Source organism: Scyliorhinus canicula, unplaced genomic scaffold (genome assembly GCF_902713615.1).
Source record: "Scyliorhinus canicula unplaced genomic scaffold, sScyCan1.1, whole genome shotgun sequence".
Classification (NCBI taxonomy): Eukaryota; Metazoa; Chordata; class Chondrichthyes; order Carcharhiniformes; family Scyliorhinidae; genus Scyliorhinus; species Scyliorhinus canicula.
In genome coordinates this window covers 8,732-80,820 of record NW_024055462.1, presented here as the reverse complement: position 1 = coordinate 80,820, position 72,089 = coordinate 8,732, and the positions used below count along the sequence as shown (strand labels likewise).

At 45.9% G+C, this 72,089-nt stretch overlaps 2 long non-coding RNA genes and 1 other non-coding gene across 4 annotated transcripts; 1 reads left to right on the top strand and 2 right to left on the bottom strand.

Annotated features, from left to right (window-relative positions):
- Window positions 1–24,352: 24,352 nt before the first annotated feature.
- On the bottom strand, window positions 24,353–40,664 carry LOC119959767. Of its 2 annotated transcripts, none has more exons than XR_005459275.1 (3): window positions 40,549–40,664; window positions 39,332–39,443; window positions 24,353–24,450 (listed from the first exon to the last, which is right to left on the bottom strand). It is a non-coding gene; the product is annotated as an uncharacterized LOC119959767 (long non-coding RNA). The 2 variants fall into 2 exon arrangements; XR_005459274.1 differs by lacking the exon at window positions 24,353–24,450 and adding an exon at window positions 36,728–37,196.
- Window positions 40,665–47,952: 7,288 nt separating this feature from the next.
- On the top strand, window positions 47,953–53,282 carry LOC119959768. The gene is made up of 3 exons (XR_005459276.1): window positions 47,953–48,057; window positions 49,875–49,990; window positions 52,944–53,282. It is a non-coding gene; the product is annotated as an uncharacterized LOC119959768 (long non-coding RNA).
- A 6,879-nt stretch (window positions 53,283–60,161) lies between these two features.
- On the bottom strand, window positions 60,162–60,233 carry trnag-ucc. Its single transcript has one exon. It is a non-coding gene; the product is annotated as a tRNA-Gly (tRNA).
- Between the last annotated feature and the right edge of the window lie 11,856 nt (window positions 60,234–72,089).

Sequence of the window (72,089 nt, the reverse complement as noted above, 5' to 3'; positions counted from 1 at the left end):
TGTGCAGGTCAGGTGTGGCCATGCTAAATTGCCCTTATGTTAGATGGGGTTGCTAGGTTACAGGGATAGGGTGGAGGTGTGGTCTTAAGTAGGGTGCTCTTTCCAAGAGCCGGTGCAGACACGATGGGCCGAATGGCCTCCTTCTGCACTATAAATTCTATGATGGTATCTCTATGTATTGAACAATCCAGGGAGGTGGGAGAGAGGCAGGGAAATGAGAGCCGGAAGGAAGGCACGAGATGCATTAACGAACATGGTATCTCCAGGAGTCGGAGACGAGGAGAATAAAGATGGGGGCAGCAGGGTAGCATGGTGGTTAGCATAAATGCTTCACAGCTCCAGGGTCCCAGGTTCGATTCCCGGCTGGGTCACTGTCTGTGTGGAGTCTGCACGTCCTCCCCCTGTGTGCGTGGGTTTCCTCCGGGTGTTCCGGTATCCTCCCACAGTCCAAAGATGTGCGGGTTAGGTGGATTGGCCATGCTAAATTGCCCGTAGTGTCCTAATGAAAGTAAGGTTAAGGGGAGTGTTGTTGGGTTACGGGTATAGGGTGGATACGTGGGTTTGAGTAGGGTGATCATGGCTCGGCACAACATTGAGGGCCGAAGGGCCTGTTCTGTGCTGTACTGTTCTATGTTCTATGAAAGACAGGAGCAACGGCAGAAGCGGAGGTGAGCGCAAGACGGCAGCGAGATCCGTCCGGGAGAAGCAAGCGACAACACCAACACCAAACCCATTCGAGTATTGCTCACTGTAATTGTTTCTCCGGCAGCCGAATGTATATTTACCTCCCCAATCTCTCCCCCCTCCCCCCCCCCCCCCCCCCCGCCCGCAAACAGTCGTTTACTTGTGTATTGTAAATTAGTTTGCCAGGTGTACAGAGTTGCTGCTGTTGAGCTGGTGCACAATACCCTACCAGTTATTCTATTTTATTTTTTATTGTATTTTTAAAAATTATTCACTATTTTCTTTTATTTGGTATGTTGGGTGTGTCCTTCTCTTCTACACATGTGTGTGTATATATATATATATTTATATATGTTTCTTATCCTGTGTACATAACGGTAAATATACTTTGTTCAAAAACCCAATAAAAAACATTTACCAAAAAAAAATGTATTGAACAATCAGCGAGTCAGCCTGAAATCTGCCTCACAATGCCCGGGTGATTGACGGCAGCTCCGGACCAATAGGAAGTGGAGGGGCGGTACTGGAGGGCCGAACGGCAGCGGCTGGTCCTCCAACCAATCGGAGTGAATGAGGGGCGGGGCCCGCTGTGTTTGAAGCATGCGCAGTGTGGGTCATGGCGATGTAGAAGGATGTCTTTCAGATCGGAAATCGGTATGAGGCGTTTAACAATACGGAGGGAGCGAGAGATCGCGGGGGTGGGCGGAAACGTTGTTTAAAGCTGTTGCAATCGCAAACCTCTGAAATGTTTACGGGACCCAGTTTGTACGGAGCGGGGCTGCAGCTCCTCATCTTCGGCTCGAGTTAACGGCCGCCATCTTTATTGGATGTGCATCAGGGCGCATGCGCGTTTCTCATCTTTGTCGGGGCAATGTCACAATGAGTGGGAGGAGCTTGTTCCCCATTGTTCAGAATGGAGACAACTTGTCCGTCAAACTGGATTAGTCTTTCAGTCCCAATGTCTTATTGATGATGCAAAGCGGTGGCAGAGATGGAAAGAAAAGGAAGCCAATCCTGCTCTCCAGATTTCGCTGTCTCATTGTCCATCCTGTCCCATGTGTCCAAAGCTCTGTGGCCCTGTTCAGCCACATGAAGACCCAGGGCAGAAACTCACAACCCTACGTCAGCATGACCCTCAAATCAGGGGACTGCTGATGACGAGGGTCAGTGTGCAGCGGGGCCGGGGGGGGGGGGCGAGGCGGCATGAGCTGTAATCCTGGACCAGGGAGCAGGAAGAGAGGTCATTGTGAATTTCTATACTGAACTGACTAATTGATTTTGGAAACTCCTTTTATAAGGGATTAGTCGGGGAGGATTTACACACAGCAAACTCAAACCAGGAGAAATGATTATCTTTCCTGAATTTTATTTCTGGACTGACAGTGATGCCTTTGTAAACTTCTTTCACAGGGGCTGAGAAAGGGATTCGCAGACAGGAAACTCACAACCAATCCTCACATCAAATTCTGACAGCACTTTTCTGGTGATCAGAACCTGGAGATTATCGACCTTTGTGTGTAAGCATTGAGTTCAAATCATTACCACACTGTGTAAATTTTCTTCCTCATATCTCCCCTGTAGATCTTGCTCACAATCTTAAATCTGTGTCCCATAATCCTTTTACAATCTGCTATTGAACAGCTTTTCTTTATCTTTTGCTGGGTTTGCCGTTGTAATTTCCGGTGCCTGGGTCGCTGCCGGGAGGTCTGTCCGGTTTCATTCCCTTTTCCTGTTTTTGTAGTGGTTGAATGGGCTTGGACCAGTTCATTTCAGATCCAGAAAACAGTTGAAATCTCCTCCAATAATTAGTTGATGTGTATCCATGTATGGGGGAACAATTCTTTTTACAAATGCCACATTGTCCTAGTTAGGGGCATAGCCATTCACCAGCATCACCAAGGTACCTGCCAACCACCCACTGACCACCATGGTTGAATGGTGGAGTGGACTCGATGGGCCGAATGGCCTTACTTCCACTCCTATGTCTTATGGTCTTATGGTTACACTGCTGCCTCACGGCACTGGGATCCCAGGTTTGGGTCACTGTCTGTGTGGAGTTTGCACATTCTCCCCGTGTTTGCCTTGGTTTTGGCTCCACAACCCAAAGATGTCCAGGGTAGGTGGATTGGCCACGCTAAATTGCCCCTCAATCGGAAAAAATGAGTTGGGCACTCTAAATTCATATTTTAAAAAAACATTAACACTGCAATGAAGTTACTGTGAAAAGCCGCTGGTCGCCACATCCTGGTGCCTGTTTGGGTACACAGAGGGAGAATTCAGAATGTCCAAATGACTTAACAGCATGTCTTTCGTGACTAGTGAGATTAAACCAGAGCACCCGGAGGAAACCCACGTAGACACAGGGAGAACATGCAGACTCCGCACAGACAGTGACCCAAGCCAGGAATCGCACCTGGAATCCTGGAGCTGTGAAGAAACAGTATTACCCACTGTGCTACAGTTACTACCCCTTAAAACATGTTGCTTGGCCAACAGAAAACATTATCAAAGGGCTTGTCCGGGATTTGAACCCGGGGCCTCCCGCAAATTTCGAAACCAAAACACCCGAAGCGAGAATCATACTCCCAGACCAATGAGCCCCTCAATGAAGGCAGTCGCCTCCTCTGGAGTCTCAAAATGAAAGTCCTTGGACTCATCTGCAACTCGTAGCTTTGCTGGGTAAACCACCCCGAATGGAACTCCTTTCTTAGATAGAGCAGCCTGAACCTTATTAAAGGCCGCTCACTTCCTCACCAGCTCGGCTCCCACATACTGGTAAATCCTCACTCGGATAACTGAGTGAATCCCTTCCCACACTTAGAACAGGCGAATGGTCTGTCGCGGGTGTGACGATGGTGATGAATTTCCAGCTCACATGGAGATCTGAATCCCTTCCCACAGTCCCCACATTTCCATGGTTACAGCATGCTGCTGGTGTCCTTGTCCCTCTCCAAGTTTGACGATCAGTTGAACTCAAGTGTGTGTGTATCGGGTCTTTTTTCAGTAACGCTGATCTTTTTAAAAAATAAATTTAGAGTATCCATTTTTTTCCCAATTAAGGGGCAATTTAGCATGTCCAATCCACCTCGCCTGCACATCTTTGGGTTGTGGGGCTGAAACCCACGCAAACACGGGAGTGACCCGGGGCCGAGATCGAACCTGGGACCTCGGCACCGTGAGGCAGCAGTCCCAGTCACACTGATGTTGAAAATCTTTTCCTACAGACAGAGCAGACAAACATTTCTTTGTCTACATTCACAGGCCAATGATATTCTGGTCCTGATGAATGGAGTGACTCTGTTAAATCTTGCTGTGAAGTTTGATTTGAGTTTCCATCTGTAAATCCTCCCCTTGTAATATCCTGTAAGAGGAGTTTATAAAAGTCATTAGGGGCAGGCACGGTGGCTCAGTGGTTAGCCGAGAACCCGGGTTTGATCCCGGGTCTCTGTCCATATGGACTTTGCACATTCTCCCCTTGTCAGCATGGGTTTCAATCCAAAAAGATGTGACGGATAAAATTACCCCTTAATTAGGACAAAATACAATTTTGTAATCTATATTTAATAAAAAAAACAATAGTCAGCACTCAGTCCAGGATAGAAATTCTGAACAGACAATTCTAGTTTCTCTGGAACATTTTTCCCTCTCTTGTTCCCCCAAAGCTGTAAATCCCCGTCCCACACACTCTCCCTCCTCCCTGGGCTGAAATCCAAATCCATCTCACCATCTGCACCATTTCTTTCCTCCACTCCCAGTTTTCTCCCTCCCTCTCCTCTGCCTGGGTTCAGTTCTCCAGCTTCTGTCTGCAGACTGACAATAAAATCAATGGGTCTCATTGGGATTTGGGGCCTCCAGCGGGTGTTTGTGAATACTCCCTGTCCACCTCCCTGGGTTTCCTTCCTCCCCACAGACCAGGGCCGCGATTCTCTGGTCCGGCGTCAGAGTGCCGGCGCCAAAACAGGAGTACTTTACTCCGGCGCAGGTTCCGAGACCCGATTCCCGGGTCCTGGGGGGGCCAGCACAGCGCTGAAGTGGCCCATCCCCCACAGGCCGCCCCCGGACCGTTCAACCCCGAGGTCCAGCCAGGCCCAGAGCATGTTAGAACAGCGCCGGCGGGACTAGGATCTTTTCAGTCGGCCGGTCGGTCCATTCGGGCAGGAGAATCGCGGCACCGCCGGAGAATCGCCGCTATGGCCGTTTGCGGCGATTCTCCGTGCGGCCCAGCACCATGCGCGCCTGCCCAATTTTTTTTATGGGTGGGAGAATGGCGTTGAGGTGGCGTGGCGCAATACGCGCAGTCCCCTGCCGATTCTCCGGCCCGGCAGGGGGTCGGAGAATCGCGACCAGAGTCCTCTGATGATTTGAGCCCAATCTCGAATCACGTTAAATTTCCATTTAATTGGGAAACAAAATTAAATGAAATTTCGTGGCTCCACAAAGTGTTTCCAACCTCTGCCTCCCACCCCGTTAACAGGTGGATGCAATTATTTTTCTTACTGAAAGGGTGGTCTCTGGGGGCCATGGTAGTGCTGTGGTTAGCACTGCTGCCTAATGGTGCTGAGGATCCAGACTCGATCCCGGCCCCGGGTCACTATCCATGTGGAGTTTACACATTCTCCCCGTCTCTGCGTGTGTCTCACCTTCACAACCCAAAGATGTGCAGGGTAGGTGATTTGAACAAGCTAATTTTGCACCTTAATTGGAATAAAAAGTTGGTTACTCCAAATATATTTTTAAAAACTCTTTCCTAATGTTTACAATGAAAGGTGTGGGTACCCCAGGAGAGGGCTACATTTCAGGGACAGTAAATGGACAGGTATCCGTCTCATGTTCTTATCTGGTACAGATTAGATATATTAATTACAGTTCCGTAATAAAATTCATAATTATTTCTCGCCATGTACTATAAGACTGTAGCTATGTTATAGATTTCCAGCTATCTCTTCCCTCAGAGGGTTGTGTTGGATTTCTCTTCCACAGGGACCAGTTGTATCTGGGGGTCATTGAATATATTGAACCACAAGTTAGACAGATATTTTATTGACAATGGAGTTAAGGGTTACGGGGAACATGTAGGAAAATAGCGTGAAAGCTGAGATGAGGAGGGATTTCTTCACTCGAGGATGTGGTGAAGCTTTGGTATTCCCCAGAGGAATATGGAGCCTCAGCCATTAGGTATGTTCAAGACAAATATTGACAGGTTTCTAGATGTTGAAGATATCGAGGGATATGGGGATCATGTGGGAAAATGGTGCTGAGGTAGATCAGCCAAGGATCTCATTGAATGGTTGAGCAGACTCGGTGGGCCGAATGGCCTACACTTGATCCTATTATAATCTCTGCGTCCTGGTCAGGAAGCAGTGAGCTGAACTTGGATCTGTCAATCAACATGAATCAGCCCTTCAGGAGAATTGGGAGGGTGAATATTAGATACAGCAGAGTGAGAATGGAGGGAGATTGTGTCGGATGGAGATTTACAGATTTTGGAAAAGGAGAGGAAATTATATTCCATAGGAAGTAGAATTGTCTTCTGAGTTTCTATCCTGTAATAACAAGTGATGACTTTCGTAAATTGTTTTTAAAGGATATTAGAAGAGGAGGAATTATAGACAGAAATCTCAAACATCACGTCTCGATGTGACAAACTCACTCGATTCCTTCTGATCTGAAAACAACGGGCTCTGAACATCATCGACGAGAAGGAGAAATTTTTGTCCGATCTTTCGGCGTCAAAAGATTTGAAATATCAGTGTGACTGGAAAAGCACCGAGACCCACACCACACATCCGAGTGAGAGAGTTCCAGTGAACTCACTGTGAAAAGAGCTTCAACCAGACACACGGCCTGAAAAAAACATCACACCATTCACACTGAGGAGAGACAGTGCACATGTTCTGTGTGTAGACAAGGCTTCAACTGATTGTCCAATCTCGAGAGACACGAGGAGACCCAAAACATGGAGAAACCGTGGAAATGTGCTGACTGTGGGAAGGGATTTAGAGCCCCATCTGTGCTGGAGATTCATCGCCGCAGTCACACTGGGCAGAGGCCATTCACCTGCTCTCAGTGTGGGAAGGAATTCACTCAGTTATCCAGTCTGTATGCACACCAGCGAGTTCACACTGGGGAAAAGCCATTCACCTGCTCCCAGTGTAGGAAGGAATTCACTCAGTTAACCAGTCTGCAGAGACACCAGCGAGTTCACACTGGGGAGAAGCCATTCACCTGCTCCCAGTGTGGGACGGGATTCAGTTCTTCATCCAACCTACGGAAACATCAGCGAGTTCACACGGGGGAGAGGCCATTCATCTGCTCCCTCTGTGAGAAGGGATTCAGTGATTCATCCACCCTGCAGACACACCAGCGAATTCACACTGGGGAGAGGCCATTCATCTGCTCTCAATGTGGGAAGGGATTCAATAACTCGTCCAAACTTCGGAACCATCAGCGAGTTCACACTGGGGAGAGGCCGTTCACCTGCTCTCAGTGTGGGAAGGGATTCAATAACTCGTCCAACCTTCGGAACCATCAGCGAGTTCACACTGGGGAGAGGCCGTTCACCTGCTCTCAGTGTGGGAAGGGATTCAATAACTCGTCCAACCTTCGGAACCATCAGCGAATTCACACTGGGGAGAGGCCATTCATCTGCTCTCAGTGTGGGAATGGATTTACACATTTATCCAGTCTGCAGACACACCAGCGAATTCACACTGGGGAGAGGCCATTCACCTGCTCTCAGTGTGGGAAGAGATTCAATAACTCGTCCAACCTTCGGAACCATCAGCGAGTTCACACTGGGGAGAGGCCGTTCACCTGCTCTCAGTGTGGGAAGGGATTTGTTAGTTCATCCACCATGAAGAGACATAAGCGAATTCACACTGGGGAGAGGCCATTCACCTGCTCTCAGTGTGGGAAAGGATTCAGTGATTTATCCACCCTGCGGAACCATCAGCGAGTTCACACTGGGGAGGCCGTTCACCTGCTCTCAGTGTGGGATGGGATTTGTTAGTTCATCCACCATGAAGAGACATAAGCGAATTCACACTGGGGAGAGGCCATTCACCTGCTCTCAGTGTGGGAAGGGATTCAGTAATTCGTCCAACCTTCAGAAACACCGGCGAGTTCACACTGGAGAGAGGCAATTCATCTGCTCTTAGTGTGGGAAGGGATTATATAGAAACATGAAAAGGGAGAGCAGGAAGAGGCCATTTGGCCCTTTGCGCCTGATCTGCCATTCATTATGATCATGGCTTATCATCCAACTCAATAGCTTAATCCCGCTTTCCCCTCCATATCCTTTGACCCCCTTCGTCTTCAGTGCGATATCTAACTGCTTCTTGCAAACAAATAATGTATTGGCCTTAAAGTTTTCCTGTGGTAACAAATTCCACGGGCTCACCACTCTCTGGTTGAAGAAATTTCTCCTCATCTCTGTCTAAATGGTCTCCCCCGTATCCTCAGATTGCGACCTCTGATTCTGTACACTCCCACCATCGGGAAAATCTTTCCTGCATCTACCTTGTTAAGTCCTGTTCGAATATTATAGGTTTCTATGAGATCCCCCTCATTCTTCTGAACTCCAGCGAATACAAACCTAACTGATTCAATCTCTCATACGTCAGTCCCACCATCCCAGGAATCAGTCTGGTAAACGCTCGCTGCACTCCCTCTAGAGCAAGAACATCCTTCCTCAGATAAGGAGACCAAAATTGCTCACAATATTCCAGGTATGGCCTCGCCACGGCCCTGTGTAATAATAGCAAGATATTCCTGCTCCTGTACTCGAATCCGCTCGCAATGAAGGCTAGCATACCATTTGCCTTCTTTACCGCCTGCTGGAGCTGCATGCTTACCTTCAGTGACTGGCGTACAAGGATACCCAGGTCTCGTTGCACATTCCCCGCCTCTCCTAATCTATGGCCATTCAGATAATAGTCTGCCTTCTCATTTTTAGTACCAATGTGGATAACCTCGCATTTCTCCAAATTATACTGCATCTGCCATTCATTTGCCCACTCACTCAACTTGTCCAAATCACTCTGAAGGATCTCTGCATCCTCCTCACAGCTCATCCTCCCAAGCAACTTGTGAGATCTGTAAATTTGGAGATATTGCATTTTGTTCCCTCATCTAAGTTGTTAATATATAAGTGGTGCAGCTGCCTCATGGTGCTGAGGATCATGGTTCAATCATGCCTGGGTCACTGTCTGTGTGCAGTCAAGTTCTCGATTTTGCGTGGGTCTCACCCCCATAACCCCAAAGATGTGCAGTGGAGGGGAACTGGCCATGCTAAATTACCACTTATTTACAAAAATAGAATTGGGTACTTTAAATTTGAAAAGAAAAATCATTTATATATCTTGTGAATATCTGGGGCCCAGGCACTGATCCCAGCGGTACCCCACGAGCCACTGCCTGCCAATTTGAAAAAGATCCATTAATTCCTCCTCTTTGTTTCCTGTCTGCCAGTCAGTTTTTTATCCATCTCAAGAGACGACCCCTAATCCCATGTGCTTTCATTTTACACACTAATATCTTATGCAGGAATAAGTCGAAAGCTATCTGAAAGTCCAAACATACCACATCCACTGGCTCTCCCTCGTCAACTCTACCAGTTACACACTTGAAGAATTCCAGTAGATTTGTCAAGCATGATTTCCCCTTCATAAATCCATGCTGGCTCTGTCCGATCCTGCCACTGGTTTCGAAGTGCTTTGCTATAAAATCTTTGATAATGGATTCTAAAATTTGCCCCACTGCCGATGTCAGGCTTACTGGTCTATAATTTCCTGTTTTGTCTCGAGCTCCCTATTTAAATAGTGGAGTTACATAAGCCACCCTCCAATGTGCAGGAATTGTTCCAGAGTCTATAGAATCCTGGAAGATGACCACCAATGCATCCATTATTTCTAGAGCCACTTCCTTAAGTACTTTGGGATACAGATTATCAGGCCCTGGGGATTTATCAGCCTCCAATCCCATCAATTTCCCCAACACAATTTCTCGAATATTGATCTCCTTCAGTTCCTTCCTCTCACTACATCCTGCGTTCCCCAACATTTCTAGCATCTAATTTGTGAAGCCAGAAGCAAAGTATGTATTTATTTGCTCACCCATTTCTTTGTCCCCTATTATACATTCCCCTGTTTCTGACTGAAAGGAACCTACATTTGTCTTCACCGATCTTTTTCTCTTCACATACCGACAGAAACTTATACAATCGGCCTAATTTCCTGTTTTGTGCCATTCCCAACATCACCACTGCAGTTAGGGGGGTCTATATACACGACGCCCACTAATGTTTTTTGCCCCTTGGTGTTTCTCAGCTCTACCCATACAGATTCCACATTGTTGGAGCTAATATCCTTCCTCACTATTGCATTAATTTCCTCTTTAACCAGCACTGCCACTCCACTGCCTTTTCCTTTTTGTCTGTCCTTCCTAAATACTGAATATATTCAGTTCCCATCCCTGGTCATCCTGCAGCCATGTCTCCAGAATCCCGATTATCTCACACCCGTTTACATCTATTTACACAATTCACTCGGTTATGCCGTCTGCAGTCACACCAGGGAGTTCACACTGGGGAGAGGCCGTTCACCTGCCCTCAATGTGTGAAGGGATTTTGTAATTCATCGCACTTTCTGAGACACCAACAAGTTCAGAACTGATTACAGGGATTGGATTCTGCTGTTATTGTTTTTGTTGTCAATTGCACCCAGGACTACATTTTGTTCATTCTGTTGGTCAATGGGGATGGTCAGAGGGTTTCTTTCTGCTGGACTGGCCGGTCTCACGGCTTCTCCCCCAGTGGGCTGATTCTCTCTGAGCCTTCTTGCAAATATCTGGTTTCACATTTCACATGGATCAAAGAGTGAAAGGGAGTTTGGAGGTTCATAGATCATGGAATTTACAGTGCTGAAGAAGTCCATTCAACCCATCGAGTCTGCACCGGCCCTTGGAAAGAGCATCCCAACCAAGCCCGCACCTCCACCCTATCCCAGTAACCCCACTTAATCTTTTTTGGTCACTAAGGGCAATTTATCATGGCCAATCCACCTCACCCGCACATCATTGGACTGTGGGAGGAAACTGGAGCACCCGGAGGAAACCCACGCACACTCGGGGAGATCGTGCAGACTCCACACAGACAGTGACCCAAGCCGGGAATCGAACCTGGTACCCTGGAGCTGAGAAGCAGCTGTGCTAACCACTATGCTACCATGCTGTTCAGGTTGGAAGATATTTCATTACCATTTCTGTTTTGAAATCCCCCAAATCATGCCACATTGCCATGAAGATGGGCTATGGTGGTTACATGGTTCTTTTGTTTAATTTGTCTTGGTGCTTCTCACAGAAGAAAACTATCAGGGTATGAGGGGCATGTTGTCTGAGGTGCACTGGGAAACTACATTACATAGTATGGTGGGTGACAGGCAATCACTAATATTTATGGAATTATTACAGATTTACATGGGGATCGGTTAGCTCAGTTGACTGGATGGCTGGTTTGTGCTGAGTGACACGAACAGCACAGGTTAAATTCCCATAGCGGCTGAGGTTAGCCATGGTCTGTCAGTATTTGTGCTCCACATGACCCTCCACCCACCCCTCTATATCCCCCCCCCTCTATACCCTCCTTCCCCCCCCCCCCCCCCCCACCATCAGCATCTCCCTCTATTCCTTTCTCTCTCATGTATGTATCTAGCTTTACGTTCAATGGATTAATGCTGTTCACCTCAACCACTTGCTGTGGGAGTGAGTTGCACATTCTCACCACTCGCTGGTAAAGAGGTTTCTGCTGAAATTCCTATTGGATTATTGAATTCCTTCATAATCTGAAAGACTTCCTCCAGGTCACCCATCAGTCTTCTCCTTTCCAGAAAAAAGCAGCCCCAGACTTTCCTGGGTGTTAAATGCTCTCAGTTCTGTATATTATGAACCTTTGTTGCACCTTATCCAGTGCCTCTATTTCCTTTATCGAAATGGAGATCACCAATGTTGACAGTGTTCCCAGTGTAGTCTAACCCCGGTTCTAAACAAGCTGAACATTTCCTCCGTGCTTTTCAATTCTATCTCTCTAGACTGGAACCCTATATATAATTGCCCCACTTTGGGAAAGATGTGAAGTTCTCAGAGACGGTGTCGAGAACATTTACGAGAACATTTACCAGAGATGAGGGACACCAGTTAGTTGGAGTGACTGGAGCAACTAAATTTCACTCCTGAGATCACAGCATCTGGAGTGGCAGTAACAGCAGAATCAACACTTTTCAGATGAACAGAGGGTAAATATAAATTAGTTTGACAGTTCAGGAATCATCAGTGGCATCTTATGATATGGAGAAATTAGCTCAACAATTCTATGAACTAAAATTTAGTCTGGCCTGGTGTCACCAAGCTGAAATCCAGTCTTTCTCTGACACATTATTCTTAATGACATAGCTGACAGGTTAAGAGTGAAAAAGTCAACTGTTTAGCAGTACGGGGAAGAGGCAGGTTTGTAGATGTTCTACAGTGTTACAAACGGGCTCGTTGGATCTTATTCTGTCCCATCTCACATTCAGCTGACAGTAAAATGACTAAAATACTGCAACATACAGGCATTTGGGGACAATGGTGAGATTGCTGCTCAGATTAGTTAAAGTCTCCATATTGTAAAATAGATCTAGAAGGACTGGAGAAGATGCAGGAAAAGACATTTGAATTATGCCTGGACTGGCAGGTTACATCCAGTAAGAAAGATTGGACAGGGCATAACATTTTCTCTGGAAAAGGGAATGAAGGATGACCTGATCCTGTAAGACTATGAACAGGTTTGATATGATAGACAAGTGGAAGATGTTTCCACTGAATAAGAATAAATATGAGTTAGTGATTGATTAATCTAATGTGCAGTTCAGAGGGAGATCACTCACACACCACATGTGCAAAGGAATTTCCTCAGTTTTCCCACTGGTTAACACTCCAACTTTAAAAGCCCAGACAATTTGATCCAATTGCAGCAAATTGTTATGGACGAGGGGCAGTTTAACTGTTCTGTCCAGGAAGACAAAAATCACTGTTCACCTGAACCTGCTCAGACCCCAACCCGTTAACAACTCACTGTCCGTGTTTGGTCTGTTGTCAATCACACCCAGGACAGACTCTGGTGGAAGGGCCTGTGCTCTTTAGTTGCTGTATTAATTTATTTAATACATTTGTTCCCTTGGTCCAACGGTACCAATTGTAATCGGTTGGCAAAAATAATTTCTATCAACGATATCTATTTCAATGGTGGAATTAGTACCCAACATGAATTGTGGCCGAGAATGTGCTCTATCCACATTACAGAAGCTCCGCGCACATGCGCAGTGTTCTTGAAAATACAGAAAAATGTGTCATTTGAAGCATGGAAGTCTGTCAATATCTGGTTTGAGAGGGTACAGGGAAAGATCCCACAAAAGTTTCATAGCAGCTTCAAAGAGCAGGGTTGTAAAATGCAGATTCTTGCTCACAAGCAGGCTAATCAAACACACCAGTCTCATGTGGTAAGCTAAAACAATGGCTCACACCTTCATGGAATGTAACTATCTCAGGAAGCATCTGAAAAAGCATGGATGAGAGTTTCAATTGCATTAAGTGACGAATGTTTAAAACAGGCAAGTCTTTCAAGTCATAACCAAGTTAAATTTTAGCATACCGCTAAAAGCAAAGTTTCACACCTTAATTGAAATAAACTCTCTTAGTAAACAGCTGGAAAGGATGGAAGATACTCAGTCAAATTTGGTGTCAAATTTAAAGTGTAAAATTCTATGAACATCAAACAATTAAAAGAAAATTGGAGACGACCTGTCTACGAGAAACATCATGTAAGTCAAAATCAAAGGCAAAGTTATGAGCTGGGGACAATTGGAAAATTAAACGATTTGAAATCACAGAATTAAAAGTAACACCTATTGAAACCAAAGCATTGTTTAATCAGATCTGAGAGGAGACGATATGCCCAAAATGAATAATTAGTTGTAGTAAGATGTTTACATCAAAGATACTTTTAAACTATCAAAGTGAAACAAGCCCATTTACAAAAGTCGTTAAAACTTAATAACTCTCAGAAAGAGAATATAAACCCAGGGAGCAGAAACAGAGGACAGGACAGAGGAAACCAGCAACAGGAGAGAAGGGGAGGAGAACTCAGAGAGAGAGAGAGAGCTCGGTCATGGGAAAGACAAGGCAAGCAGCTGAGTTTAAACAGTTATACATCTAAGGAAGACTAGAATTTAAACAGGAGTCAGAGTCAGCTTAGAGATAGCTAGCAGAGCCAGCTCTCACAGCTCGGTGCATGGGAAGAACAGGACACAGCAACCGAGTTCACCAGCGAATACAACTCAAGAAGACCAGATTTTAAGAAGATCGATTGCCAAGGTGGGCCTGAAGCAACCAGCAGCAGCCAGAAGCAAGATCTTTTTTCCTTTCTGTAAAGAAAGTGTTTGCAGCTTTTAAAAGAAAAAATATAATAATAAAAATAACTTAACCTGAAAAAGTGGTTATTAGCTTACTTCACTTCCTTAATAACGCAGGACCCAGGACATCGATGCTATTAAGGGGTAAGTAGGTAAAATTCTTCGGTGAAGGTATGGGTTATACCGGGGGATAACTTGAAAAGATAGTTTGACCTGAATAGCACTCACAGAAGCCTGCACTGGAGTCAGGGAGTGAGAATCCCTGTTCACCATTTAGAATATCAACCTTTTTTTTTGGTATAGGGGGAATTCTAAGAATAGTGGTGAGTTTTAACTTCATGGCGCCCAGCGTGGAGGCCTAGAATATTAGAAGTTTCTAGGTAAAGTGAGCCTAGAATATTAGAAGTTTCTAGGTAAAGCGAGGCTAGAATATTAGAAGTTTCTAGTTAAGCAGAGTAGGGGCTAGAATATTAGAAGTTTCTAGTTCCCAAGAAACGGTTGGAATATTAGAAGTTTCTAACCGGCACAAAGGCTAGAATATTAGAAGTTTCTAGTCTATGTGTGAGTCAGACTTTACCTGCCGAGTTTAGTCTGGAAAGTCATGTGTGATTGGCTTTTGTAAGGATATTCTGTGGATCGAGGGGACTGAAGCTCAGGTTGGGTGTGAAAATCAGTAGACTAGAAGATACTGACCCTGAGAAAAAGTCTGCAAGACATTTTGGTGATAGCACTAAAATCTTGCATCCGTTACTGGTAAAAGAGGCCAAAGATTAAATCATCCTCAGAGTAAGGCAGATTGTGCGGACATTTTCTGGAAAATAGGGACGCTTAGAATCTTCAGAAACCAATAACCAATCGACCCTTAACTAAAACAGGAAGATAGTGCCTTAGTCAGCCTTGGATAGGGCCCAGAAAGGGTACTTATCCTTAATTTCAGAGTGCACCTGAAAGGGACAACCAGGAACAGAAAAAAAATCCAAAAAATGGCAATTAGGGTAATTCTCTTGCCCTGGAATACAGTCAAGAGAGTTGAAACAATGAAACAAGAGTGGAAAAGCTTAACAGAGGCAAAAAAAACTCCTGCAGAAGTGAAACTTATCAGCATGGAGGGGTCTCAATTTTTGTTAAGAGTAACTGAAACCCTACTGAATAGAGGTCCAAGATCTCAGTGGATAAATGAGTGTGTGTTTAATAAGGATTTGTGAAGTCCTGCAGAGTAAAGATCCAAGATCTGAGTGGATGAATGAGTGTGTGTATGTCTAATAAGGAATTGTGAATTTCGTTTAATGTTTGTATTTTAAAAAAATGTTGTGTTTTGTAAAGCCGATTTTCACATAAATTGGAAGTTATAAATGGCAGGCAGAAATGTGATCAGTATTATGGGATAGTAAATCAGTATGTTCAGAACTAAATTGGTCTCAGAATAAACAGATAAAGAGTTTGTGCTGGGTAGCAGGCAGCAGTCAGCTGCTGCAGACTTTGAAACTGCTGCGATGAAGTTGACACTGCATGGCTCCGCAGGGTCCTAGTGCCCGCTGATCACAAACAGTCACTAGCAGAAATAATGATGTTTAGAATGTTAAATACATTGAAGGAGCTCTAGAGAATGAAGATATTGGACCAGAAGTTAGTTTGGAGAATTAATTGCAGTATCAGGAAATTAGTATCTGATTGCCGGAAAAGATTTAATACAAATTGATGCAGAAAAATTAAAATATTAAAACCAATTGACAATGACAGAAGGAGGCTTAACAGGCTTTAATGGTATGATGTACATCAATGATAAGGAAAATAAACCAGTTCAAAAAGAAATGGTGGCAAAAGAAATCCGGAAGTCCTGGAGAGGGCACTTCTGGGTTAACCAAATTAAAATAGAAAGTACAAATGAAAGAATAGGGCCCTCTCCACCCTTGATCTGTTCATTTGATTTTTCAGATGGAAAAAATAAATAACAAACCAGTTCACAAGAAGGAAGAGAACTACGCTCCAGAGAAGAATCTTTTAGACAGGATTGGGGGGAAACTAATGATACAATTGGCTACATATTTGAGGGAATTAAATGACAGAACCCGGAGGAAAACGTTACGGGTTAGAAACAAGTCAAAATATCAAATTATTACTGGACAGTGAAACCTCCGGTCAGACATCTCTAACTGGACATTAGCTGATGGATGATCTGTGGTCTCCATGGGGTATGTACTACGCGGTGGAGTTATTAAGGGTCTCGGCAGACAGCAGCGACTGACGAGGAACCCCAACATGATAAATGACAATCATTTAAGAATTTAGTAGCTTGATACCACGGCGGGAAAATTGTTACCAATGCAGCAAAACAATATTGCATTGAAGAGCTGTAATTGTTATTTAAAAAAAAAAATTTCATGTAAATTGATAGGGACTGCTATATATATATGATAAGGGGGGTAGGTGTGCCGTTAAAGAACTTGATCCGCATTTCTAAACTGTGTGAATGTTTTAATAGAAGGATAGTTTAGTGTGTTTTCTTGATTTAACTACATAGAACATTACAAATAATATTGATGTTGTTTATATGCCATATTTAGTATGTAATGACTATTGGTCCCAAAGCCAAGAAGGGATGTTTCGATATTGTAATTTATTACTAGTATTTAAATTGTGATAACAGTTGCAAATATGTAAAGTTGTAGCACACAGTCTATTTGTGCGGTTAGGTAATGAGTAATATGTTAAGATAAGACTTAATTTTTTTTTACTATGTATTTAACAATAGGGAGAATTTATTTGGAAAAGTGACAGTTCAATGTGGGTTTACAAATGCTGTAATGGAAAATATACACTTTCATGTTGTAAGGGAAATGATGACAGATGAAAGGGATTTGAAGGAAATTTGTCAGAAAGATATTCTCTCATGTAAACCAGGGGTTGGCAGACATACATGGTTCACGACAATGTTAGACATTAATGGGGAAGTTAGGAATACAAGCAGGATCAATTGAACCTTTTAAATTAATGAAACAAGGGAATCAGTGGGTGGTGCATGATATCATAATTTACCATTCCAATCAGCAATGGAAAAGCAATTTGGATGACGGAAAAATGAGACACGTAACAGCCAGTGATGGACAAAAGACCTTTGTGGTTACTGATGGACTGAGTTGTGTGCTGTTTCTAAGGGACATGAGGAAGCTTCTACGGTGCTGCTATCCCAAGGAAGTAAAATGCTTTGGAGGTAGTGGAACACACGGAAAGCGATTATGTTACCTTCCTGAGCAACAACGGCTATGGTTCACGGTAATTGGACTTGAGGAAAAGAAAAGACTCTTATCGACACTGGTCTGAGATATGGATGCATTTACGTGTTGATTTTGGTGCACAATTTGAAATTCCAACACATGCATACAAATGACAAAGATCGGGGATATATGTTAGTACAATTGGATGGGGGGACAATTAACCAAATTATATAGTTATGTTTCAAATGTCAAGACGGGGTGTTCTTGAAAATACAGAAAAATGTGTCATTTGAAACATGGAAGTCTGGCAATATCTGGTTTGAGAGGGTACAGGGAAAGATCCCACAAAAGTTTCATAGCAGCTTCAAAGAGCAGGGTTGTAAAATGCAGATTCTTGCTCACAAGCAGGCTAATCAAACACACCAGTCTCATGTGGTAAGCTAAAACAATGGCTCACACCTTCATGGAATGTAACTATCTCAGGAAGCATCTGAAAAAGCATGGATGAGAGTTTCAATTGCATTAAGTGACGAATGTTTAAAACAGGCAAGTCTTTCAAGTCATAACCAAGTTAAATTTTAGCATACCGCTAAAAGCAAAGTTTCACACCTTAATTGAAATAAACTCTCTTAGTAAACAGCTGGAAAGGATGGAAGATACTCAGTCAAATTTGGTGTCAAATTTAAAGTGTAAAATTCTATGAACATCAAACAATTAAAAGAAAATTGGAGACGACCTGTCTACGAGAAACATCATGTAAGTCAAAATCAAAGGCAAAGTTATGAGCTGGGGACAATTGGAAAATTAAACGATTTGAAATCACAGAATTAAAAGTAACACCTATTGAAACCAAAGCATTGTTTAATCAGATCTGAGAGGAGACGATATGCCCAAAATGAATAATTAGTTGTAGTAAGATGTTTACATCAAAGATACTTTTAAACTATCAAAGTGAAACAAGCCCATTTACAAAAGTCGTTAAAACTTAATAACTCTCAGAAAGAGAATATAAACCCAGGGAGCAGAAACAGAGGACAGGACAGAGGAAACCAGCAACAGGAGAGAAGGGGAGGAGAACTCAGAGAGAGAGCTCGGTCATGGGAAAGACAAGGCAAGCAGCCGAGTTTAAACAGTTATACATCTAAGGAAGACTAGAATTTAAACAGGAGTCAGAGTCAGCTTAGAGATAGCTAGCAGAGCCAGCTCTCACAGCTCGGTGCATGGGAAGAACAGGACACAGCAACCGAGTTCACCAGCGAATACAACTCAAGAAGACCAGATTTTAAGAAGATCGATTGCCAAGGTGGGCCTGAAGCAACCAGCAGCAGCCAGAAGCAAGATCTTTTTTCCTTTCTGTAAAGAAAGTGTTTGCAGCTTTTAAAAGAAAAAATATAATAATAAAAATAACTTAACCTGAAAAAGTGGTTATTAGCTTACTTCACTTCCTTAATAACGCAAGAACCAGGACATCGATCCTATTAAGGGGTAAGTAGGTAAAATTCTTCGGTGAAGGTATGGGTTATACCGGGGATAACTTGAAAAGATAGTTTGACCTGAATAGCACTCACAGAAGCCTGCACTGGAGTCAGGGAGTGAGAATCCCTGTTCACCATTTAGAATATCAACCTTTTTTTTGGTATAGGGGGAATTCTAAGAATAGTGGTGAGTTTTAACTTCAGCAGAGTCCGGCTGTGAATGGGGCATGCACCGTTTGGGCTGTGTCCGGCGCATATGCAGTTCAGGTTGTCGCTGATGGTGCGAGGAGCAGGATAGAAACAATCGAGCGACTTTCAGGATTGGAGCCGGTGGGTGGCCAGGGAGCAATAGAAGCTGCGGAGTGAGCCGGGAGGCTTCATAAATACCCTGTGGAGGCTTCAACTCCTGAGTAAAATGTTAACGGTCCCGTCTTAAACAGCACCGAACAGAGTGAGAGCTGAGCGGTGACAGGCCCAGGTTACCGGCTGCCATCTTTACAGAGTACAAGGTGCCACAGGGCGCATGCGCTGCCAGTCTGGCCCGGATACCAACTCTCCCGGATTGACTGACTGGAGTCTCCAGGATTTTATTTTATTTGGAGTCACTGGCTGGGCCAACATTTATTGCCCATCCCTAATTTCCCTGGAACTGAATGGCTTTCAAGACCATCTCAGAGGGCATTTAAAGAATCAACCACATTGCTGTGGTTTGGAATCGTGTCAGCCAGACCAGGTAAGGATGGCAGATTTTCTTTTCTGTTCATTCACAGGATGTGGGTGTCACTGGCTGGGCCAACATTCACTGCCCAGCCCTAATTGCCCTTGAACTGAGTGCATCTCCGAGAGCATTTTAAGAGTCAACAAGCTGACTGTGCATTTAGAGTCACATGTGCATAGAACACATAGTGCAGAAGGAGGCCATTCGGCCCATCGAGTCTGCGCCAACCCATTTAAGCCCTCACTTCCACCCTATCCCCGTAACACAATAACCCCTCCGAACCGTTTTTGGTCACGAAGGGCAATTTGTCATGGCCAATTTTTTATTCATTTTCATTTAATTTCATTTCATTTGAATCCACCTAACCTGCACGTCTTTGGCCTTTGGATGTCGGCCAGACCAGGTAAGGATGGAAGATTTCCCTCACTGAAGAACATGAGTGAACCAGATGGGTCTTTGCAACAACCAACAATGGTTTCAGGGTCTTCAGTAGACTTTAAATTAATTCAAATTTAACATAGAACAGTACAGCACAGAACAGGCCCTTCAGCCCTCGATGTTGTGCCGAGCAATGATCACCCTACGTAAACCCACGTAACCCGTATACCCGTAACCCAACAATCCCCCCATTAACCTTACACTACGGGCAATTTAGCATGGCCAATCCACCTAACCCGCACATCTTTGGACTGTGGGAGGAAACCGGAGCACCCGGAGGAAACCCACGCACACATGGGGAGGACGTGCAGACTCCACACAGACAGTGACCCAGCCGGGAATCGAACCTGGGACCCTGGAGCTGTGAAGCATTGATGCTAACCACCATGCTACCGTGAGGCCCCAACCTTCTGTCTTGGTGAGATTCATGTCTGGGAAATCATTAGGACAGTAAAGAAGATTTTAATGTAATTTTCTTTGAACATTTCTCTTCAGCGGATATAAAAATATTGAAAATGGGATAAAGGTTGTTTGGCTGACAGTCAATCACTGTCCTGTAAGTAAGGAGTCCTTTTGCTTCCCAATTGGCTGAGGAAGGCAGTGTGTCACAAGGATGGATGTATTGAACAATTAATGGCTGGAGGATGGGGCAGGTCATGTGATCAAACCTCCAGGAATACATTTAATCAAAGTTGGCGAGGAGAGAATGTTGTGAATTTCTATCCTAAACTGACAGTGAGGTTTCTGTAAATTTACAGGATACTGGAAGTGGAGGTTGAACAGACGGGAAACGCAAACCAAACGTCACATCGCGATCTGACACAGTCACTCGGTTCATCAGAACCTGAATTTCAGCAGCATCTGGGTGTGGAAGGTAAAAGGTTTGTCTGTTCTGTCTGTGAGGGAAGATTTCAGGTCTCAGTGTGACTGGAAAAGCCCCGAGATTCACAAACCCTGGTTAGACCAAACCTGGAGAACTGTGTTCAGTTTTGGGCAACAAACCTGAGGAAGGATAGAATGGCCTTGGAGGGAGTGTAGCACAGATTTACCTGAGTAATATCTGAACCCCCCGGGGTTAAATTACAAAACTAGATTATACAAGAGAGTCAGAGACATGATGGCACAGAGAATGGCATTCGGCCTATTGAATCCATGCTAGCTCTCTGGAGCAATCCAGTCAGTCCCATTCTCCTGCTCCATCCCTGTATCCTCGCAGGTTTATTTCCCTCAAATGTCTATCCAATTTCCTTTTGAAATCAAATGATTCATGTATTTATTTTCAAACTCCCTCATGGGCAGCAAGTATCACGTCATTGCCGCTCGCTGTGTAAAAACATATATCTCCTATCACCTCATATCTCCTGTACCTTTTACATACAAACTAGGAACAGGCCACTCGGCCCCTCGAACCTGCTCAGCATTCCTGCCTACCCATGATAACCTTTCTTGCTCATGAAGAATCTATCCAGCTCTGCCTTAAAAATATTGAAGGACTCTGCTTCCACTGCCTTTTAAGGACGTGATTGGCAAAGTCCTGCAACCCTCAAGAGAATGAAAAATCCTCATCTCCATCTGAAATGGGTGACTCCTTATTTTGCAACAGTGATGCCCTATTTGTCGATTCTCCAACAAGAGGAAACGTCCTCTCCACATCCACCCTGTCAAGGCCCTTCAGGATCTGATATAGTTCAATCCAGGTTTTACCCAAAACTTTAAATCTGTGTCCCGACTGCTTGTATGATCAGTGAATGGAAACAGAGTTTCTTTGTCCACCCGATGGAAATCTGGCATAATCTTGTGTCCCTGAATCAAATCTCCCCTCAACCTCCTTTGCTGGATCCATTCTGGTAAATCTCCTCTGCACCTTCTCCAAGAACCTTCACATCCTTCCTGAAGAATGGTGACCAGAGCTTTATAAAGATTCATAGAATAGAATTAGAACCATAGAATTCCTACAGTGCAGAAGGAGGCCATTCAGCCCATCGAGTCTGCACTGATTCTCTGAAAGGGCACCCTGCCTCGGCCCACACCCCTACCCTGTCCCTGTAACCCCATAGTTCCACCTAACCTGCACATCCCTGGACACTAAGGGCAATTTATCAAGGCCAATCCACCTAACGTGCCCTTCTTTGGACTGTTGGTGGAGATCTGAGCACCGGGTGGAAACCCATGCAGACACTGGGAGAAAGTGCAAACTCCACAGAGACAGTCACCAAGATCGGATGTGAGGTAGCAGTGCTAATCACTGTGCCACCAGAAGCATAGTTTCAGTATCAGTATTTCTATTTATGAAGCTCAATGTCGAGATTGGATGCTTTGCCAACTACTCTGCGATATGTCTTGTAAATATACAAAGTCCCTCTTCACCTCTTTCTCTCGCCTCCCAAAGAGGCCAGTTGGGTTTTTATAACAATCCAGCCGTTTCCATGGTCACTTTTTCCCAGAGCCGGCCCCACAAGTAATCAGATTCATTCAGCTGAATTGAAATCTGCCTTTGTGTTTTTGTGGGTTCTCTCTCACTCCCTATTTTCTGTTTTAAATCAGTTTTACAGGGTGTTCGAAGGGGAGGCTTCAAAGTCCGGAAACTCAAACCAAGCATCACATCAGGATCTGACCGACCACAATTTATCCTGAATATCATAGGATTTTGAACATGGAAGGAAAAAGCATCGTTCACAGTGGGGAGAAACCGTACTTGATTTGTGTGTGTGGACGAGGATTCACACCATCATCAGGCCTCACAAGCCACAAATGCAGTCACACTGAGGAGAAACCGTGGAAATGTCTGGACTGTGGGAAAGGATTCACTTCCCCATCCAATCTGGAAACTCAACCCCGCAGTCACACTGGGGAGAGACCATTCACCTGCTCAGAGTATGGGGAGGGATTCACTCAGTTATCCTCTCTGTCCACACACCAGCGAGTTCACACGGATGAGAGACCGTTTCAATGTCCAGACTGTGGGAAGTGCTATAAATGTTCTGGGGAACTGATTCGCCATCAGCGTGTTCACACTGACGAGAGACCGTTCAGGTGCTCTCACTGTGGGACTGGGTTCAGGCAATCCTCTGACCTCACTGTACATCAGCGAAGTCACACTGGGGAGAGGCCATTCACCTGCTCGAAGTGTGGGAAAGGATTCACTCGATCATCTAACCTGCAGAGGCACCAACAAATTCATACTGGAGAGAGACCATTCAGCTGCTCCAAGTGTGGGAAGGGATTCATTCGATCATCTGACCTGCAGAGGCACCAGCGAATTCACACTGGGGAGAGGCCATTTGCCTTCTCAGGGTGTGGGAAGGGATTCATTTAGTCATCTGACCTGCTGAGTCACCAGCGAGTTCACACGGATGAGAGACCTTTTCAATGTCCAGACTGCGGGAAGTGCTATAAAAGTTCTGGGGAACTGGTACACCATCAACGTGTTCACACTGACGAGAGACCGTTCAGGTGCTCTCACTGCGGGACTGGGTTCAGACAATCATCTCAGCTCATCGTACATGAGCGAATTCACACTGGGGAGAGGCTATTCACCTGCTGCAAGTGTGGGAAGGGATTCACTACTTCATCCCACCTGCTGAGACACCAACGAGGCCACAAGTAACCACAGTGATTGATTTTGCTGTTCCCCACATTCAGGACTGAGCCATGTTTATTTGGGTCTCTTTCTGCTGATAACAATCTCCAGCCCATTTACAGGGGCTAATATTCTGGCTGAAAGTCAAATAAATTAGATTTGTGTTAAACACGCAGTGTTGCAACTTTTTAATATCTCTGACAAAAGTTTGTTCCTTTTGAAGTTCTCTCGCTCTGCCCTGTCTCTTCCTTCCTCACCTCCAACAAGAAGTGTGAGGAGCTTGTGGAGCTTCTTTGTGAATGAGATTGAGTCAATCCGATCAGCTGCCTCTGCTGCTTCCCTCCCTTCCACGATCCCACCGGACCAAACTGTCTCTAAATTTCATCCTTTCCCGAGCCCTGAACCCAAATCTTTCTCTAGTTTCTCTCCCTCTCAGAGCTCATCTTGTCCATGAGACCCAGCTCCTGCTACATCGACCCTATTCCCACTGAGCTGCTGATCAGCCAACTACCCTGTGTCCATGGATGTTGTCAACATTTCTCTCTATTCAGGTACTGTCCCTCTGTCCTTCAAATCTGCCATCATCACCCGCTCCTCAATAAAACAAGCCCTTGACCCTGCCATCCTTACAAATTACTGCCCCATCTTCAACCTCCCTCTCCTCTCCAAACTCTTTGAACATGTTGTCACCTCCCAAATCCTTGCCGATCTTTGCCAGAACTCCCATGTTTGAATCCCTTCAATCAGGTCTCTGCCCTGTCACAGTGAAATACAAGAGACAAACAGAATCTCCCCCGGAGAGAGAGACAGATAATCCGGGAGCTTGGATCGAACACGGATGTTCATATGACCAGAAGACAAGGGTAGCAGCACAGTCATTATCGAGAGACAACAGTACCTGCTGGCGACAGACAGACAACTAAACAACTTGAATCACAACACCAAGCTACCTAGACCCATATACCCGAGACAGGAAGGAGAATTGGAGACAGACTGGAAGAACTCAAGACTCCAGATACATTAACCAAAAACAGATGGAAATCTGAGGGGACAAGAGGCAGAACCAAGGAAGTTCTACCTATTCCTTAAAATACCCAAACACAGAATAATAATAATCTTTATTATTGTCACAAGTAGGCTGACTTTGACACTGCGTGAAGTTACTGTGAAAATCCCCAAGTCAACATACTCTGGCGCCTGTTCGGGTACACAGAGGGAGAATTCAGAATGTCCAATTCACCCAACTAGCGCATCTTTCGGGACTTGTGGGAGGAAACTGGAGCACCCGGAGGAAACCCACGCAGACACTGGGAGAAAGTGCAGACTCCGCACAGACAGTGACCCAAGCGTGAATTGAACTCGGAACCCTGGCGCTGTGAAGCAACGGTGCTAACCACTGTGGCATCGTCCGGGAAATACCACCAGACAGACCCTTCGGATCGAACTGTGAGAGAGAAAATCCTACAGAATCAGTGCAGAAGGAGGCCACTCGGCCCATCCAGCCTGCACCGTCCCTTGGAAACAGCACCCTACTTAAGCGCATGACTCCACCGTATTAAAGGGCATCTTGACAAATACATGAATAGGTTGGGAACAGAGGGCTACAGACCCCAGAAGCACAGAATATTTTAGTTTAGCTGGGCAGCATGGCTGACGCAGGCTTGAAGGGCCGAAGGGCCTTTTCCTGTACTGTACTTTTGTTCTTTGTTTATCCCTGGAACCCAGTAACGTCATCTAATATGGACACTAAGGGGCAATTTAGCGGGGCCAATCCACCTAACTTGCACATCTTTGGATGGTGGGAGAAAACAGGTGCACGCGGAGGGAACCCACACAGACACGGGGAGAATGTGCAAACTCCACATAGTCACCCAAGGCTGTAATTGAATCCAGGTCGCTGGCGCTATGAGGCAGCAGTCCTAATCATCTGTTGGGAGATAAACAGAGTTAATGTTTGTTGTTCCTTGTTGTAACAGTTCTGCAGAAGGGTGAATGGACTCTAATTTATAAAGTCCATTGAAGTGAAATGTGGAAAGTGTTTTACTCAGAGGTTTGACACAGGAAAAAGTTTCAGTCTGTGTAAAGCTCAAACTTCAATTACACAAAGCCCGCAGTCTGATTGGCTGGAGGACCAGAGTCCACCCGGTCCTCCAAATCTTCCCATTGGTCAACATCGCTCAGGCAGGAAATTAGGTTTTGGAAGTCGCGCCCATGTGGCCAATGGGAAGAACTCAAAAGATAGAGTCTCAGCTAATGAGGGAGATCCGGGATCAGCACCGCCCCTGATTTACTCCAATTGGTTGGAAGACCAGCTGCTCCTGGAGTTGCTGTCAATCACTCCCCGGGCATTGTGTTGTGGAGCATGCACAGTGCAGCTCATGTCCAGGGACAGACGCTTGTTTATCTCATCTTTAGGCGGATAAGCGGAGGCAGCGTTAGGGGCAGTGGGTGGGAGGGGAGGCTTCACACACACCCAGTGGGGGCCTCAACACCCCCAATAACAAACTAGCCGCACCGCCTCAACACCCAACACAACGGCAGCTGCCGCTTTCTCCCGGTGCCAGGCCCCAGTGGACAAATGTGGCTTCAGGAAGGAAATGCAGCAATGGATTTGTTCAGGAGAAATTATCTTTAACTCACTTTACTGATCCTGGAGCCGGAGGAGAGAATGGGGGCAATTTCTATCCCGCACTGCAGTTCATTTGTCCTCTGCTTCTGACAATCAAATCTGAGGCATTTTTATTACCTATTGTTCATTTAACACACAAGAAATTACCCCTCCCGTGTTTGCACCGAGCGGGAAGGTTTTCCTGCAGAGCCTTTCCCCAGTTAACCACCACCATCCCCATAGGGGGCTGTGTGCAGCAGGGAGCATGTGCGGTTGCCGTCCTCCATGCGGGCGCCCCGCAAGAAATGTCGGAGTGAACTTGCGGGACGGTGGAGGAAAGGAGTGCATCTCTCAGAGAGGCCGGCCCACCGATCGGTGGGCACCGATTGCGGACCAGACCCCTTTTGAGCGCCCCGCCCGGTGCTCAATCCCCCCCCCCCCCCACTCCACAGGCCGCCCCCGCAGCGCTCGCACGCTGTTCACGCCGGCAGCGACCAGGTGTGTTTGCCGCCGGCGTGAACACGTCGCATTGGGCAGGCCGCTCGGCCCATCCGGGCTGGAGAATCGCAGCTTGCCCGTTACAAACAGCGAGCCGCAATTCTCTGAGCGGCCTGCCGTAAATCTCGGCGTTTCGATTTGGAGGGGGTGGGAGAATCGCGTGCGGGTGCCGGGGCGGCGTGGCAGGACTCGCCCGGCGCCCCCGCGATTCTCCCTCCCGGCATGGGGGGTGGGGGGGGGGGGGGGGAGAGAATGGCGCCCTCAATGTCATAATTTCAGGATAAAGGGTGGCAGATTTAAAACAGAGATGAGGAGATATTATTTCTCTCAAAGGGCCGTGAATCTGTCAAATTCACAACCCAGAAGTGTGGTGGATGCCAGGACTTTGAGTAAATTTAAAGGAGATATATAGATATTTAATTTGTAATGGGTCAAAGGGTTGTGGAGAATGGGCAGGAAAGTGGAGTTGAGTCTGAGAGGTCAGCCATGATCATATTGAATGGCGTAGTGGGCTCGAGGGGCTGAATTGCCGACTCCTTCTCTTAGTTCTTATGTGGTGATGCGGAGATGGGTTAATTCTGTGTTCTGTACATTGTGGCCCAGGAGGTGGATTAATAGTCAGACCCATGAACTCCACCCCCGTGCCCCACCCAGCACCTCCCCCCTCCATAAACATTGGTTCGTCTCACTGACACCATTCTCCTCCCTGCCCGCAGTCTGAACCAGACCAATTGCAACCTTCATGTCTTCTTTAACCTTGAGCTGAGCTACTGACTCCATGTCCTCTCCATCACTAAGATGACCTCTTTTCACCTCTGTAAGACAATTAGCTCCATCCTGCATCAGCCCATTTATTGCTGAAATTCTCGTCTCTTACTTCCAGGTTCAGCTATTCCAATGCCCTCCTGACTGATCCCCATCTTCCATTCTTCATTAAGCTGCGCTCCGCCAGAACTCTCTGGATGATTGGCAGTTTAGTGGGAAAGAGTGAATCTAATGGACGGTGGATCTCAGGGACACTATGAGCTCTGGAGGAGAGATGGAGAGAAACTAAAGAAAGACGTCAGTTCAGGGCCAGAGCTGAGCAGATATTCAGAGCAATTTTGAACTGCTGGGCTAGTGGAAGGGAGGGAAGCAACAGATCAGATTGTCTCAATCTTAGTGACAAAGAAGCTCCATCAGCTCCTCACACCCTTTGTTGCTGCTGAGGATGAAGGAGACAGGGGAGAGGGAGAGCTCTTCAAAAGGAACTAACTTGTATTAGAGATATTAAAACGATTGACACTGGCTATTCAACACAAAGCTGATTTATTTGTCCATTATCGAGAATATGAACACATCCGATTGGGACCAAGTTGATTAACATCGACAGAAACAGATCCCCAAAGGTACGTCTTGAGACTAATAACAGAGAAATATCAGGAAGGTCAATGTAACGAGCTGGATGGATCTAGAACTGGCTTGGCCATAGAAGAGAGGGTAGCAGTGGAAGGGTGTTTTTCCGAATGGAGGTCTGTAACTAGTGATGTTCCGCAGGGATCCGTTCTGGGACCTCTGCTCTTTGTAATATAGTAAGAAGTCTTACAACACCAGGTTAAAGTCCAACAGGTTTGATTCAAACACGAGCTTTCGGAGCGCAGCTCCTTCCTCAGATGTAATATAGTAAGAAGTCTTACAACACCAGGTTAAAGTCCATTGGCATTGGCGAGACCATGCAGACACTGTGACAACGAATGAACGGGCATCGTGCGACAATCATCAGGCAGGAATGTTCCCTTCCAGTCGGGGAACAGTTCAGCAGTCAAGGGCATTCAGCCTCTGATCTCCGGGTAAGCGTTCTCCAAGGCGGTCTTCAGGACACGCAACAATGCAGAATTGCCGAGCAAAAACTTATAGCTAAGTTCCGCACGCATGAGTGCGGCCTCAACTGGGATCTTGGATTCATGTCGCATTACATTAATCCCCCACCATCTGGCCTAGACTTGCAAAATCCTACCAACTGTTCTGGCTTGAGACAATTCACACCTCTTTAACCTGGGGTTACCCCTATCTCTGGACCTGTAATGATTTGATTACCCGCAAATGCTCGCATTCCAAGCATTGTCTGGCATCTCTGAATTTGTCTATATAAATGTTTCTGGAACATACCTCTCCATTCACCTGAGGAAGGAGCAGTGCTCTGAAAGCTCGTGTTTGAAACAAACCTGTTGGACTTTAACCTGGTGTTGTAAGACTTCTTACTGTGCTTACCCCAGTCCAACGCCAGCATCTCCACATCTTTGTAATATATATAAATCATAGAATTTACAGTGCAGAAGGAAGCCATTCAGCCCATCGAGTCTGCACCAGCCCTTACAAAGAGCACTCTACTCAAGCCCACCTATCTACCCAATCCTCGTAACCCAGTAACCCCCACTTAACCTTTTTGGACACCAAGGGCAATTTAGCATGGCCAATCCACCTAACCTGCACATCTTTGGACTGTGGGAGGAAACCGGAGCACCCGGAGGAAGCCCACGCAGACACGGAGAGAACGTGCAGACTCCGCACAGACAGTGACCCAGCCGGGAATCGAACCTGGGACCCTGGAGCTGTGAAGCAACTGTGCTAACCACTAAGCTACCGTGCTGCCCCGAGAAGGATGACTTGGAAGGAAACGTAGCGGTTCTGATTAGCAAGTTTGCGGATGATACTAAGATTGCAGGAGTTGCGGATAGTGATGAAGATTGTCAGAGAATACAACAGGATATAGATAGGCTGCAAAATTGGGAAGAGAAATGGCAGATGGATTTCAACCCGGACAAATGCGAGGTGATGCATTTTGGTAGATTTAATTCAGGTGGCAACTATAAAATAAATGAAAGAACCATCAGGAGCATAGACACAAAGAGATCTGGGCGTGCAGGTCCACAGATCCTTACAAGTGGCAGCACAGGTGGAAATGGTGGTGAAGAAAGCAGACAGCACGCTTGCCTTCATAGGACTGGGTATCGAGTATAAAAGCTTGAAAATTATGTTACAATTACATAGAATGTTGATGAGGCCACATTTGGAATACTGTGTCCAATTCTAGTCACCACACTACCAGAAGGACGTGGAGACTTTGGAGAGAGTTCAGAAAAGGTTTACCAGGATTTTGCCTGGTATGGACGGTATTAGCTATGAGGAGAGATTGAATAAACTGGGATTGTTCTCCCCATAGAGATGGAGGCTCAGGGACGACCTGATAGAAGTTTATAAAGTCATTAGGGGTATAGATAGGGTGAACAGTTGGGGGCTTTTTCCCAGGGCGGAAATGACAATTACAAGGGGCCACAAGTTCAAGGTGAGGGTGGAAAGGTTCAGTGGAGATGTGTGGGGGAAGTTTTTTTACACAGTGGGTGGTGGTGGCCTGGAATGCACTGCCAAGTGAGGTGGTTGAGAACTTTGACCTGCTCTCCACCAGGAAAGCAGTGCACCAACTCCGCCAGGCACGCGGGACCCTGTACGAACACGGAGACAAAGCCAGCCGCCTGTTGGCACACCAGCTGAGAAAGCAGGCAGCCACCAGACAAATTGGGCAAATCAGGGGTACCAGAGGCACGTTGGAAACAGAACCAGAGAGGATTAACAAAACCTTCAAGGCCTTCGACCAAGAGCTGTACACCTCAGAGCCCCCAACGGGGAAGGCTGGGATGAACCGGTTCCTTGATGGACTGGTCATACCAGTCGTGGGAGAGGGAAGGAAACGGGACCTGGAAGCACCACTAGCACTGGGAGAGATCATGGACAGTATCAGCTCCATGCAGACGGGGAAGGCGCCGGGACCGGACGGATTCCCGGCGGACTTCTACAAAAAATTTGCGACAGCGCTGGCCCCGCACCTGCGGGAGATGTTCACAGACTCGCTAGCTAGGGGCACACTGCCACCCACGTTAGCACAGGCCTCAATCTCGCTGATACCTAAGAAAGACAAAGACCCAACGGAATGTGGGTCATACAGACCCATATCTCTGCTGAACGCAGACGCCAAAATACTGGCCAAAATCCTAGCCAAAAGGCTAGAAGACTGTGTACCTGAGGTGGTCACAGAGGACCAGACGGGCTTCGTCAAAGGTAGACAGCTCACCTCGAACATCAGGCTGAACGTGATAATGACCCCCTCCGGGGAGAGAACACAAGAGGTGATCGTCTCCCTGGACGCAGAAAAGGCCTTCGACAGAGTCGAATGGAAATACCTCATAGAGGTACTGGAGCGGTTCGGGCTTGGAACAGGGTTCACCGCGTGGGTAAAACTCCTATACAACGCCCCCATGGCGAGTGTACGGACCAACAATACCAACTCCCAATACTTCCAGCTGCACAGGGGCACCAGACAAGGATGCCCACTGTCCCCACTGCTGTTCGCACTAGCAATCGAACCGCTAGCAATTGCGCTCAGGGCAGCAAAAAATTGGAGGGGGATCCGAAGGGGAGGCAGAGAGCACAGAGTCTCACTCTATGCAGACGATCTGCTCCTCTACATCTCGGACCCACAAAGCAGCATGGACGGAATCATCGCGCTCCTGAAAGAGTTTGGAGCCTTCTCAGGCTACAAACTCAACATGAGCAAAAGCGAGATCTTCCCAGTACACCAGCAAGGGGGGGGGCAGCACTAAAGGGGCTGCCGTTCAAACAAGCCCGAAATAAATTCCGCTACCTGGGGATCCAAATAGCCCATGACTGGAAAGGGATCCACAAATGGAACCTCACCAGCCTGGCGGAGGAAGTAAAAAAGGACCTGCAAAGATGGAACACACTCCCACTCTCCCTCGCAGGAAGAGTCCAGACGATCAAAATGAACGTATTGCCCAGGTTCCTCTTCCTGTTTAGATCCATTCCGATCTACATCCCCAAGGCCTTCTTCATAGCGCTGGACAAACTTATCATGGCGTTCGTATGGGGGGGTAAAAATGCTAGGATTCCAAAGAAGGTCCTACAGAAAACAAAATCCAGGGGGGGGGCTAGCCCTCCCGAATCTACAATTCTACCACTGGGCGGCAACAGCCGAGCGAGTAAGGGGATGGATCCAGGAGCCAGAAGCCGAGTGGGTGCGTGCGGAGGAGGCCTCCTGCATGGGGACCTCCCTCCGGGCCCTCGCCACGGCAGCACCCATCCCCACCCAAAAAACACTCCAGCAGCCCAGTGGCGACAGCCACCCTCTAATCCTGGAACCAACTGCGGCAGCAATTTGGCCTGAACAGAATGTCGGACAAGGCTCCCATCTGCAACAACCATAGGTTCAAACCAGCACTGACTGACGCCACCTTCAAAAGGTGGAGACAGGACGGGGGGACACTGACAGTCAGGGACCTATACACGGACGACAGGATCGCAACACTGGACGAACTGACAGAGAAATTTCAGCTAGCTGGGGGGAACGAGCTACGGTACCTGCAGCTCAAAAACTTCCTACGAAAGGAGACAAGGACGTACCCACAACCGCCACAACAGACACGACTGGAAGACCTACTGGACGCAGGAATCCTAGAGAAAGGGAACTGTAGTGACATGTATGGCCGACTGGTAGATAGGGACGACACCGTACTGGACGCAACAAGAAGGAAATGGGAGGACGACCTGGGGATGGAGATAGGGTGGGGACTCTGGAGCGAAGCACTGCATAGGGTCAACTCCACCTCCACGTGCGCAAGGCTCAGCCTGACGCAACTAAAAGTGGTACATAGAGCCCACTTAACGAGAAACCGTATGAGTAGGTTCTTCCCGGAGGTGGAGGACAGATGTGAGCGGTGCCAAAGAAGCCCGGCCAACCACGCCCACATGTTCTGGTCTTGCCCCAGACTAGTGGAGTACTGGACAGCCTTCTTCGAGGCTATGTCCAAAGTGGTGGGGGTGAGGGTGGAGCCATGCCCGACAGTGGCGGTCTTCGGGGTTTCAGACCAGCCAGATCTATTCTTGGGGAGGAGGGCGGACGCCCTTGCCTTTGCCTCCCTGATCGCCCGCCGTAGAATCCTGTTTGGCTGGCGGTCAGCAGCACCGCCCAGAGCTGCAGACTGGCTGTCCGACCTCTCGGATTCTCTCCAAATGGAGAAAATCAAATTCGCCATCCGAGGGTCGGACGACAGCTTCCACAGAACGTGGGAGCCATTCATGCAATTGTTCCGGGACCTGTTTGTGGCCAACGTACAAGAGGAAGAATAGTCGGGGGAAGGTAGCCGGCGGGGAGGGGGGGGGGCTACGGGCTCGTTACGGTGGTTTGATGGCTAGCTAAGGCCCAAAACCAAACTAAATAAATGCCAATAAACATGTTGGGGAATGTAAAATATGTATGCCGGCAAAGAGGGGGAGGCCACAGTTATTACTACGAAGATGCTCACCTGTAAATATATATGTTAATTTTTGCGTGTTTTTTTTTTCACTCTCTAACAATTTGTAATTTGTTCAATATAAAACATGAAAACTGAATTAAAAACATTTATAAAAAAAAAAGTGAGGTGGTTGAGGGTGATATGTTAGCGACCTTTAAGACTTATCTGGATAGGTACACAAACAGACGGGGTATACAAGGATACAAGTCGAGATAGGACACGTGATTGTCGCAGGATTGGAGGGCCGAAGGGCCTGTTCCTGTGCTGTATTGTTCTTTGTGACAAAACGATTGTATTAAATAAAAGCAAAATACTGCGGATGCTGGAAATCAGAAATAAAACCAGAAAATGCTGGAGAGAGAAAAAGTTAACGTAGAACATAGAACATTACAGTGCAGTACAGGCCCTTCGGCCCTCGATGTTGCGCCGTCCTGTGAAACCCCTCCAAAGTCCTTCTACACTATTCCCTTATCGTCCATATGCCTATCCAATGACCATTTAAATGCGTTTAGTGTTGGCGAGTCCACTACTGTTGCAGGCAGGGCATTCCACGCCCTTACTACTCTCTGAGTAAAGAACCTACCTCTGACATCTGTCCTATATCTATCTCCCCTCAATTTAAAGCTATGTCCCCTCGTGCTGGACATCACCATCCGAGGAAAAAGGCTCTCAAAGTCCACCCTATCTAATCCTCTGATCATCTTGTATGCCTCAATTAAGTCACCTCTTAACCTTTTTTCTCTCTAACAAAAACAGCCTCAAGTCCTTCAGTCTTTCCTCATATGATCTTCCCTCCATACCAGGCAACATCCTTGTAAATCTCCTCTGTACCCTTTCCAGTGCTTCCACATCCTTCCTATAATATGGCGACCAGAACTGCACGCAATACTCCAAATACGGCTGCACCAGAGTTTTGTACAACTGCAACATGACCTCATGGCTCCGAAACTCAATTCTTCTACCAATAAAAGCTAACACACCATACACCTTCTTAACAACCCTCTCAACCTGGGTGGCAACTTTCAGGGATCTATGGACATGGACACCGAGATCTCTCTGCTCGTCCACACTACCAAGAATCTTACCATTAGCCCAGTACTCTGTCTTCCTGTTATTCCTTCCAAAATGAATCACCTCACACTTTTCTTCCTTAAACTCCATTTGCCACCTGTCAGATCAGCTCTGCAGCTTATCTATGTCCCTCTGTAACTTGTAACATCCTTCTGCACTGTCCACAAATCCACCGACTTTAGTGTCATCTGCAAATTTACTCACCCATCCTTCTACGCCCTCCTCCAGGTCATTTATAAAAATGACAAACAGCAGCGGCCCCAAAACAGATCCTTGTGGTACACCACTAGTAACTGGACACCAGTCAGAACATTTCCCATCAACCACCACCCTTTGTCTTCTATCAGCTAGCCAATTTCTGATCCAAACTGCTAAATCACCCTGAATCCCATGCCTCTGTATTTTCTGCAATAGCCTACCGTGGGGAACCTTATCAAACACTTTACTGAAATCCATATACACCACATCAACTGCTTTACCCTCATCCACCTGTTTGGTCACCTTCTCGAAGAACTCAATGACGTTTGTGAGGCACGACCTACCCTTCACAAAACCATGTTGACTATCTCTAATCAAATTATTCCTTTCCAGATGATTATGCATCCTATCTCTTATAAACCTTTCCAAGACTTTTCCCACACCAGAAGTAAGGCTCACTGGTCTATAGTTACCAAGGTTATCTCTACTCCCCTTCTTGAACAAGGGGACAACATTTGCTATCCTCCAGTCTTCTGGCACTATTCCTGTAGACAAAGATGACTTAAAGATCAAAGGCTCAGCAATCTCCTCCCTAGCTTCCCAGAGAATCCTAGGATAAATCCCATCCGGCCCTGGGGACTTAACTATTTTCACACTTTCCAGAATCGCTAACACCTCCTCCTTATGAACCTCAAGCCCTTCTAGTCTAGTAACCTGTATCTCAGTATTCTCCTCCTCGACAACTTTGTCTTTTTCCTGTGTGAATACAGATGAAAAATACTCATTTAACACCTCTTCTATCTCCTCGGACTCCGCGTACAACTTCCCACTACTGTCCTTGACTGGCCCTACTCTTACCTTAGTCATTCTTTTATTCCTGACATATCTAACGTCTAACAGATCTAACGTTATATAACGTTTCATGTCTGTATGGACCAGGTAAGGATGACAGACTTAGAATCATAGAATCCCTACAGTGCAGGAAGCCATTCGGCCCATCGAGTCTGCAAGGACCCTCCGAAAGAGTACTCTACTGAGGCCCACTCTCCCACCCTATCCCCATAACCCCACGCATCGATCATGGCCAATCCACCTAACCTGCACATGTTTTGACTGTTGGGAGGGAACCAGATCACCCGGAGGAAACCCACGTCGACACAGGGAGAAATGCACAGACATTTATCCAAGGCCGGAGTCATGCTGGGTCTGGCGCTGTGATGCAGCAGTGCTAACCACTGTGTCACCATGCACCCCCTCAAAGTCATCAGTGAACCAATGATCCAATTTATGGGCTGACACTGGGATTAGGGAAGGGGATCAGAGTGAAGGTGTAGCTGACACTGGGATTAGGGAAGGGGATCAGAGTGAAGGTGTAAAGATTATGGGTGAAGATTTGGACAATGTGAGTAGCTTCAAGTATGTGAGAGAAGATGGAAGTTTGGAAATGAAGAATCAGATGAGCTCTGGTTGGAGCAATTGGAAGAAGTGCGACGGAATGTTATGTGACAGAAAATTGTAATTGAAACTGAAAAGGAAGAATCAATAAGACAACTGTGAGACTGGCCTTGTTATATCGTGCAGGAACTTGGACTACAAAGAAGAGAGGAACAACAACTGGAGAAGAATGAGATTCAGATGCTGAGATGGATGTGTGGAATGATAAGAACGGACAAGATCAGGAACCAGTCCGTCGGGGGAAGAGCAAAATCAAATCACAGTAGTTACTTGTGAACACATTGGTGTCTCAGCAGATTGGATAACTCAATGAATCCTTTGCCACAGTCGGAGCAGGTGAATGGCCTCTCTCCAGTGTGAATTTGCTGGTGTGTGAGCAGGTTGGCTGACTGAGTGAATCCCTTCCCACACTCAGAGCAGGTGAATGGCCTCTCCCCAGTGTGCACGCGCTTGTGTTTCAGAAGAGTGGATAAATCATTGAATCTCTTCCCACATACGGGGCAGGTGAACGGTCTCTCTCCAGTGTGAGTTTGTTGATGTACAGTCAGGTATGTTGATCGTCTAAACCCAGTGCCACAGTGAGAGCACCTGAACGGTCTCTCATCAGTGTGAACACGTTGATGGGACATCAATTGTCCAGAACTTTTATAGCACTTCCCGCAGTCTGCGCATTTAAAAGGTCTCTCGCCAGTGTGAACCCGCTGGTGTATCAGCAGGTCGGATGACCGAGTGAATCCCTTCCCACACTCTGAGCAGATGAAAGGTCTCTCCCCAGTGTGAGTGAATTTGTGTAAATACAGGCTGCCGGACTGAGTGAATGCCTTCCCACACTCGGAGCAGGTGAATGGTCTCTCTCCACTGTGAACCCGCCGGTGTCTCAGCAGGTGGGATGACCGAGCGAATCCTTTCCCACACTCAGAGCAGGTGAACGGCTTTTCCCCAGTGTGTACTCTCTGGTGTATCAGCAGGTGGGATGACTGAGTGAATTTGTTCCCACACTTGGAGCAGGTGAACGGCTTTTCCCCAGTGTGAACTCGCTGGTGTGTTAGCAGGTGGGATGACTGAGTGAATCCCTTCCCGCACTCGGAGCAGGTGAACGACCTCTCCCCAGTGTGAACTCGCCGATGATTCAGCAAGGTGGCTGACCGAGTGAATCTCTTCCCACACTCGGAGCAAATGAATGGTCTCTCCCCAGTATGAACTCGCTGGTGATTCTGTAGCGCAGATGAATGAGTGAATCCTTTCCCACAGTCTCGACATTTCCACAACTTCTCCCTGTTGTGACTGCGCTTGTGTCTTGAGAGGCTTGATGACTGGTTGAAGCCTCGCCCACACACAGAACACTTGTACGGTTTCTCTTCACTGTGAACGGTGCTTTTTTCTTCCATATTTAAAATCCGATCACATTTAGGTTATAATAAAATAGGCAACTCCGCCTGATCCTGATGTGTTGTTGGTTTCAGTTTCCTGAAATGAAATGAAAATCGCTTGTCACAAGTAGGCTTCAAATGAAGTGACTGTGAAAAGCCCCTAGTCGCGTTCGGGGAGGCTGGTACAGGAATTGAACTCACGCTACTGGCCTTGTTCTGCTTTACAAGCCAGCTCTTTAGCCCATTGTGCTAAACCAGCCCCTAACCAGACTGCAAACTGTCCCCTTGTAATACCCTGTGAAATTGATTTAAAACAGAAAAAAGGGAGTGAGAGCGAATCCACAAGAACACAAAGGCAGGTGGTGAAATTGAGCCGAATGATTCTGGTCATTTGTGGGGCCAGCACTGGGAAAAAGTGACCATGAAAATTGCTGGATTGTCATAAAAACCCAACTGGCTCAATGATGTCCTTCAGAGAAGGAACCTGCCACCCGGTCAGGGACTGTACAAGAGTTTGGACACGCGTGGGCAGTTGGGGACGTTGTGTTTTTTCTTTGGGTTATTTTTTCTTTTTTATATATATATATATACTGTATATATACACACACACACACACGTGTCGGCCCACGCGACTGTTTAAGAAATGTTAATGTAATGTGTTAAATTGTGAAAATTTTAAATGCTTCAATAAAATGTTTTCTGGAAAAAAAAATAGTTTGCCCACTATGGGTGAAGAGAGATGAAGAGTGATATATATGGAGAGAGAGAGAGAGTGTGTCATACTTAGAGATACACATAATAGAGTGATCTTGATACCAATTCCACTCTCAACCATTGACTCCATCCCTCTCTCCAGCAACTGTCGGAAGCTGAACCAACTTCATTGAAAATCCTGAAAATCTTCTTTGACCAAGCTTTCGGTCACCGGCTCTAATATCCCGTCATGTGGCTCAGTGTCAAATGCTGCTTTCTGCCATTTCTGTGAAATGTCTTTGAAAATGTTAATATTTTAAACGTATATAAATACAAATCATTGACATCGACTTGGGCATTTTTGCCATTGCTGCATTATGGCTGGGTGTAAATCCTCTAACTCCTTATCTAACAACATTGTTTGAGTCCTTTCACAACACGGACTGCGGTGGTTGAAGAAGGCAAAACATCATCTTCTCCACAGATAACTGGGGATTGGCAATATTTGCTGCTGTCTTGTTGGTGACACCCAAATCCCAAGAATATATCTGACAAAATATGTACATATAAAACAGATCAAAATCACCTCCAGGAAAACGTGTTCCTAAATGTCAGTTTATAACCCAATCTCCCTTGGAATCTACTCCCTTGACAATTTCAAATCTGAAATCATTGCTCCAAACTGGGGTACAAAGTCCTCAGGGTTAAACCCAGAAGCTTCTCCTCCATCTCCTGGGGCAGCAGGGTAGCATGGTGGTTAGCATAAATGCTTCACAGCTCCAGGGTCCCAGGTTCGATTCCCGGCTGGGTCACTGTCTGTGTGGAGTCTGCACGTCCTCCCCCTGTGTGCGTGGGTTTCCTCCGGGTGCTCCGGTTTCCTCCCACAGTCCAAAGATGTGCGGGTTAGGTGGATTGGCCATGCTAAATTGCCCGTAGTGTCCTAGTAAAAAAGTAAGGTTAAGGGGGGGGGTTGTTGGGTTACGGGTATAGGGTGGATACGTGGGTTTGAGTAGGGTGATCATGGCTCGGCACAACATTGAGGGCCGAAGGGCCTGTTCTGTGCTGTACTGTTCTATGTTCTATCTCCACTCCAGCCAGACTGAAACAACAAAACAAAGGGAATTGTCCAAGACCCTGGAAAGAAAAAAACCTGCAGGGATATGAGGAAAGAGCAGGAGAGTGGGAGAGGCTGATTAGTTCTTGCAAAGAGCATGGGCATGATGGGCTGAATGGCCATCACCTGTACTGTAATATTTCAATGATCCAGGAGGCTAGAGACCAACTCTCACAAGCAAAATCCACCCAGATAACAGTAAAATACCAAACATGGTTAAAATAAACCCACTATTAGAGGAAGAAGAAGTTAAACAATGGCAGAGAGGTGTTCAGGGAGGGCAGAGCTGAAATAGAGCAATGGGTGAACATGGTTTCAGATCCACAGTAAAGGAGCCAAACTTGCCCCAGAGCCCTGGAACCTGAGCACAGATAACAAAGCACAACACTAAAAACTCTAAATTATGAATGCTCAACAATACTCACCTCTGGAACAATTTCACCATTTTCAAATTTAAAATCTCCTGCTGGAGCCTGCAGCTGGAGAGCTATCAGAAGCACTGGAATCAGAGGAAATTGCAGTCTTCAAAGCTCCTAACTATAAAAAGAGATTACAATTGTCAGTTGTGGTAAGAAATTAAGAGATAAAAAATTTTTCTGACTTCAGATTGCTATGTGAAAATCCTCCTCTTCTAACCCCCTGTAAAACAAGTTTCCAAAACCCAGTCAATCCAGTATATAAATTCATAACATTCCCTCCTCCTGTTTCCTAGCACTGGATTACGTGAACTGGGATCTGCTTACATTGGAAGCAGGTTGGGAAAGATTCGCTGAGTTGATTCCTCACATGAAGGGATTTGTTTTATGAGGAAAGGTTGGGCAGGTTACACATACTCATTGCCATTTAGTTAAATGAGACGTTATCTTACTGAAGCATATATAAGATTCTGAGGGAAGTTGGCAGGGTAAGTCCTGAAAAGATGTTTCCTCTCAATAGTGAATCAAGAATTGCAGGGACAGTTTGATGAGGAGCAATTGCTTCTTTCAGAGGACCAGTAGCCGGTGGAATTCTCTCCCCCAGTGAGCAGAGGAGGCTGTGTCATTGAGTATATTAAAGGTTGTGTTATGCACCATTTTTACCTACAAGGCAGTCAAAATGTTAGGGCGGATGGGGGCCAGGGGAAAATGGAGTTAAAACTATGATCAGATGAGACACGAGTTTACTGAATGGCAGAGCAGCCTTGATTGTCCAAGTGGCCTCTTTCTGCTTCAAATTCTGATCTTATCCTTCTGTTATTGGGATGGCTGCACATGTGCCCGACAGAACCTCCCCCCTCTAAAGATGGCGCCCTTTGACCTGGTCACTGGAACCCTGAAGCTCTGCCAGACGAAAGAAATGCAGTTTAACTGGGTTGGCCATGCTAAATTTCCTCTTAGTGTCCAAATGATTAAGTGGGTTATGGGTATTGGGTGGGGGCGTGGGCAAGTTGTTCTTTCCCAGGGTGGGTGCAGACTGGACGGGCCGAATGGCTCCTTCTGCCGGGATTCTGATTCTCTCCATTGTCAGCAGGATGTCCGCGCATGCGCTCTGCTCCCCGCTGAAAGAAGATGGCGGCTGCGGAACTGGGCCTGATTCCGGATAAAAGCTCCACAGCTGCAAACGCGCGACCTGCAAGATCTTATTCCGGCCTTGGGGCCTGCACCTGGTATTGATGAAACCACCGCTCCCTCTCCACCCGCGGTACCCGGCTCCATTCCTCTCTCCGCCCCGACTCACACTTGCAGAAAAATAAACCGTTCCCGCACTGGCAGGGCTCCCAGAAAAGTGACACTGCGCATGCTCCGAGTACAACACTGCGCCTGCGCACCGGCTCCTATCGAGTGAATAGGACACATTCGCATTCGCCAGGAATGTTGGGTAATAGCCGTGCCATTGACAGCTCGAACATTTAATACAAAATAACTTTGTTAACAATTGAGAGAAATTAATTTAAAAATCTCAAATTGTGAATTGGTGATCTGCTATGTTCCATATGGGGCTAAATTTCCCCTTAGTGGCCAAACGGGGCTGGTTTAGCACAAGGCTAAAGAGCTGGCTTTTAAGGCAGACCGAGGCAGGCCAGCAGCACTGTTCAATTCCCTTACCAGCCTCCCCGAACAGGCGCCGGAATGTGGCAACGATGCGCTTTTCACAGTAACTTCATTTGAAGCCTAGTTGTGATAATAAGCAATTTTCATTTCATTTCAAAAGGTTAGGTAGATGGTGTTACGGGGATAGGGTGGAGGTGTGAGCCTAAGTAGAGTGCTCTTTACAACAGCTGATGCAGACTCCCTGCGATGAATGGTCTCCATCTGAACTGTAAATTCTACGATTTAAATTCTATGATTTCTGAAAGTTCTCCATTGCGTGCAAGCAGAGGTTCTCCGGCTTTTATCCGTTTCCCTCTCTCTCTCCTCCACTGATGGTGCTGACTCTGGCTAGCTCCAATCACACAGTCAGTGATCCCTCTCTGTCTATGATACTGAATATTCACTGTTTTGTAGAATGATACAGTACAGATAGAAATTATTTGGCCCACGATGTTTGTTCTAGATCTTTTAAAAATCATAAGAACAGGAGTAGGCCATTCAGCCCCTCAAGCCTATCCCACCATTTAATGAGATCATGGTTGATCTGTGGCTTAATTCCATACACCTGCCCTTTGTCAATATCCCTGAATATGTTTGCTTAACAAAAACCTATCTCAGACTTAAAATTACTAACTGTTCTAGCCGCAACTGCTGTTTGTGGGAGGGAGTTCCAAACATTTACCAACCTAATTTAATTTAATAATCTTTATTGTCACAAGTAGGCTTACATTAACACTACAATGAAGTTACTGTGAAAAGCCCCTAGTCGTCACATTCCGGTGCCTGTTCAGGTACACTGAGGGAGAATTCAGAATGTCCAAATTACCTAACAGCACGTCTTTTGGGACTTGTGGGAGGAAACTGGAGCACCTGGAGGAAACCCATGCATACACAGGGAGAATGTGCAGACTCCACATAGACAGTGACCCAAGCCCGGGAATCGAACCCGAGACCCTGGAGCTGTGAAGCAACAATACTACCCACTGTGCTACCATGAACCTTTGAGTGAAGAGGTGTTTCCAAACACCTCTCCTGAACTGTCTAGCCAGAATTTCTAGACTCTGCCCCCTAGTTTTCGAACTGCCGTGCGGTAGAGTTAGTTTATTTTCATCTACTCTGTCTTTCCCTGTTAATATCTTGAATACTTTGATCAGATCACCCCTTAACTTTCTAAATTCATGAAGAATATGCATAATTTGTGTAATCTCTCGCTTAACTTAACCTCTGTAGTCCAGGTATCATGAATGTAAACCTATGTTGCTCTCCCTTCAACGCTAATATATCCTTCCTAAGGTGTGGTGTCCCAAACTGCTCACAGTATTCCAAGTGGGGTCTAAACAGGGTTTTGTATAGTTGCATCATAAGTTCTGTGTCTTTGTACTCCAATCCTCAAGATATAAAGGCTAGCATTCCATTAGCCTTTTTGATCATTTTCTGCACTTGTTCATGGCATTTTAAGGATCTGTGCACCTTAACCCCAAGTCTATTTGGACACAAACTGTAAGTAAGCTCTATCCATTTAGAAATTACTTACTCCATCCTTTTCGGTCCAAAATGGGTAACCTGAAACTTGGTGACATTAAATTCAATCTGCCACACTTTTGCCCATTCACCAAGTCTGTCACTATCTCCTTGCAATTTTATGCAATCATCTGGACTGTCTCCAATGTCACCTAACATTGTACCATCAGCAAATTTGGATTCATGTCTTTCTATGCCATCATTGAAGTTATTAATGAATAGTGTGAATAATTGAGGCCCCAACACAGATCCCTGTGGTACACCACTAGTCACATCATACCAATTAGAATACTTACCAATTATCCCCACTCTCGTTCACCTGTCAGCTAAACAATTTCCTAACCATGTCAATAATTTTCCCTCAACTTCATGGCCTTCCACTTTATTTTATTTTAAATGTATTTTATTACAAACATGTATCAAAACAGGTTACAGCAAACACACACCTCTTAAATCCATATACACCACATCAACTGCTCTACCCTCGTCTACCTGTTCAGTCACCTTCTCAAAGAACTCGATAAGGTTTGTGAGGCATGACCTACCCTTCACAAAACCATGCTGACTGTCCCTAATCATATTATTCCTATCTAGATGATTATAAATCGTATCTTTTATAATCGTCTCCAAGACTTTACCCACCACAGACGTTAGGCTCACCGGCCTATAGTTACCGGGGTTATCTCTACTCCCCTTCTTGAACAAAGGGACCACATTTGCTATCCTCCAGTCCTCTGGCACTATTCCTGTAGCCAATGATGACCTAAAAATCAAAGCCAAAGGCTCAGCAATCTCTTCCCTGGCTTCCCAGAGAATCCTAGGATAAATCCCATCAGGCCCCGGGGACTTATCTATTTTCACCTTGTCCAGAATTGCCAACACTTCTTCCCTACTCACCTCAATGCCATCTATTCTAATAGCCTGGGTCTCAGCATTCTCCTCCACAATATTATCTTTTTCCTGAGTGAATACTGACAAAAAGTATTCATTTAGTATCTCGCTTATCTCCTCAGCCTCCACACACAACTTCCCACCACTGTCCTTGACTGGCCCTACTCTTACCCTAGTCATTCTTTGATTCCTGACATACCTATAGAAAGCTTTTGGGTTTTCCTTGATCCTACCTGCCAAAGACTTCTCATGTCCCCTCCTTGCTCGTCTTAGCTCTCTCTTTAGATCCTTCCTCGCTTCCCTGTAACTATCAAGCGCCCCAACTGAAACTTCACGCCTCATCTTCACATAGGCCTCCTTTTTCCTCTTAACAATAGATTCCACTTCTTTGGTAAACCACGGTTCCCTCGCTCTACCCTTTCCTCCCTGTCTGACTGGTACGTACTGATCAAGAACACGCAATAGCTGTTCCTTGAACAAGCTCCACATATCCAGTGTGCCCAACCCTTGCAGCCTACTTCTCCAACCTACACATCCTAAGTCATGTCTAATGGCATCATAATTGCCCTTCCCCCAGCTATAACTCTTGCCCTGCGGGGTATACTTATCCCTTTCCATCACTAATGTAAAGGTCACCGAATTGTGGTCACTGTCTCCAAAGTGTTCACTTACCTCCAGATCTAACACCTGGCCTGGTTCATTACCCAAAACCAAATCCAAAGTGGCCTCACCTCTTGTTGGCCTGTCAACATATTGTGTCAGAAAACCCTCCTGCACACATTGTACAAAGAACGACCCATCCAATGTACTCGAACTATATCTTTTCCAGTCAATATTAGGAAAGTTAAAGTCTCCCATAACAACTACCCTGTTACTTTCGCTCTTTTCCAGAATCATCTTCGCCATCCTTTCCTCTACATCTCTAGAACTATTAGGTGGCCTATAGAAAACTCCCAGCAGGGTGACCTCTCCTTTCCTGTTTCTAACCTCAGCCCATACTACCTCGGAAGAAGAGTCCCCATCTTGCACCCTTTCTGCCACCGTAATACTGTCCTTGACTAGCAGCGCCACACCTCCCCTTCTTTTGCCCCCTTCTCTGACTTTACTAAAGCACCTAAACCCCGGAACCTGCAACAACCATTCCTGTCCCTGCTCTATCCATGTCTCTGAAATGGCCACAACATCGAAGTCCCAGGTACCAACCCATGCTGCCAGTTCCCCTACCTTATTTCGTATACTCCTAGCATTGAAATAGACACACTTCAAACCACCTACCTGAACACTGCCGCCTTCCTGCGAAGTCAAATCTGTGCTCCTGACCTCTCTACTCTCAATCTCTCGCACCCCAAAACTACAATCCAGGTTCCCATGCCCCTGCTGAATTAGTTTAAACCCCCCCAAAGAGTACTAACAAATCTCCCCCCCAGGATATTGGTGCCCCTTAGGTTCAGATGTAGACCATCCTGTCTATAGAGGTCCCACCTTCCCCAGAAAGAGCCCCAGTTATCCAGAAATCTGAATCCCTCCCGCCTGCACCATCCCTGTAGCCACGTGTTTAATTGCTCTCTCTCCCTATTCCTCGTCTCACTATCACGTATATTATCATATAATTATAAAAACTCTGCTTTTTGATTTTGATGTGCCTTACAAGTTTCCTTTCATAATCCCTTTTAGCTCTTATAATCTGCTTTGTGATCCTTTGCTGGTCTTTGCATCTCTCCCATTTGTCCGGATCTGTGCATGTTTTGCATTTTTGTGAGCCCTCACGTTTAGTTTTTTGCTGTCCCAAACTTCTTCAGGTGTCCATGGCTGTTTTTCTGTGTGAAGTGGAGCCTTTTCCTCTGAGGGGTATGCACTTGCTCTGTATCTCATTAAATGTTTCTTTAAATATTCTCCACAGATCTTCAGTTGTTTGACCCATTAACAGATGTTCTCGGTTTACCGTGGATGGTCTCTGTCTCATTCCGTTAAAATCAGCCTTACCCAAGTCTAAAATTCGAGTATATGATTTGTGTTTTTCACTTTTAAACCCTACATTGTATTCAGTCATGTTGTGATCACTCTTTGATAAATGTTCCCGCACAGTTAGTCTACTAATTAAATTTGATTCATTACTCAGAACTAAATCTAATATAGCCTGTCCCCTTGTTACATCTGGAACATATTGCTGCAGGAAACTATCCCGGACACATTCCAGAAATTTACCACCTTTCTGACAGCTGCTTGTCTGCCTCTCCCAATCTATGTGTCAGTTAAAATCCCCCATTAATACTACTCTGCCTTTGATACACACATGCCTAATTTCTGCATTTATACAATCTAACACTCAGAACTGGCACCAGGGCACCGATACACAACACCCATTACAGTTTTAGATCTTTTTTTGTTCCACCGAAATGCTCTCCACTGGATTCATTCTCTCCATTTATCCTCCTTCACCATAGAGGTGACAGTATATCTAATCAGTAAGGCTACTCCGCCCTCTCTGCCATCTTCCCCGACCCTCCTGTAAACTTTATAATCAGCTTTATTTAGTTCCCAGTCCTGACCATCCGGCAGCCATGTCTCTGTAATACTTACTGCATCATAATCTTTAATTTGAATTTGCACCTGCAGCTCATCTAGTTTATTCCTTACACTCTGTGCATTAGTTTGTCGAACTCTTACTTCGGCGAGACCCCCAACATGCCCCTCAGCACTGTTGCTTTATTCACTTGTTTATTATTTACCTCTTTTGGTTTAACCAGTATACTCACGGTAGTAATTTTTAAAATATTTAGAGTACACAATTATTTTTCCAATTAAGGGGCAATTTAACATGGCCAATCCACGTACCCTGCATATCTTTTGGGATTGGTCGAGTGAGGCCCACGCAGATCCAAGGAGAATGTGCAAACTCCACACAGACAGTGACCCGCGGCCGGGATCGTACCCGGGTCCCCGGCGCCATGAGACAGCAGTGCTAACCACTGTGCCACCGTCCCACCCTTATACTTATTGGCATTTTGCCATTGGCTGCAGTTCCTGAACTTAGGTTCCGGACTATTTCTTTACTCTCTATCCTGCTACTTGTTTTTGGAACTGTAATGACTTCCCACTCCCCAGAGTCTACCAAATACGTTCAGGCCAGACTGAAGGGTCATGGTGTTGTGATCTCACTTAAAGAGTGTGGAGCAGTCGCAGCATCTGGGTTACAATGAACATTCATCTTCTGAAAGCCCTTGTGTGGCCGGTGACAATGTGCGGCTGTGAAAGCTGCAGCATCAAGAAGCCGGACGAGGCTCCAATAAAAGTGTTTGAATTGAAAGGACTCAGACGGATATTCCGTGTGTCATGGATGGCAAAGTGGATGAATGAGTGGGAGCTGGAGAAAGCTGGTGTTCAGAGGAACCTGTTTGATGCAGGGATATCAAGGAAGCTCACGTATTTTGGACATGTGTTGTGAATAGGAAGGGAGTGTTTGGACAAAGAGGTAATGCCAGGCACCTAGAAACTGTGCACAAGGAAAGCCCAAGGTGGCCTGGGTGGATAGTATCAGAATGTGGACTGGCCTCTCATTGGGACAAGCAGTGAGAGCAGTGGAGAAATCAGTGAGAAAGACTGTCTAGACAGCGGCCAACACTCGGAATGAGGACGGATGAAAGACAAGACAGGACACCTTTTGCGGTAGGCGAAAGACTATTTACTAAACAGGATAAAATTAATGTACTATATCTGCATTTGCAGATCATTGCAGTGGAAATGTGCTCTTGCTCAAAGAGAATCAGTCCACTGGAGTGAAAATTGGAAGACCGACCAGTCGAGAGGGAAACCCTCTGACCTTCCCTGTTCACCAAATGTCAGAGTGAACATGGTTCAGTCCTGGATGTGATTAACAGTAGAATCTGTGGCACCCAGAACGGTACACAATATTCCAACTGTGGTCTCATATAAGTTCAGCATAACCAGCTTGCTACTGTACTCCATGCCCTTATTATAGATTATAATAACCTTTAATAATTTTTATTGACACAAGTAGGCTTACATTAACACTGCAACGAAGTTACTGTGAAAAGCCCCTAGTCATCACATTCTGGCACCTGTTCGGGTTCACGGAAGGAGAATTCAGAATGTGCAATTCACCTAACAAGCACGTCTTTCGGGAATTGTGGGAGGAAACTGGAGCACCCAGGGGGAAGCTATGCAGATACAGGGAGAGCGTGCCAACTCCACACAGACAGTGACCCAGCTGGGAATCGAACCTGGAGCTGTGAAGCTACCGTGCTCACCCATATGCCTTAACTGTTCTCTTCACCTATCCTACCACCTTTAATGACTTCTGCACATATACACATAGGTACCTCTGCTCCTGTACCCCACGATGACACAGTGATTGCTTCACAGCAAAAGGGACACGGGTTTGATTCCGGTGAAACCTCCCGGCTGAGTCCTGCATCGGCACTGCGCATGCTCCACATCACCATGCCCGGGGAGTGATTGACGGCAGCCCTGGACCAATAGAAAGAAACTGGCGGGGCTGGAGGACCCAGCTGCTCCTTCAACCAATCGCAGTGAATCAGGGGCGTGACTGAGCCCCAATCACCATCGTGAATTGGAGCATGCGCAGTGCGATGATAGATCAGGATTTCGGCTGTCGGGTGGAAGTTCTCAACCGGTCAATTTCAGCTCGGGTGAGTCATAAGGGAGGGATGGAGCTGGTGGATGGGTCGGGAGGTTTCATAAACACTCCGTGTAGGCCCTAAATTCGGATTACGAAGCTCGGATATGGGAGTTGAATTGGCGATCGCTGCTCAGGCTTTTCCCCGAGACAGGCCCGGGTGGCCGGGCGCATGCGGAGGGAGCGAGAGGCCCTGCTTTGCTCCGCCTCCCATTCACTCTGATTGGCTGGAGGACAAGCCGCCCTTGTTCGGTCCTCCAGCTCCGCCCCCTCTTTCTATTGGTCCGAACCTGCCGTCAATCAGTCCCTGGGCATTGTGACACTGTGATGTGGAGATGCCGGCGTTGGACTGGGGTGAACTCAGTAAGAAGCCTGACACCAGGTTAAAGTTCAATAGGTGTGTTTCAAATCACTAGCTTTTGGAGCACTGCTCCTTCCTCAGGTGAATGAATAGGTATGTTCCAGAAATATATACATAAGGAAAGTCAAAGATGCCAGGCAATGCTTTGAATGCGAGCATTTGCAGGTAATTAAGTCTTGACAGATCCAGAGATAGGGGGAATCCAGGTTAAAGAAGTATGAATTGTCTCAAGCCTGGACAGTTGGTAGCATTTCGCAAGCCCAGGCCAGATGGTGGAGGGGTGAATCCAAGGTCCCAGTTGAGGCCGTACTCATGTGTGTGGGACTTGGATATAAGTCTGCTCGGCAATTCTGCGTTGTCGCGCATCCTAAAGGCTGCCTTGGAACGCTTACCCGGAGATCAGAGGCTGAATGCCCTTGACTGCTGAAGTGTTCCCCGACTGGAAGGGAACTGCCTGGGAAGGAAACCCTGGCAGGTGGGCGGGGAGGATTCACAAACCCCCAATAAGCCCCCGAAGCGTGGTACATTCGCTAGACCATGCAGACGCTGCAACAGCGGATGAACGGGCGTCCCGTGACAATGAATTGGGTACACTCAATTTATTTTTTTAAAGTAAAATTTCAATGAATTCAAATTTTACCTTCTGCCTTGGTGAGATTCATACCTGGGTGCCTGGAAGATCATTGGGACAGTACAAAATATCTTTGTGACTCTGGAATATGATTTGGACAGTAAAACTATTAATTTTGGGTCACTAGATCAGTAAAAAATATTTTGAACATTTCTCTTCAGCGGATATAAAATATTGAAAAGGGGATAAAGGTTGTTTGGCTGTTAGTCAATCTTTTTTACTTTTTAAAAAATAAATTTAGAATTCCCAATTCATTTTTTCAAATGAAAGGGCAATTTAGCGTAGCCAATCCACCTAACCACATCTTTGGGTTGTGGGGGTGAAATGTGCAAACTCCACACGGTCAGTGACCCGGAGCCGGGATCAAACCTGTGACGTCAGCGCCGTGAGACAGCAATGCTAACCACTGCACCACCGTGCTGCCCAAGTCAAACATTTTCCTGGTAGGTCAGGAGTCCTTTTGCTTCCCAATTGGCCAAGGAAGGCAGTGTGTCACAAGGATGGATGTGTTGACCGATTAATGGCTGGAGGAAATTAAATGAAAATGAAAATCGCTTATTGTCACAAGTAGGCTTCAATGAAGTTACTGTGAAAAGCCCCTAGTCGCCACATTCCGGCGCCTGTTCAGGGAGGCTGGTACGGGAATTGAACCGTGCTGCTGGCCTTCCTTGGTCTGCTTTAAAAGCCAGCGATTTAGACCAGTGTGCTAAACCGCCACCCAGGATGGTGACAGGTCATGTGATCAAAGCTCCAGGAACACGTTTAATCAAAGTTGGCGAGGAGAAAATGTTGTGAATTTCTATCCTAAACTGACAGTGAGGTTTCTGTAAATTGACAGGATACTGGAAGTGGAGGTTTAACAGACGGGAAACTCAAACCAAACGTCACATCGCGATCTGACAGAGTCACTCGATTCATCAGAACCTGAATTTCTGCAGCATCTGTGTGTGGAAGGTAAAAGGTTTGTCTGTTCTGTCTGTGAGGGAAGATTTCAGGTCTCAGTGTGATTGGAAAAGCCCCGACATTCACAAACCCTGCTTAGTCCAAATCTGGAGAACAGTTCTGGGCAACAAATCTGAGGAAGGAAAGAATGGCCTCTGAGGGAGTGTAGCTCAGATTTACCCGAGTGATATCTGAACCCCCCGGGGATAAATTACAAAGCGAGATTACACAAAAATGTCAGAGTCAGCTGGCAGCACGGTGGCGCAGTGAGTAGCACTGCTGCCTCACGGCGCCGAGGTCCCTGGTAGCCCTGCTGCCTCACAGCGCCGAGGTCGCAGGTTCGATCCCGGCTCTGGGTCGCTGTCCATGTGCAGTTTGCACATTGTTTGCGTGTGTTTCGCCCTCACAGCCCAAAGATGTGCAGGGTAGGTGGATTGGGAAAAATGAATTGGGTACTCTAAATTTATTTTAAAAATTTAGAAAAACAAAAAATGTTAGTCATTATGAGCAGAGAAGGGCATTCAGTCCATTGAGTCCGTGCTAGCTCTCTAATCTGCACGGTGGTTAGCACTGTTGTTTCACAGCACCAGGGACCCGGGTTCGATTCCCGGCTTGGGTCACTGTTTGTGCGGAGTCCGCACGTTCTCCCCGTGGCTGTGTGGGTTTCTGAATTCTCCCTCTGTGTACCCGAACAGGCGCCGGAGTGTGACGACTTGGGGATTTTCACAGTAACTCCATTGCAGTGTTAATATAAGCCTACTTGTGACATTAATAAAGATTATTATTATCTGGAGCAATCCAGTCAGAGTCATTCTCCTGCTCTGTCTCTGTATCCTCACAGGTTTATTTCTCTCAGGTTTCTATCCAATTAAAAAAAAATCATTTATTGTGTCTGTTTCCAAACTCTGTCACAGGCAGCAAGTTTAAGGTCATTGCCACTGGCTGTGTAAAAACATTCTTCCTCATACTTCCTGGACCATTTACATGCATAGATATGCAGCAACATAGAAAATAGGAGCAGGAGGAGACCATTTGGCCCTTCGAGCCTGCTCCACCATTCATTACAATCAGAGCTAATCAATAGCCTAATCCCGCTTTCCCCCCATATCCTTTGATCCCCTTCACCCTCAGTGCTGTATCTAACTATTTCCTGTAAACGTGCAATGTTTTGGCCCTCATTAGTTCCTGTGCCGACGAATTCCACAGGCTCACCACTCTCTGGATGAAGAAATTTCTCCTCGGGCAGCAGGGTAGCATGGTGGTTAGCATAAATGCTTCACAGCTCCAGGGTCCCAGGTTCGATTCCCGGCTGGGTCACTGTCTGTGTGGAGTCTGCACGTCCTCCCCCTGTGTGCGTGGGTTTCCTCCGGGTGCTCCGGTTTCCCCCCACAGTCCAAAGATGTGCGGGTTAGGTGGATTGGCCATGCTAAATTGCCCGTAGTGTCCTAATAAAAGTAAGGTTAAGGGGGGGGGGGGTTGTTAGGTTACGGGTATAGGGTGGATACGTGGGTTTGAGTGGGGTGATCATGGCTCGGCACAACATTGAGGGCCGAAGGGCCTGTTCTGTGCTGTACTGTTCTATGTTCTATCTCTGTCCTAAATGGTCTACCCTGTATCCTCAGACTGTGACCCCTATTTCTGGACACACCCACTATCGGGAACATCCTTCCGGGATCGAACCCGGGCTCTCGGCGACATGAGGCAGCAGTTCTAACGACTGCGCCACCCACTTTTTATACGTTCCTGTGAGATCCCCCCTCGTTTTTCTGAACTCCAGCGAATATAATCCGAACCGATTCAACCTAACCTGCACATCTTTGAACTGTGGGAGGAAACCGGAGCACCCGGAGGAAACCCACATAGACACGGGGAGGAAGTGCAAACTCCACACAGTCAGGGTGGGAATTGGACCTGGGTCCCTGGTGCTGTGAGGCAGCAGTGCTAACCACTATGCTACCCACTGTCTTGCAACCCTCAAGAGAAAAACAAATCCTTATCCCCATCTGAAATGGGTGACCCCTCATTTTGCAACAGTGAGCCCCTTGTTCCAGATTCTCCCACATCAGGAAACATCCTCTCCACATCAACCTGTCAAGACCCCTCAGGATCTTATATCCAGGTTTTACCCAAAACTTTAAATCTGTGTCTCGGCTGCTTGTACGATCTTTGCCCACCTGATCGAAATCTGACAATCTTGTGTCCCTCAATCAAATCTCCCCTCAACCTCCTCTGCTGGATCCATTCTGGTAAATCTCCTCTACACCTTCTCCAAGAACCTTCACATCCTTCCTGAAGAGTGGTGACCAGAGCTTTATAAAGATTCATAGAATAGAATTAGAACCATAGAATTCTTAAGTGCAAAATTGGGGCCATTCGGCCCATCTGGTCTGCACCTATTCTCTGAAAGGACACCATGCCTAGGCCCACACTCCTACCATGTCTCTCTAACCCTATAGCCCCACCGAACCTGCACATCCCTGGACACTAAGGGGCAATTTATCAAGGCCAATCCACTGAACTTGCCCTTCTTCAGACTGTTGGAGAAAACCTGAGCACCGGGTGGAAACCCACGCAGAGACGGGGAGAAAGTGCAAACTCCACACAGTCACCACGGAATTGAACCCGAGTCCCTAGCGCTGTGAGGCAGCAGTGCTAATCACCGTGCCACCAGAAGCATAGTTTTGGTATCAATATTACGGTTTATGAAGCTCAAGATCGAATTTGATTTTCCAACTACCCGATTAATATGTCTTGTAGCTGTATAAAATCCCTCTTCACCTCTTTCCCTCTCCTCAAAAAGAGGCCAGTTGGGTTTTTATGACAATCCAGCAGTTTTCATGGTCACTTTTTCCCAGTGCCGTCCCCACAAATGACCAGATTCATTCAGCTCAATTTCACAATCTGCCTTTGTGTTTCTGTGGGTTCTCTCTCACTCCCTGTTTTCTGATTTGAATCCATTTCACAGGGTGGTCGAAGGGGATGTTTCAAAGTCTGGAGAATGAAAATGAAAATCGCTTATTGTCGCGATGAAGTTACTGTGAAAAGCCCCTAGTCGCCACATTCTGGCGCCTGTTCGGGAAGGCAAACCAAGCATCACATCAGGATCTGACAGAGTCCTCAATTTATCATATCCTGAACATCATCGAAATATCACTGAACATGGAAGGAGAAAGCATTGTTCACAGTGCGGGGAAACCGTACACGTGTTGTGTGTGTGGACGAGGATTCATTCAATCATCAGACCTCACAAGCCACAAATGCAGTCACACCGAGGAGAAACCATGGAAATGTGTGGACTGTGGGAAGGCATTCACTGTCCCATCCAAGCTGGAAACTCATCGACGCAGTCACACTGGGGAGAGACCGTTCACCTGCTCCAAGTCTGAGAAGGGATTTACTAAGTCATCCCACCTGCTGAGTCACCAGCGAGTTCACACTGATGAGAGACCGTTTCAATGTCCAGATTGCGGGAAGTGCTATAAAAGTTCTGCAGAACTGATGCGCCATCAACGTGTTCACACTGATGAGAGACCGTTTAGATGCTCTCACTGTGGGACTGGATTCAGGCGATCATCTGACCTCACTGTACATCAGCGAAGTCACACTGGGGAGAGACCATTCACCTGCTTCAAGTGTGGGACGGGATTTACTATTTCAGCCCGCCTGCTGAATCACCAGCGAGTTCACACCGATGAGAGACCGTTTCAATGTCCAGACTGCGGGAAGTGCTATAAAAGTTCTGGGAATCTGATGAGCCATCAACGTGTTCACACTGACGAGAAGCCGTTCAGATGCTCTCACTGCGGGACTGGGTTCAGACGATCATTTCACCTCACTGCACACCAGCAAATTCACACCGGGGAGAGACCATTTACCTGCTCTAAGTGTGGGAAGGGATTCACTCAGTCATCCGCTCTCTCCACACACCAGCGCATTCACACTGGGGCGAGACCATTCGCCTGCTCCGAGTGTGGGAAGGGATTCACTCAGTCATCCACCCTGCAGAACCACTATCGAATTCACACTGGGGAGAGACCATTCACCTGCTCAGAATGTGGGAAGGGATTCGCTCAGTTATCCCACCTGCTGAGACACCAGCGAGGCCACAAGTAACCACAGTGATTGGATTTTGCTGTTCCTCACATTCAGGACTGAACCATGTTCATTTGGGTCTCTGGCTGCTGATAACAAACTCCAGCCCATTTACAGGGGCTAATATTCTGGCTAAAAGTCAAATAAATTAGATCTGTGTGAAATACGCAGTGTGTTGAAACTTTTTAATTACTCTGACACAAGTTAGCTCCTTTTTGAAGTACTCTCGCTCTCCCCTGTATCTTCCATCCTCACCTCCAACAAGAAGTGTGAGGAGCTTGTGGAGCTTCTTTGTGACTGAGATTGAGTCAATCCGATCAGCCGCCTCTGCTGCTTCCCTCTCTTCCACGATCCCACCGGACCAAACTGTCTCTAAATTTCATCCTTTCCCGAGCCCTGAACCCACATCTTTCTCTAGTTTCTCTCCCATTTCCCCTCATGCCCTCTCAGAGCTCATCTTGTCCATGAGACCCAGCTCCTGCTCCATCGACCCTATTCCCACTGAGCTACTGATCAGCCAACTACCCTGTGTCCATGGATATTGTCAACATTTCTCTCTCTTCAGGTACTGTCCCTCTGTCCTTCAAATCTGCCATCATCACCCCCTCCTCAATAAAACAAACCCTTGACCCTGCCATCCTTACAAATTACTGCCCCATCTTCAACCTCCCTCTCCTCTCCAAACTCTTTGAACATGTTGCCACCTCCCAAATCCTTGTCCATCTTTCCCAGAACTCCCATGTTTGAATCCCTTCAATCAGGTCTCTGCCCTGTCACGGTGAAATACAAGAGACAAACAAAATCTTACCACGAGAGAGAGAGACAGACAATCCGGGAGCTTCGATCCAACACGGATATGTCCAGAAGACAAGGGTAGCAGCACAGTCATTATTTTATTTTTTTAAATTTAGAGTTCCAATTTAGTGTGACGAATCCACTTAACCGACACATCTTTGGGACATGGGAGTGAAACCCATGCAGACACGGGGAGAATCTGAAAACTCTACACAGATAGTGACCCGGGACCGGGATTCGAACCCAGGTCCTCAGCGCCGAAGGAACACAGTCATTATTGAGAAACAACAATACCTGCTGGATACAAGGCAGACAACTAGACAACACGAATCACAACACAAATGCTACCTGGACTCATATACCCCAGACAGGAAGGGGAATTAGAGACAGACTGGAAGAACTCAGACTCACATTAACCAAAAACAGAAGGCATATCTGAGGGGACAACAGGTCGAACTAAGGAAGTTCTACCTGCTCCCTAAAATACACAAACACCCAACGCATGGACAGTACCAGGGAAATATCCCCATACAGACCCATCAGATCAGACTGTGAGAGAAAATCCTACCGAATAGCTGAAACATCAACACACTGCTCCCTGTAGTTTTTAAAATAACCAATTCGTTTTTTCCAATTAAGGGGAAATTGAGTGTGACCAATCCACCTACCCCTCACATCTTTGGGTTGTGGGTTCAACACGGGGAGAATATGCAAACTCCACACCGACAATGACCCAGAGCCGGGAACGAACCTGGGACCTCAGCGCCGTGATGCGCAATGCTAACTACTTTGCTGCCCCTGGTCCTGGTAGTTGATGGCATAGTGGTTCAATAAACATAATTAAAAATGTGTGTAATATCGAGTAAAAACAGGAAATAATAATAATCTTTATTGTTGTCACAAGTAGGCTTACATTAACACTGCAATGAAGTTGCTGTGAAAATCCCCTAGTTGTCACACTCCCAACGCCTGTTCGGGTACACTGAGGGACAATTCAGAATGTCCAAATTACCTGACAACACGTCTTTCAGGACTGTGGGAGGAAACCGGAGCACCCGGAGGAAACCCACGCAGACACGGATAGAACGTGCAGACTCCGCACAGACAGTGACCCAAGCCGGGAATCAAACCTTGGACTCTGAAGCTGTGAAGCAATAGTGGTAACCACTGTACTACAGTGCTGCCCGATGCTGGATGAACTCAACAGGTTTGGCAGCATCATAGAATCCCTACAGTGCAGACGTAGGCCATTAGGCCCATCGAGTTAGCACTAACCGTACAGAAGAGCACCCCACCCAGGTGTACTTACCCTGTCCTATCCCCATAATCCCAAAAGGAGAGGCACAAGGACACCGGCACCATGGACAAACCGTGGAAATGTGGGGATTGTGGGAAGGGATTCATATCCCCGTCTATGCTGGAGATTTCTCGGCGCAGTCGCACCGGGGAAAGACCATTCACCTGCTCAGAGTGTGGGAAGAGGTTCACTAGACTAACCCACCTCACTACACTCCAACTTGTTCACTCTGACACCAGACCTTTTAAATGTTCCGACTGTGAGAAGAGCTTTAAAAGAAAAGCACATCTGCTGATACACAAGCGGGTTCACACCGGGGAGAGGCCGTATCCCTGCTCTGAGTGTGGGAAGGGATTCACTCAGTTATCCAGCTGTCTGTTACACCAGCGAGTTTACACTGGGGAGAAACCAGTTGCCTGCCCCAAGTGTGGGACGGGATTCACTCAGTTACGCAAACTATTGGATCACCAGTGAGTTCACACTAGGGGTGAGACAGTTCACTTGTTCTGTGTGTGAGAAGGGATTCACTCAGTTATCAATCCCAATGAGACACCAGCACAATCACACTGGGGAGAGACCATTCACCTGCCTGGAGTGTGGGAAGGGATTCACTCAGTCCACCCACCTCACTTCCCACCAACGTGTTCACTCTGACACGAGACCTTTTAAATGTTCCGCCTGTGAGAAGAGCTTCAAAGGCAAAATGGACCTGCTGATTCACCAGCGCAGTCACACTGGAGAGAGGCCATTCACCTGCTCCGTGTGTGGGATGGGATTCACTCAGCAGTCCCTCCGGCTGAAACACCAGCGCATTCACACCAGGGAGGGAGCGTTCATCTGTTCCCTGTGTGGGAAGGGATTCATTTGGTCATCTACCCTGCAGACATACCAGCGAGTTCACAAGTGCCTCCAGGACTCTGCTGTTATTGATGTTAATCACATCCAGGACTGAACCAAAATCACATCCAGGACAGAACCATGTTCATCCTGACAGCTGGAGTTTGTTTGAGTTGATGTTAATAATCCCTGAAACTGAGATTAGAATAGATTGGTGCCTGATAGCCGGCACAGACACAATGGGACAAAGGGCCTTGTTTTGTGCTGTAAAACTCTATAACTCTAACCCATCTCACTTCACACCAACATGTTCACTCTGACACAAAACATTTTATGTGTTCTGACTGTGAGAAGAGCTTCAGAAGCAAAATGGATCTGCTGACTCACCAACGCGATCACACTGGAGAGTTCTCCCCGTGTCTGCGTGGGTTTCCTCCGGGTGCTCCGGCTTCCCCCCACAAATCCCAAAAGACGTGCTGTTCGGTAATTTGGACATTCTGTCATGTGAGAGTAGCTTTAAGAACTGGGTGTTTATCAATTAGCTGCAGTGATATCAGAGTGTGGGTCGAGCTGGGCTGTCTGTCTTCCTGCAGCTATTTGATAAACACCCAGTTCTTAAAGGTACTCTCACATGACAATTCTGAATTCTCCCTCTGTGTACCTGAACAGGCTCCGGAATGTGCTGACTCGGGGCTTTTCACAGTAACTTCATTGCAGTGTTAATGTAAGACTACTTGTGACAATAAAGATTAGGATTATAAAAAAAATGTTCCAGCAAATCTCCATCCCGCCCACAATGATTCCCACGGCTGGAAATATGACCCCAACAAATGGGATGAAGCCAAATCTTTAAAAGCCAAAGTCTTTATTTCAAATTGTTGCCGTGCTGTCAGGGAAAGGGTTAACTTCTCTGCTTGTTTACAAAAGGGAAGAGGAAACATTCACAAAGCTTCCCACAGCTTGTGAGCTCCGAAACATAACTTCAAGGCTCAAGTTTACCTCCAGAGATTGAAACATTTTGGTTCCTTTTACAATTGTACCAGTAAATTGTGATTCACACTGAAAGGTTTACTTTCACTCAGTAATTAGAACATTTCACTTTCTCAGCACTGACATTTTAGATCAAATCCCAATTGTTCTCTTCCCTTGTAGCTGGTGTGTGGAGAGGATCATGTTCACTGTAGATCTGTCAGCACAGAAACCACACTGCTTCTGGATACACTCAGTCTGCAAGTAGATGAATCTTTTAAACATCACCCAAGTGAAGGTCTTCCCCTGATTCTAAGGAGTGAGATGTCCCTGTAGTTCAGGGGTGGGCAAACTTTTCCGTGCAAGGGCCACATTCAGAAATTCACAATTTTAAAGGGCCGCATAGTATATTATTTAATAGTCCCGGTTGTAACCAATTAGCGTGCGGCATATACCTCAGCGCTTCCCCCGGCGGCATCCTGCCTTCAGCCCTCTTTTTCTCTACTTTTCAAAAATGGCGCTTCACCTGGTTATGATTCTGGGCGCCTCATATAGAACAGTACAGCACAGAACAGGCCCTTCGGCCCTCGATGTTGTGCTGAGCAATGATCACCCTACTCAAGTCAACGTATCCACCCTATACCAGTAACCCAACAGCCCCCCCATTAACCTTATTAAAAAAAAAATTATTATTAAAAAATTTTTTTAAACATTTTTTTTTTTTTTGATGACTTGATCTTGGTGGGCCGCATAAAGACCTTTGGCAGGCCGCATGCGGCCCACGGGCCGTAGTTTTCCCACCCCTGCTGTAGTTGATGCTGTCTCCTCTGTCACTGCTGTTTTTATTCCATCACACATGTTCCATGGACCAGTCTCACAGCCCAAAAGGGGAGGGCAGGAAGGTGGGACAGTCGATGGGACTTTCTGTGTGTGAGCAGTTCAGCTGGAATTCCATCCTTGCCGGGCACCTTTCTGCTTGCTCAGCAATCAATGGCCTTTTCCAGCTCAAATGAGGAGAATTCCTTGTCCAATTCAACCATGACAGGAAGCTGCAGGAGAGTCAAACAGAGACTGGGAGATGCCCTTCTCACAGGGGTACAGCTCACTGTTGTGTTCAACCCAGCTCCTCCTCACTCTCTTACCATGACTGACACTGAGCATGCTCAGAGCACACACCCACACTGCACCTGCGCACTGGCCTCGTACACTCACTGATAGGGAACTTCCTGCAGCGTGGGGGATTCTGGGTAACAGAGCCGCCATAGAGCAAATAGTAAACAGGAAGATTCTATTTCCCATTTAGCAAAACAGAAGATCCACAGTTAGGCAAGGTGCTGGGCATGAAGCACAATGAGAGGTTTGGATACTTTATTTAAGCACATTATTCTGATATCACTTGGACATGGGCAGCAAGCAGGCTGATCTACAGTATGTACAGTATTTGCAACACCTGGGACACGGTAAATCATCTCGTAAAACCAGTGATAGGTTTGTTTACGGTTTTCATAATTGTGACTGGGTCACACTCACGATTCATGGAAAATGCAACTCCCCAGGTTCACTGACCCACTCCCTCCAGACCAGTTTTCACTCCAAGGGTCTTGACATCTGCCGTAGTCTTCATCCAGCCATGTATGTTCAGCTCACACTGCCCAACAACCAGCCTCTCCTGCACTGGGGCACAGGGTTTCCTTCACCAAAAATCTGTCCTGGTCCACGCACATCGACGCTACCACCAATAAAGCACAACAGCAACTATACTTAGAACATAGAACAGTATAGCACAGGCTCTCGATGTTGTGCCGAGCAATGATCACCCTACTCAAACCCATGTATCCACCCTATACCCGTAACCCAACAACCCCCCCCCCTTAACCTTACTTTTTAGGACACTACGGGCAATTTAGCATGGCCAATCCACCAAACCCGCACATCTTTGGACTGTGGGAGGAAACCGGAGCACCCGGAGGAAACCCACGCACACACGGGGAGGACGTGCAGACTCCACACAGACAGTGACCCAGCCAGGAACCGAACCTGGGACCCTGGAGCTGTGAAGCATTTATGCTAACCACCATGCTACCGTGCTGCCCATAAAACCTATTTCATTCCCCGCTGGACCTGCGCATAAATTCTGTGTGAAAAACTGTTTAGCTTTCTCAGGAAGTGAGGCAGAAATTTCCAATTTGCTATTGCGGTGGCAGGGAATCGAACCCAGGTCAACTGCTTGGAAGGCAACTATGCTCACCACTATACCACCATCGCTCACTTCTTCAGGAAACTAAGGACATTTGGAATGTCCACACTGACTCTTACCAACTTTTACAGATGCACTATAGAAAGCATCCTATCTGGCTGCATCACAGCCTGATATGGCAACTGCTCTGCCCAAGACCACAAGAAACTTCAGAGAGTAATGAACACAGCCCAGACCATCACACAAACCTGCCTCCCATCCATTGACTCTATCCACACCTCCTGCTGTCTTGGGAAAGCGGGCAGCATAATCAAAGACCCCTTCCACCCAGCTTACTCACTCTGACAACTTCTTCCATCGGGCAGGAGATACAAAAGTCTGAGAACACGCACAAACAGATTCAAAACAGCTTCTTCCCCGTTATTACCAGATTCCGAAACAACCCTCTTATGGACTGACCTGATTAATACTACACTCCTGTATGCTTCATTCAATGCCTTTGTCTACATATTTACATTGTGTACCTTGTGTTGCCCCATTATGTATTTTCTTTTTAGTTTACTTTCTTTTTAAGTACGAAATGATCTGTTTGAGCTGCTCGCAGAATAATACTTTTCACTGTACCTCGGTGCACGTGACAATAAACAAATCCAATCCATGTCGAGAGAGCAATGTGCCTCTCTTGCATTGGTGCACTGCATTTCCCTCATAACACAGTGGCATAGAAAGGTGACAGCACAAAACAAAGGCACTCAACAAATTGTATCTGTGCCAACTTTCTGCAACAGTCACAATCCCCTGTCATTGGCCCCGAACTCTGTAGATATTTTTCTCCCCAAAAGATACGAACAGATGAGCAAGGAGCTGGAGTTGGCTATTCAGCCCAGTCTGCTCCACCATTTAATAAGGCCATGGCTGATCTGATAGTAACAGATAGTTGTCCAATTCTCTTTTCAAGGCATCAATTGAATCTGCCTCCACCACATTTTCGAGCAGTGCAATCATGATCCCACATGCAGCACAGAATGTTTTTCTTCATATCATAAGACATAGTAACAGAATTAGGCCACTCGGCCCATCGAATTTGCTCCCCCATTCAATCATGGCTGATATTTTTCTCATCTTCATTCTCCTGCCTTCTCCCTATAACCCCTGATCCCCTTATTAATCAAGAACCTATCTATCTCTATCTGAAAGACACTCAGTGATTTGGCCTCCACAGCATTCTGTGGCAAAGACTTCCACAGATTCACCACCCTCTGGCTGTAGAAATTCCTCCTCACCTGTTTTAATTCCTCCTCATCACCTGAGAAGGAACTGTGCCCCTAAAGCTAGTGAGTCGAAACAAACCGGTTGGACTTTAACTTGGTGTTGTAAGACTTCTGACTCTGTTTTAAAGGATCGCCCTTTAGTCTGAGATTGTATCCTCTGCTTCTAGTTTTTCCTACAAGAGAAAACATCTTCTCCATGTCCACTCTACCCAGGCCCCGCAGTATCCTGTAAGTTTTAATAAGATCCCCCCATATCCTTCTAAACTCCAAAGAGTACAGACCCAGAGCCCTCTACCGTTCTTCATACGACAAGCTCCTCATTCCAGGGATCATTCTTGAAAACCTCCTCTGGACCTTTTCCAAGGCCAACACATCCTTCCTTAGATACGGAGCCCAAAACTACTCATTTGTAGCTAGGGCAGCACGTGGAGCAGTGGTTAGCACTGGGACTACAGCGCTGAGGACCCGGGTTTGAATCCCGGCCCTGGGTCACTGTCCGTGTGGAGTTTGCACATTCTCCCCGCTTCTGCATGGGTTTCACCCCCACAACCCAAAGATGTGCAGGGTAGGTGGATTGGCCAGGCTAAATTGCCCTTAATTGGAAAAATAAATAATAATTGTGTCCTCCGAATTGATTTTTAAAAAAAAGCGATTATTTGTAGCTTCCCCACCAATCAAAAAGAACAAAGAACAAAGAAAATTACAGCAGAGGAACAGGCGCCGATCCAGATCCTTTATCTAAACCTGTTGCCTATTTTTCAAGGTCTACTTCTCTCTGTTCCTCACCCGTTCATATATCTGTCCAGATCAGGAGTGGGCAAACTTTTCCGTGCAAGGGCCACATTCAGAAATTCACAATTTTAAAGGGCCGCATAGTATATTAAGTAAAATAATTACTTCACCCGATTATGATTCTGGGCGCCTCATATAGAACATAGAACAGTGCAGCACAGAACAGGCCCTTCGGCCCTCGATGTTGTGCTGAGCAATGATCACTCACCCTACTCAAGTCAACGTATCCACCCTATACCAGTAAGTAACCCAACAGCTCCCCCCCCCCCCCCCCCCCCCCCATTAACCTTTAAAAAAAATTTTTTTTAATTTACGTTTTTGTTTTATGACTTGATCTTGGTGGGCCGCATAACGACCTTTGGCGGACCGCATGCGGCCCGCGGGCCATAGTTTGCCCACCCCTGGTCCAGATGCATCTTAAATGATGCCATCGTACCCACCTCTACCACTTCCGCTGGTAAAGCATTCCAGGCACCCACCACCCTCTGCGTAAAAAACTTTCCACGCACATCTCCCTTAAACTTTTCCCCTCTCACCTTGAAATCGCAACCCCTTGTAACTGACACCCCACTCTTGGAAAAAGGTTGTTGCTATCCACCCTGTCCATACCTCTCATAATTTTGTAGACCTCAATCAGTTCTCCCCTCAACCTCCATTTTCCAATGAAAACAATCCTAATCTACTCAACCTTTCTTCATAGCTAGCACCCTCCATACCAGACAACATCCTGGTGAACCTCCTCTGCACCCTCTCTAAAGAATCCACATCCTTCTGGTAATGTGGCGACCAGAACTGCACGCAGTATTCCAAATGTGGCCTAACCAAAGTCTGATACAACTGTAACATGACCTGCCAACTCTTGTACTCAATAGCCCGTCCGATGAAGGCAAGCATGCTGTATGCCTTCTTGACCACTCTATCGACCTGCGTTGCCACCTTCAGGGTACAATGGACCTGAATCCCCAGATTTCTCTGTACGTCAATTTTCCCCAAGACCCTTCCATTGACCGTATAGTCCGCTCTTGAGTTAGATCTTCCAAAATGCATCACCTCGCATTTGCCTGGATTGAACTCCATTTGCCATTTCTCTGCCCAACTCTCCAATCTATCTACATTTTGCTGTATTCTCTGACAGTCCGCCTCACTATCTGCAACTCCACCAATCTTAGTATCATCTGCAAACTTGCTCATCAGACCACTTATACCTTCGTCCAGATCATTTATGTATATCACAAACAACAGTGGTCCGAGCACGGATCCCTGTGGAACACCACTAGTCACCCTTCTCCATTTTGTGACACTCCCTTCCACCACTACTCTCTGTCTCCTGTTGCCCAGCCAGTTCTTTATCCATCTAGCTAGTACACCCTGAACCCCATACGACTTCACTTTTTCCATCAACCTGCCATGGGAAACTTTATCAAATGCTTTACTGAAGTCCATGTATATGACATCTACAGCCCTTCCCTCATCAATTAAATTTGTCACTTTGTCGTATTCAATATTTTCCCCGCTTCTTGACTGTGATAGAGAAATTCAAACAGCATTCATTAGGTAAGCAAAACTGAACTTTATTTACGAATTAGAACTGACTGCTAGCAGTATGGCTGAGACTTGAAGACGGAAGGCAGTCAAATACAAACTGCTGCGTCCGTCCCAAGTCTGCGATATTACAGAAGAATAAGGCGATTTTTATACATTATAGGATCAAGATAACATGAATACAACTTGGTCAGGAATTTGATCGAAAGTAAAACATAAGTAATAATCGTTACAATGGTGTCACCTTGCTGACCTTTAGGGGACTGGAGTTTCATATCATTATCTTGTCTTTGTTTTAAGAAAGGGACAAATTTGTTTACGTACAGGAAGAGACAGTTTTTTAGCTTATTGTATATATTTAGACTCCTCTGGTCTCATGACGAACGCGTCTTATCCGAGTTTTAGAGTCAGCCAGTTCTCAGGTCAAGTTGACCTTGGCTGTTTGTATCTGTGCCTTAGGTTATGTGAACTCAGTTTAAATTCAATTGTACCAAGAAGACTTGACTAGTTTTCCCATCATGCCATTATTTGCTTCACACAATACCACACTGCCCCCTTTTGTCATATCATGACAAATAACTAAATAGTATATCCATGATTCGTTTGAAAATGCATTTACACAAGCAGGCCAGCAATCCTATCCCTAGTAGCATTAGTAGTAGTAGAATAAAGGCCTTAAAGATCCAATCAAATAATCCATGACCCAACCACCCTAGCCAACCCGGCGGGTTATAGTCGTGAAATTCACTGCCAATTTCTTGAATTTGAGCAGCCTGTCTCTTAATATGGTCGGCCAGGTTAGTGATATTTTCAGAGCCATCTGGAATCTAAGTACAGCATTCTTGGCCTATGATAGCGCACGTTCCTTCCTGAGAGGCTAACAGATAATCCAAAGCCAGTCGATTTTGTAATGCCACGGTCCGGACAGTCACTAGCTCAGCTGAGACCTCGGCCAGTACCTGTCCTGGGTCCCTGGCTTCTGTTGCCGTTACGTTTGCCAGATGTTGCAATGCTGAGGCCATGTAGATCAGTTCGTTCATACCTTGCCCGTTCCGTTTTAGAAATTGTTCTTTTTGCTCGCGAGGGGGAGTGCTTAAGGGTGGGCCGGTGATGCATTTGGGGTATGACATATCCCAAAAAGCAGGATCCTGTCCAATCAATGGGGAGCCACGGATATGCTTTAGTGCCGCATATAAAATAGGTTCCATTGTAGGCTGTAAAATCATCAACTGATGTCATCCAGGGGATTGTATTGGTAGGTTGCACCTACTTTGCCCCATTAACTTTCCTTTCCCTGATTTATTAAAACATACGGGACCTTGAACATTATACGAGTGGACAGTGAGGGAGGGTGGAGTTAAGGCATGATTACAGGTAGGTTGATACGAAGCTGAAAATTTAGTCATGTCATAGCCAGCAGACTTCCATATTTTCATATTCCCCCTATCTCCCCTGATTCCTGTTTGATTTTGTCGTAAAATCCATTCAACTGTTTCTGTGGTATGAAAGGGGAGGGATTGGAGAGGTATTCCTTCCCTCGAATGGACAGGGATGTGGGTGCAAACCCAACACTTGCTAATATTCAATTTTTCGGCGTAAAGATATGACATATGTAAATAGGTATTGGAAGGCAGGTCTCGTTTAGTTCGTTTTTTTTTACTACCGGGTGGCCATTGAGGCTAAATAGTCCAGAAAGTCCAAAACTTATACTGAAGATCTTCATCCTGTGTTCTCGTCTGGGTTGGAGACTATCTTCTTGCAATCGGATAGATGTATCCAACTTGAACGTCCTTCAAGTTTGACCGAAGTTGGCGTCGTCAGTAATACGAGGAAGGGTCCGCTCCAGCGTTGTCCTAGTTTCTTTCTGTCCCAGTTTCTTTACCAACACGTGGTTTCCGGGTTTGACCACTGGATATCAAGGGACGGCTATCCCTGTCGTTACTGGGAGATGTGCCTGTTTTACCTGTGAGTGGAGAAACTTCAAAGAAAGTGTTAATTGCATCAAATAGTTCTGCATTTGTTCCCCCATCACATGGAGGTCTACTCCCTCTAGGGGTTTTTTATGGGCATCCCAGGGAGTCCTCATTGGCCGACCATAGACTATCTCTGCAGCTGACAGTCCGGTCCGCGAATGGGGAGTCACTTGCATGTGAAACAGTGCCAAGGGTAATACTTTTAGCCAATTTTACCCAGTTTCTTCAGTTAATTTAGATAATTTTTCTCTTAAAGTCCCATTGGCTCTTTCCAGAATTCCTGCTGCTTGCGGGTGATACACGCAGTGCAGTTGCTGTTTAATTACAAGGTCTTTGCACAATTCAGTATTGATCCGAGCTACAAAATGTGGTCCATTGTCTGAGCTCACCATTTTGGGTACCCCAAAACGAGGAATGACTTCCGTTAACAACAACTTCACTACTGTATGTGCCATACAATTAGTGGTGGGGAATGCTTCAATCCATTTACTAAACACATCGATTATTACTAAACAATATTTATAGCACTTTTGGCAATTCAATAAAATCAAGCTGTATACAAGCAAAAGGATCATCTGGCAAGGGGGTGGTTCCCGGAGGACCTTTACTCTTATTATGTTTCATGCAAATGACGCATCGATCCAGCGGCGTGTGCGCTGCTGTATTCAAAACTGGGTGCCACCAAGCTTTTAGGAGTAGCTGTACCACTCCCTCCTTGCCAAGATGGGTACAAGAATGCAAATAATTAACAAGTAACAGCAATAAAGAATTCAGAATACAAACTTGACCAACTGGAGTCAGCCAGAGGTCTCGTGTCAAGGAGTGCGAACACCTCATTGACTTCCATAGTGTTCACTCAGAATCAGAGGCGTCCCTCTGTAAATTTTGAACTTCAGCTATCTCTGGCATGCCCTTCGTCCGTAATGCAGGTACCTGGTTTAGAGCCTGATTAGCCCCACTGGGAACAATTAAAGAGGTTGATGAAGCTGCAGTTTTAGCAGCTGAATCAGCACGGGCATTTCCTAATTGAACAGGAGTCTCACCCTTCGTGTGCGCAATGCATTTAATAACTGCCAATTGTCGGGGAAGCTCAATAGCATCGAGGAGATTTTTAACCCAAAGTGCATTTTGAATGGGAGTTCCCACAGAGGTGAGAAAACCTCGCTGTTGCCAGAGGCGGCCGAAATCATGGGGTCATGCCAAAGGCATATCTAGAATCAGTGTAAACATTAGTACTTTTATCTGTGGCTAAAATACATGCTCGAGTAAGGGCGAATAGCTCGGCTTTTTGTGCAGAGACAGGGGTCTGGAAGGCTGCTGCTTCCTGCACGTCGGTGTCGGTTACCACGCCATATTTCGAATGTGGGACGGGAAATGGGGAAATGGAAGAACTGCCATCAACATAAAAAATTAGATCTGGATTATCAATAGGCCTGTCTGTTAAATCCGGGCGAGGTGCGGTAAGGAAGTGATTCCGAAGTAAACAATCGTGTGGTGGGTCCTCAAGGTTATCGGGGGGCTGATCAAGGAACACAGCAGGATTTAAGGTTGAACAATAATGAAAAGAGAGGTAGGGGTTTTGCAATAGTGAAACCTCATAGCGGCTCAATCGCGCTTGAGTCAGATGCTGGGTTTGCTGAGACGTTAGGAGAGCCACAATAGTGTGAAGTATGCACTTGTACTGGTTGGTGAAGGGTTAGATTAGAGGCTGCCTGTGCTAACAAATGGACAGCAGTAAGAATTTGGGTGAAAAGGTCTGTCATACATAGGTCGTGTGCTGGGGCGATAGCCAGGGCATTTTTCAGGGTAATAAAAGATTGCTTTGCTGAATCAGGTAGTTCAAACTTAAGAGGAGCATTTTGAAAGGAGTACGGAGTTAATTCTTTAGTATGTACAGTAACATTCGGAATCCATTGTCTGCAAAAGTTCACTAATCCTAAAAAGGCTCGCACCTGCTTGGGCGATGTAGGAAATGGGGTCTGCAGTATAGGAGTAATGCGTTCTTGAGTAAGGGAGCGATGAGTAGCACTAATTAGGACATCCAAAAATTTGACTTGTCGTTGGCCTTTATGAACTTTAGCGGGCGGGATCACATATCCCCATAAATGGAGACGGATAAGCAGGTAAAAGGTGTCACGCTGGTTAGCGATGAAATCAGGGCTGGCAAGGAGTAAGTCATCAACATATTGAATGATGGTGGAGCCACCAGGAGGTGCTAATGTCGCTAACTGGGAGTGCAATGCCTGTGAGAAAAGGGTTGGAGAATGAATGAAGCCCTGTGGAAGTCGAGTCCAAGTGTATTGCATCCCCTTAAATGTAAAGGCAAACAAATACTGTGATTCAGGGGCGAGGGGTATCGCAAAAAAGGCATGTTGCAAATCAACAAGGGTAACAATAGTTGATTCCGGTGGGACATTGCTAAGGATTGTCGCTGGATTTGGGACAATAGGATGTAAGGGTTCAACTATCTGATTAATAAGCCGGAGGTCTTGGACTAAACGCTATTCGGATGGTCTTCCTATCTTAGGAACTGGAAGAATCGGGGTGTTACAGGGGGATTGGCAGGGTATCATAATTCCCTGCTGAAGGGACGATTGAATCATGACCGAGACTCCTTCTTCAGCCTCGGGCCGCAAAGGGTACTGTGAAATTGAGGGCAAGGGCATATCAGGTTTGATTCTAATAACAACAGGAGGGACATTAGTGAGACCAACTTCGTGTTTGGAGGCTGCCCATAAATCTGTGGGTAGTTCAAAAGTTGTAGATTGGGTTGAATGATGATGGTGCAGTGTGCCAATGTGGACAAATGAGCGTTTAAAATATTCTAAAGTGCCTGCGGGTAGGGTTCGACTATCATTAAGGAAAGGATCAGCTTGTCCTCGTAGTGCAGCTGCCAGAAATCCCAAGGACTTGGCACTGTAGCCTTCGTTGACAGAAAGGGTCACGTGGGGTGACACAAGTCTCGACTGATGCCATAGGCTGTGGGGTAAATCGACAAGAAAGGCAGACCCTTCTTTTGTCTTGGTAAATGCTCTCCAAATCGGGTGAGGTTACTGTATGATCGTAGCAAAGAGTGACATGTGGATTGGGAATATCTAAGGGAGGTGAAAAATGTGAGGGATCAAAATCAATCGACCACCACTGTGGAGTAGTGAATAGGGGAAAGTTTCGAAGCTGGGCCTGCGGGATAGGTGATATAGTAATGCGGTTATCAAGGCTTGGGTCACTATATTCTCTCATCTGGACTCTATCGGGTGTTTTAAACAGTGGTACTCAGGGTTAACGTTAGCTGCCAGCATAGAACACAGAGCAATCAGGCGCAGGCACAGAAGTTATTAAATTCTGCAGCTGGTGACCTCGTATTTGAGACAGTTCTATAAACATACCATTATCAATGCACTGTATTACCGCTCCGAATTTGCAGTGTCTGTCTGCCTAATATGGTCAGGTGTCGTTAGTTGAGGTACAGCCTTACTGCGAGAAGGCTATGAGTGGGACATATTTCAGTCAATTTTCAATATTTGCTATTTAACCAGTTTTTTGGAAAGAGACATTACTGGATGTTTATTATTTCTTTTTATTTAAAATGAACTGAACCACCGCCGAGTCTATCTGGACAGCCTGAAACGATCTGAAGTTATTTTAGACAAGAATCCATTGTTAAGTTCCTAACCGTAATCTTGTTTTGACTTTGCTCCCCTTTTTTTTTCATTTTGGGAGATTTGTCATCCTCAGATATTCCTGAACAAAAACTAAAGGAGTGTTTTAGCCCCTTTCAAATCAAGGTGGATAGCCTAACTTGGTTCTTTTCCATATGCGCATTCCGTTTTCAAGACCTGTCAATTCTATACTCAATTTTAATTCTTTATCCTGCCAGCTGGCTAACAAGGAAGCATCCTTCAATTTTGGACAATATTCCCTCCATAGAGCAACTAACTTTTTAGCAGTTGACCCCCTATTATTTTCCTAAATCACTTGTTGAGCTTCTATTACTGTTGATAGGTCTTTAGTTGTTCACCCAGCGTTTGCAGTACGCTGCCATTTTAAAAAGTTGTATCTAAAGTTTTACCCATTGCACACTTTGTCTGATGCCAGATGGTCCTTCCGATTACAATTTTAACAATTGATTAAGGAAATTACGTGTGTGATGTTTTATGTCAGGGTCCGCACGCTTTTTGCCCTGTTTATGTGTTATTAAGCAGAGTTATCCGCATCTGCAGGAGATTATAATTTAAATCACGGAGTAATCGCGCTCCGTACAAACCAATTAACAGCTCGAAGGTGACACTGTAAAGATTCTATGCCACCCGCCTTACAAAGTTAACGGGAACCTTTTAGCGCGAAGGTTTCAAGTAATAACAAGGACCATGTTGGCATCGATATCTCTTTACCTCTTTCAAATAATCACAGCTTGAAACATAATTTTTAAAGTCAAAGTCTGAAAAATGAAATATGAATTCTTTCCCTCTCTCTCTTATCTATCTCTCTCCCTCTCTACATAACTCTGTCTGTCTTTGGAACTCTTGTTGCTCTTTCTCTTTATCTGTCTACCTCTCCATCTCTGCCTCTCCCTGGCTCGCTCTCTTTCGCTCTCTCTAACAGTTCCTGTCTCTTGTCGCTGGCTCTCTCTCTCTTCTTCAATCTCTTTCTCTGTCTCTCTTTCTCTCTCTTGGATTCAGCCCTTGTCCTTGCGGACAAATTTTGAACAAAAATGTTTCATTCTCTTTCGAAAACTTTATCTGTGTTATTCCATTTAAGTCAATTTGCACTGATTAATTTTAGAGGTATTAGCTATTCTTTGAGAAGTATTTTTTCTTTGTCAATTCAGAAAAGACCAACTGTCTGCTGAAATGGTTAATGTTTCCTGCAGAATCTAAGGGGTGGAGAACTTTGTGTGATGCCATTTACGTCTTTTCACGCAATCTAAAAACTTATTCATATTTCAGTTACTCTTATTTGTAAAGTTACTTTCTTTTAAACTGATATAGTGTGAACTGAACAACTTTGGAACATTTTGGGAAGCTTGGGAACATTTGCAAGAGGAAATATGAATGTTTTGCCATTAGTTTAAAAACAATTCGAGTACGCATTTTGTTGTCATTTAGAAGAACCACTTGTTATCATAATAAGGCCAGTACAACATTCCAAGCAGTAGTTAGTTAACATCATCTGATCATCTAAATTTCGTTCAAAAACAATGTTAAAATCCAGTCATTATTGCCAGCATGCTTCTAAATTGGTAACTCATTAACTTCACTTCTAGAATTTCCTTATTGTGGATCTTTTAATCAATACCTTTTAGTCAATTATCATGTTTTCCGTAGAGAAGGGTTGTTCGATATTAACGGCTTGCGTCTGTGACCGAGTGCGTGTCGCTAAGGGGGATACGTTAGCAGGAGTTTCATTGGTAATGGGATCAGAAGTGGGAGTCAGGACTTGGGAAAGTGGAATTGTAAGACCGGGGAGCGCAAAATGAGGGTGGGGTCCAGGGTTCAAATTCTCCTTGTCTTCCGTATCGCTTGAATATGGGAACATCGGCATGCCAGAGCAACTGGGAGGATCCTCCTTTCCTATAATCTTACGAGCTAGCCCTATTTGTCTGGTGAGAGGAGGTTTCTTATTGCCGAATTGCTTCTTTAGTGTTTTGACTGTTTTCTGTCCCAAAGCTCACATTACAATTTTAAAGTCTCCCAATTTTTTGCTTTACCGTTCACACACTCATTAATATCCCTTTTGCGGGCTTTATCTCTCCAACTCATTAATAGTGATTGTTCGTTGCGTTAAGTGGACTGTTTTTTTCCACTGTAAAATTAAACAATTTGAAAGTGGCATTTTTTTTCCAGATTGCTTTTTTTCTGAATCAATGCTATTGTCAAAGTTCCAAGTTCCCTGTGTTACCTACTGGCCAGATATCGTTACCTAATTTATTGTTTAAAGCAGCGCTGCAGCCAATCTTCGAATATTACGTTCTTGAGAAGAGGTTTCTAAACACATGAAAAATAGAGGGGAATTGCCGCTAGTTTTGTCTAAAGTTTGTCGCAATAATGTCAGTAAAATGTGCCCCAGGCAAAAAAACGCTCAAACAAAATTTCTGGTACCAAATCAAATTGGAGGGTCCCCGACCCCAAAAATTACTGACAGGGTCCCTGACCCGAAAAAATTATTGACAGGGTCCCTGACCCCAAAACTTATTGACAGGGTCCCTGACCCCAAAACTTAATCAAAGGGTCCCTGACCCAAATTTATTGACAGCCTGTATAAATCTGATGCGGATGAAAAACGAGATCAACAAGGTCCCTGACCTGCGGCTAATTACACAAAAAAATGTACTCACAGTCAAATTTAG